The sequence below is a fragment of the Lithobates pipiens genome, unplaced genomic scaffold, assembly GCF_037356315.1.
Source record: "Lithobates pipiens isolate NorthernLeopardFrog02 unplaced genomic scaffold, aLitPip1_a1.2 Scaffold_28, whole genome shotgun sequence".
NCBI classification, from domain to species: Eukaryota; Metazoa; Chordata; class Amphibia; order Anura; family Ranidae; genus Lithobates; species Lithobates pipiens.
In genome coordinates this window covers 2,464,624-2,536,712 of record NW_027507789.1, presented here as the reverse complement: position 1 = coordinate 2,536,712, position 72,089 = coordinate 2,464,624, and the positions used below count along the sequence as shown (strand labels likewise).

General features: G+C 47.6%; 1 protein-coding gene across 1 annotated transcript; it reads right to left on the bottom strand.

The window, feature by feature from the left end:
- Positions 1-41,122: 41,122 nt before the first annotated feature.
- LOC143935002 (urotensin-2 receptor-like) lies at positions 41,123-58,475 on the bottom strand. The gene is made up of 2 exons (XM_077458557.1): positions 58,251-58,475; positions 41,123-46,103 (listed from the first exon to the last, which is right to left on the bottom strand). Exon 2 carries the CDS (start codon positions 46,013-46,015, stop codon positions 44,900-44,902), a length of 1,116 nt encoding a protein of 371 aa, XP_077314683.1. The 5' UTR covers positions 46,016-46,103; positions 58,251-58,475; the 3' UTR covers positions 41,123-44,899.
- Positions 58,476-72,089: the final 13,614 nt, after the last annotated feature.

Below are 72,089 nucleotides of genomic sequence, written 5' to 3'. Positions count from 1 at the left end.
AGAGTCTCAAATGAGACAGATGAGATGAGACAGGACTGGGCGCTCCGGCTCACAACCCTGAACATGAAGACCAAGCGAGAAAAATGATCTGCACACCAACATCCGTCCAACAGGTTTTCCTTTGGGGTTTTGAAGAAGCACAATGTATGTGTGACCCGTGGTCACCCCGCGGCCCCTCGTTTTATTCCTGATGTCTTACAATAAACCTGGTGGACGGATGTTGGTGTGAAGCTCATTTTTCTCACTAGCAGCAGTCATGTAAACACCAAGGCTTTATGTGTACGATGATCTACCATCTATTTCACAAACACAAAGCTCCGACACTCGGAATGTATAGAGCACATGCATGGAAGTATAGTGACAGCTTTATATACAGCCATTCAGTTGTGTGACCCGGCTGTACATGACAGCTGTGGCTCCCCCAGGCATGGCAAAGCACCAAGAATTTTACACCCGGCATAGAAAATGCCTGCGAATGCCCGTGTGAGTGAGGCCCTAAAAATGAAAGTCACCTGGGCAAAAATAAGGACCCCTATCTCCGGATACAGCTCTGAGATTTCACTTTACTCCTCTCCTTTCTTTCTTCTCTGTCATCCTGTCGCCATCTCTCTCTTCTCTTCTCTTCTTTCTTCTCTTTCTCCTTCTCTCTCTTTTTCTCTCTCCTCATCTTGTAAGGAATCCTGACGGTCTTATTTGTATAAAGATACTATCCTACAGTATATCCTACATATTCTCCTCTCCTCTCTTCTCTTTCTCATTATTTTTCTTTTCTAGTTTCCTTTTCTCTCCTCTTTTCTCTTCTCTTCGTCTTTATTTCTCTTCCTTACTTTCTTTTCTCTTCCTCTATTTTTCTTCTCTGTCATTCTTTCTGTATCTTTCTCTCCTCTTCCCCTCCCCCCCTTCTTTCTCTCTATCTCTTCTTATCTGTCTTCCTCTTTCCTTTCTCTCTCTCTCTTCTCTTTCATCTTTGTTGTCTCCCTCTCTCCTTCTCTCTCTTTTCTTTTCCTTGTTTTCTGCCCTCCTCCTTCCTCTCCTCTTTCCTCTCCTTCTGCTCTCCCCTCTCATCTCTTTCTCTCTCTCCTCTCGTTTTCTGTCTCTCTCTCCTCTCCTCTACCCTCTCCTCTCCTCTACCCTCCCCTCTCACCTCTCCTCTACCTCTCCCCTCCCATCTCTTGCCTCCCCCTCTCTCTCTCCCTCTCTCTTCCTCTCTCTTTCCTCCTCTTCTCTCTCTCTCCTCTCTTGCCTCTCCTCTCTCTCCTCTCTTCTCCTCTTCTCTTTTTCTCCTCTTCTCCCTCTCTCCTCTCTCTCCTCTTCTCTCTCTCTCTCTCTCTCTCTCTCATCTCTCTCATCTCTCTCTCTCCTCTACCCTCTCCTCTCCCCTCTCTCATCTTTCCCCCCCTCTCCCCCCTCTTTCCTCCTCCTTTCTCTCCTTCTCTCCTCTCTCTCTCTCATCTCTCTCTCTCCTCTACCCTCTCCTCTCCCCTCTCTCGTCTTTCCCCCTCTCTCCCCTCTCTCTTCCTCCTCTCTTTCCTCCTCTTCTCTCTCTCCTCTCTTGCCTCTCCTCTCTCTCTCTCCTCTCCTCTCCTCTTCTCTCTCTCTCTCTCCTCTTCTCCCTTTCTCCTCTCTCTCCTCTCTCCTCTTCTCTCTCTCTCATCTCTCTCTCTCTCCTCTACCCTCTCCTCTCCCCTCTCTCGTCTTTCCCCCTCTCTCCCCCCTCTTTCCTCCTCCTTTCTCTCCTTCTCTCCTCTCTCTCTCCCTCCCTCTCCTCTCTCTCTCTTTCTCTCTCTCGCCTCTTGTTCCTCTTCTCTCTCTCCTCTCCCCTCTCTCACCTTCCCCACTCCCTTTTTCCCCTCCTCTTCTCTCTCTCCTCTACCCTCTCCTCTCTCACCTTTCCCCCCTCTCTCTCCTCTTCTCTCTCTCTCCCCTCTTTCCTCCTCCTTTCTCTCCTTCTCTCCCTCTCCTCTCTCTCCTTCCCTCTCCCCTCTCTTGCCTCTCCTCCCTCTTTATCCTCTTGTTCCTCTTCTCTCTCTCACCTACCCCCTCTCTCTCTTCTCCCCCCCCTCTTCTCTCTCACCTTCGCCCCTCTCTCTCTCTCTCTCTCCCTCCCCACTTTTCTCTCTCTCTCCTCTTTCCTCTCTCTCTCTCTCTCTATCTCCTTTCCTCTCTCCTCTCTCTCTCTCCTCTCCTTCTAACCTCCATTTCATTCATACTCATCATACAAGCCTCTCTCATGTATCTTAATCCCGCTCCTCTCCTCTTCTCTCCTAGCAGCCTCTCTATTACCTTGGTAAATATCTCCCAGAAATGTAGGCTGGTTTTAACTACTTCATATAAAAATAAGATTTCAGGTCACATTAATCAGACCCATTAAAACAGATCAGGGGGTGACTGCGGGAAACGAGCTCATTTTCATTATGGTGAAGGGATTAAGGCCGATATTACTGAGTACATAAAAGAGCGCTGAGGGAGAAGTGGGTGAAATGAGAGTCTTGTTAGACGGAGGAAACCAAACATATAATATAAGAGAGCGCCGTCCTGCCGAGCTGGGCTGGTGTGTCTAACAAGTCCCGCTCCCGGCTTCACCCGGACTAATTAATCCGGGATTTCTCTACAGAGAAGACTGCAAAGCGGGACACATTGGTGTGCTGTGTGAATGAGCGAGGGGCTCTAACCCCTCATCTAACCCCTCATCTAACCCCTCATCTAACCCCTCATGGCTCGCTTCCCTTCTATGGTGTAATACATCCTACCGCCGTCCACACCTTCAACACAAAGCTCTCCAGACTTGTTGGTGAATTTTTTGGTCAAATAATTTTCTGCTCAGTTGATCAATTGATAAGCAGTACTGGATTTCTCTAGTGTGGCGCCGGCTCCTGAAGGGAATGCGCTAGGTGTTTTTGAAATTTAATGTTACACCTGAACTGCAATTTGGTTTGGGTATAATTATTCCAAATTTTGACCTCAGCATCAGTCTGACTGGACTATAGGATGTTCATCCTGGCCATAGGGGGCACTGTCTCTTCTGGCAGGCATGGATGCTTTAAGGTTACTTTCTCTCTGAGCCAGCCCAGTGGGGGGGTCACTCTTGCTGTGCTTTCTGGGAAAGGGTACTTAAGATGCAGATGTCACATGGTTTGGGGTTCCGGTCCAGAAGTATGTTCTGACTCCATGGTCCTGGTCCTCCTGACCAGCCCCCAGGAAGGCTATGGCCTGGGGTACAGATCCACCTGACTTTCTGTCTCGGGGCTGGCTAGCCCGAGGCAAGGAAAGTAAGGAAAGGATTCAGAGGTGGTCCAGTGCCGTCTCCGGTTGTGGATCGGCCCAGCAACTTCATAGCTATCCAGGGAAGGACTCTTCAGAAGAAGGCCACGCACGGGTTGGCTTCTTAGCAAGAGCCTGGTAGGGCCGAAGGACCTAAGTGAATCCAATTTCGTTGGTATCGCTGAACCGGCTGGAAGATACTGGTACCACACGAGTGTTCTACAAGTATTCAAGTTTCCTTGTTCATGTTCTACAACAACATCTGTGGCAGAGACTTATTCCTGATTTAAGCACCTTGTTGGCTGCTAGGCCTGGTGAGAGAGGGACTGTCCAACTAGAGTCAACATCCATCAAGTTCTTTATTATTGACTTTGACACTAAGTCCCTGTACACACGGGTCGGAGATTTCCACAACCAAATCCGTCGGATTTTGTCCGAAACTGTTGCATACACACGGTCGGACAAAGTTGGCGAAAAATCCGATCTTTCAGAACGTGATGACGTAATTTCGTTATGATGGGACTACATTCAGACTAGTAGCCAATAGCTTTGATGTAGGAATTTGATCTGAGCATGCGCGGCACTTGGTCCGATCGGAATTCTCTACACATGATCGGATTAGGTCTGACCGGCCCAGTTGGTCGGGAAATATTTCCAACATGTTGGAAAATTGGGTCGGACGGAGATTCGGACGGAATCAGTCCGATGCAGACCACACACAGTCGGATTATCCGACGACACGGTCCGATAGGACACATTCCGACGGATTCTCCGACTGTGTGTACAAGGGCTAAGAGTACCTGGACTTTTCTTCCTAAGCCTCTGATCCTATACCGAGAGACTGTTTGTTAACTACGTTTTTGCGAATAAAAATCCCTTTAAGCGGCTCTGTCGTCAGTCTATAAAGTTTCTGGGCCATCTACCACGGGAACCCCCTAGACACGCAAATCGAGGTGAAGAAGGTAACGGTAAGCCCAATCAAACCAGTAGCTCCTTCGGGGGTTAGTGCTACACTAGCATCAATTCAGATTTGTCTTTTTATGTAGACATTGAGGTGTTCAAACCCAAACACGTACTTTGGAAGGGTAGCAAGGAAGGTGCCCCTTCATCTGGGGCAGTTGGGATGAGCTCCACCTGTCTCTATATTCACTATATGCCCAAAGGTCTGGGGAAAGCTGACTATCACACCTATTATATGGCCAAAGACCCCCCTAGAAAATGTTTGAGTTCAGATGTCTCCCGTAAAGATTACTGATAATACTACATCATATACAAGACAACTGCGCTCTTCCAACCTTGTGGTAACAGTTTGGTGAAGGGCCCTTTTCTGTTCCAGCATGACCGTACCCCTGTGTATAAAGCCAGCTCCAAAAAAGACATAGTTGAATCGGTTTGGTGTGGAGGAACTCGGGTGTTCTGCCGACCTCAAACCTACTGAACACGTTTGGGATGAAATGTAATGCCTATCGCTGGCCTTGTCTTCCCATCTAACATCAGTACCTATCCCCACAAATGGCCATTTATTCCCACAGACTCCAAAATCTTGGGGAAGATTTCTCCTTCCCAGAAAAATGGAGGCCATTATAGCAGGGGCGGATCCAGAGTCTAATCTCGGGAGGGGCACTGCTATAAAATATGTTTTTTGGGGGGCAATTTATATGGGAAATGGCTGGTATTGGCGCTTCAATCATTACGGCACCATGGTTATGGTGTCAGGATGATTGAAGCGCATTATTTCTATTAATACATTGTAATATAAAATTAAATGGTTCAACTCACCATAATGCAGAATCAGTGGGAGCCCTGAGGGGGTCATTTGCCATGTCGCCTGCCACCAAATGCGGATTGTCACTTGCCACGTCACTTGTCACCAAATGCGGATTGTTACTTGCCACGTCACCTGCCACACATTGCGGATTGTCACTTGCCACGTAGCCTGCCACACATTGCAGATTGCCACTTGCCATGTCACCTGCCATACATTGCGGATTGTCACTTGCCACGTCGCCTGCCACCAGATGCGGATTGCCACGTAGCCTGCCACACATTGCGGATTGCCACTTGCCACGTCACCTGCCACACATTGCGGATTGTCACTTGCCAAGTTGCCTGACCCACATTGCGGATTGCCACTTGCCACGTCACCTGCCACACATTGGGGATTGTCACTTGCCACGTCACCTGCCACACATTGCGGATTGTGACTTGCCACGTCACCTGCCACACATTGCGGATTGTCACTTGCCACGTCAACTGCCACACATTACGGATTGTCACTTGCCACGTCACCTGCCACACATTGCGGATTGCCACTTGCCACGTAGTCTGCCACACATTGCGGATTGCCACTTGCCACGTAGCCTGCCACACATTGCGGATTGTCACCTACTGGTGGTCTTTTGTTGGGTTACAGAGTGAACATAGGCAGCAGAGAGATGATGCAATCTCTCTGCTGCACACAGCTTCCTACACAGTGAGGGCGGAACTGGAGGGATGCAGGGCAGTGAGAGATGATGTCATCTCCCTGCTCCCCTGCCTGCTGGCTTCCTGATTGGCCAGCAGCCCTCCTAAGCCGCCCAGCTGCCCCCCCCCCCTCACCCGTCCACTCAGCGCGGGTACCCGCGGAACCGGCCGCGCGGGTACCCGCGGAACCGGCCGCGATTGGACCCGCGGAACCGGCCCGCGGGTACCCGCGGAACCGGCCGCGATTGGAGCCGCGGAACCGGCCGCGGGTACCCGCGGAACCGGCCACGATTGGACTCGCGGAACCGGCCGTTCTGTCATCAGCTGGCGGTATTCTCGGAGGGGGCAATTCACCCGTTGCCCCCCCCCTGGATCCGCCCCTGCATTATAGTCAAGGAGGGAGAGGGGTGGATTTCTGTGGGGTTAGATCCTCAGTGTTTAGTCTCCTTCTATAAGGCCCTTTCACATCTTGAAGGTCAATGACTTGGTGTGGCCGCTCTCAAAACCAAAAGACCGCAGTGTGGCCTTTCAGGACAGATATGTATTGCAGACCCCAAGACAGTCTTGCTGTTTCTCCAAGGTTCTATTTCCCTATTGCAGCCTTTCTCAACCTTTTCAACACAGAGGAACCCTTGAAATAGTTCTCCAGTCTTGGGGAACCCCTTCTAAAAATTAGAAATCTACAACTCAGTGTGATGGTCAGTGGGAAGAATGGTCCTTACACTTGTAGTCATTGGGAAGAATGGTCCTTACACTTGTAGTCATTGGGAAGAATTACCTCCTTACAGATAGCTAAAAAGATCAATGGCGTCGGAAACTTATCTGAGAGGCAGAAATGGCCCAATGCTGAAGGAACCCCTACAACCTCTGGAGGAACCCTGGTTGGGAATCACTGCTCTATTGGGTGCACAGCAGCCAGGCACATAGCACGTTCTCAGTCTCTCTTCACAATAGCCAGGTGGAAAATGTATTTTTAGGATTTATTGTTTGAAGAACTTGGATAGAGTATAGGGTGAGATATGGGATACTGCCAAACTAGTGCAAACCTTAGCAGAGGACACGCTTTTGAAGTAATTACCTCTCCAAGGTAGGCCTTTAGTGTAATAGGATGTAGATATACAGCTTAGGGGGATCCCACACTGGAAAAAGCCCTGAGGGAGCAAATCTGGGGCAGTCTGGCAACAGAAAGAGGTCAACAGCAACAGTCCCTCTAGGATCTCTCTCTCAGGTCTCTACTCAGTGTGTCCTTGTGTACCAGTACATAAGTACCAGCCAGACCCCCTACTGTGAGCCCCCAGGTCAGATCCTCAGCAGACTTTCTCTTGACTGTTCTCACAGCTTTGGCAATAGGCTCTTCAGCTCTCCCAGAGCTGGGACCTCGATGAACCTCCTGCAGTCTTCAGCTAGGTAGCACAGGTAGGCTGACAGCCCCTCCAGGCTGGGTCTCTCTCCACCAAAACAAGGACCCTGCTGTTCTAGGCCCCAGACTATTTATGTACACCTCAGCCCCCTGTTGGTCACCCTCATGACCAGGGATGAGGCTGCATGGATTTTCAGCCCAGGGTCTACTGCTCCCAACCCACTATATTCCAGAACTTAGTGGAATGCAGGGAAAAGTAGTCGAATCTGCAACCAGCGGAACCCAAAACAGCCAATGGTAATCAAATCCTGTTGCCAAATGGTTACAGAGGAGCCAAAAACTAAATTTACCTAGTGCTACGTATATATATATATATATATATATATATATATATATATATATATATATATATATATATATATATATATATATATATATATATATGTGTATATAGAACATAGATTATATATAATATAGATTAAAGTGTGTGTAAACCCTTAAAGAATTAGCTTTTCTTATTTGCCTGTTGAACTTGGATATCCAGAGCTGTCCTCTGTCCAGTGCACACTTCCTGTGAGATGCCTTATTTAGCCCTCCATGTTCTTGTTCTCCAGAATGACTGACCTTCGCATTGTGATGATCTGAGCAGGGGATTGGTTGAGTAGTTTTGCAAACTATAAGTGGGCATGGCTGACACCATTCGGACCACATAAAAGCTGTGTGTGGCAGCAAAGAGGGTGGGCTGCAGCAGTTTTGCTCTTTTCTAGCAAAAATTACTGATTTTAACTTTTAAGTAACAAGAGTCAGAAAAAGGCCTGGCCTTCAAGTGGTTAAACTCTAACCCCCCCCCCCCCCCCCCCCAAATGCATCAGTGGTTAAAAGCATTTTTATACTTATAGAGATTACCATCACTTTGGCAAACTCTTCTTTATTTTGCCTGCCTGTATATGGACAGTGGGGTATTTGTATCTTCTTGTTGCTAATAATTTTCAGGATGAGGATAGTTTGTGGGTAGAAGAGTAAACACTTGGTCCTGTTCCTCTCTTTTCCTCCAGAGATGAAGGGCTCCTATGTTCTGACAGCTGGGAGGACTCATAATCACTTCTAAAACAAGTATTCCATGTCGGCGTGCGGAGAGCTTCCTTGGTTTGGACGGCGGAGATGATGGGCTGTAAGTCGAGCTCTTCGTAACATCAAAAGAGCGCGGCGCAGATCTGAAGCTCCTTTCCGAGAGAAAAGTGTTTTACGATTGGAATAAACAACAGGGGGAAGAAAGATTTAAAAAAACAAAAAACAGCAAAAATATATCTATCTAGTGGCCATCTGAGGCATCCGGACTAAGGGGAGACCAAAAACGCACAATACATGTCACGCTCAGAGTACGCACTTCGTGGACAATACCTCCTGGGAATAAGGCTATTGGGGTCATCCCTGAAAGGATAGGTCCAGAAAAACAAAATATAATGACAATACTAATACATATATGTACATTGCAGGTATCCGGTACTAGTAAGATATGCCAACCTTGGCAGACGGTAGTAGTCTGATACAGTGTTGCCAGAAATGATGAAATATTATGGCACACAATGTTCACGAGGATCCAACAGCCTCCAAACAGAGGGGAATCCCATTACATGAATAGAGAACACATAAACAAAGGCAAAGAAAGGCAAAAGGTATTGGAAAAACGCCAGATCTAATCCTATATAACAGAAAGTTCGGCTTACATGCTGATAACAGCAAAAACAGGTGGTCTATAGGCTGAGTGACATGCCAAGCACATAGGAGCTGTTCCCTCCACCAAGGATTCGGTCAGGCATGTGAAAGGTCTGGGCCTCCCGAGGATCCCGAACCCCAGCATGAAGCCCCAATGCGGACCTCCATCTCTATATTAACAGTACTCAGAAGGGGGGATCCACAGGATGCTGGGCGGGTCCTCACTCCATAGGACCAATAGAATCGCATTATAACAAAAAAGGGCGCCAAAAAATAAGTAAGGCGGACCCAACACAAACAGAACATCCCAGAGATCCACTGTTTGTGCATAGCGAATCTGTCCACATGCGCACTGATGCCATACCGCAAACCGGAAGTGACCTCAAACCGGGAGTGACCTCAAGGCGGGAGTGACCTCAAGGTGGGAGTGACCTCAAGCCAGGAGTGACCTCAAGACGGGAGTGACCTCAAACCGGAAGTGACCTCAAACCGGGAGTGACCTCAAACCGGGAGTGACCTCAAACTGGGAGTGACCTCAAACCGGCAGTGACCTCAAGCCGGGAGTGACCTCAAGCCGGGAGTGACCTCAAGCCGGGAGTGACCTCAAGCCCGGAGTGACCTCAAACCAGAAGTGACCTCAAACCGGGAGTGACCTCAAACCGGAAGTGACCTCAAACCGGGAGTGACCTCAAACTGGGAGTGACCTCAAACCGGGAGTGACCTCAATCCGGGAGTGACCTCAAACAGGGAGTGACCTCAAACCGGGAGTGACCTCAAGCTGGGAGTGACCTCAAACCGGGAGTGACCTCCAACCGGGAGTGACCTCAAGCTGGGAGTGACCTCAAACCGGGCGTGACCTCCAACCGGGAGTGACCTCAAACCGGGAGTGACCTCAAACTGGGAGTGACCTCAAACCGGGCGTGACCTCCAACCGGGAGTGACCTCAAACCGGGAGTGACCTCAAGCTGGGAGTGACCTCAAGACGGGAGTGTCCTCAAACTGGAAGTGACCTCAAACCGGGAGTGACCTCAAGCCAGGAGTGTCCTCAAACCGGAAATTATGTTGTGTCACCGCACGTGGATCTATGGGCTAATATTGTAAACAATGCAAAAAGAACAAACAAAAAAACTGAAAACAACAAAGCAACACAAACAGAGGCACCCTATAAACAACAAAATTGCAGGGTAAACCAAAATTCCCTGGTCCTGAGACCTCATGTGGCCCTTTGAGGTCTCGGGACTAGGTCTGTGTTTACCCTAATCTCCACATCCCAAAGGTGCTCTATTGGATGAGATGTGGTGAGTGTGGAGGCCATTGGAGGACAGGGACCTCATTGTCCAGTGGTGAGATGATTGGAGCTTTGTGACATGGGGCATTATCCTGCTGGAAGGAGCCATCAGAAGATGGGGACACTGTAGTCATAAAGGGATGGACATGGTCAGCAACAACACTCAGGAAGGCCGTGGTGATTAAATCATGATCAATTGGTACTAAGGGGTCGAAAGTGTGTCAAGAATATATCCCCCCCATCACCAGCCTGGACCGGTGATACCCCATCCCCCACACCATTACACCCCCACCACCAGCCTGAACAGGTGATACCCCATCCCCCACACCATTACACCCCCACCACCAGCCTGAACAGGTGATACCCCACCCCCCGCACCATTACACCCCCACCACCAGCCTGAACAGGTGATACCCCATCCCCCGCACCATTACACCTCCACCACCAGCCTGAACTGGTGATACCCATCCCCCCACACCATTACATCACCACCACCAGCCTCAACCGGTGATACCCCATCCCCCACACCATTACACCACCACCACCAGCCTCAACCAGTGATACCCCATCCCCCGCACCATTACACTCCCACCACCAGCCTGAACCGGTGATACCCCATCCCCCACCCCATTACACCCCCACCACCAGCCTGAACCGGTGATACCCCATCCCCCACCCCATTACACCACCACCACCAGCCTGAACCGGTGATATCCCATCCCCCCACACCATTACACCCCCACCACCAGCCTGAACCGGTGATATCCCATCCCCCACACCATTACACCACCACCACCAGCCTCAACCGGTGATACCCCATCCCCCACCCCATTACACCACCACCACCAGCCTGAACCAGTGATATCCCATCCCCCACACCATTACACCCCCACCACCAGCCTGAACCGGTGATACCCCATCCCCCACACCATTACACCCCCACCACCAGCCTGAACCGGTGATACCCCATCCCCCGCACCATTACACCCCCACCACCAGCCTGAACCGGTGATACCCCATCCCCCACACCATTACACCCCCACCACCAGCCTGAACCGGTGATACCCCATCCCCCGCACCATTACACCCCCACCACCAGCCTGAACCAGTGATATCCCATCCCCCACACCATTACACCCCCACCACCAGCCTGAACCGGTGATATCCCATCCCCCACATCATTACACCCCCACCACCAGCCTGAACCGGTGATACCCCATCCCCCACACCATTACACCCCCACCACCAGCCTGAACCGGTGATACCCCATCCCCCACACCATTACACCCCCACCAGCAGCCTGAACCGGTGATACCCCATCCCCCGCACCATTACACCCCCACCACCAGCCTGAACCGGTGATACCCCATCCCCCACACCATTACACCCCCACCAGCAGCCTGAACCGGTGATACCCTATCATCGGTAACCAGTCTGCCCATTCTCCTCTGACCTCTGACGTCAACAAGGTATTTTCTTGCCACTCCCTGGACATTTTCTCTTTTTCCCACCATTCTCTGTAATCCCGAGTGATGGTTGTGTGTGAAAATCCCAGAATTACTCAGACCAGCCCATCTGCCACCAGCAACCCATGTCACGTTCAAAGTCACTTAAATTCCCTTTCTTCCATATTCTGATGTCTAGATACCTAAATGCATTGAGCTGCTGCCATGTGATTGGCTGATTAGCATTGGTGTTACCGAGCAATTGAACAGTTGTACCTAATAGTGAGTGTATGTGTGCAGAGTAACTGAAGAATTTTCATATTATCCTCCTTTCTACTTTGCGATTACCAAGTAGACCAGTCATTCTCAACCTTTTTTTTTACCCAAGAGGAAACCTTAAAATTATTTTCAGGTCTTGGGGATCTCTGCCAAAACCAATTAATTTGGGTAAAAATGTCCTTTACATTGGTGACCGAGTGCTGGGAAGAATGTCGCTCCTTCAGTCGTGGTCAAAATGTCACCTATACAGACACCTAAAATGATCAATGATGTTACACTGCTGGCTCTGCCAAGTGCTGTTGGCCCCAAATCTCGAAGGCACCATCAAACGGTAGTGACGCTAAGGAACCTCTAGCAACCTCTAGAGCAAAGGTCTTCAAACTGTGGTCGGAGGCTCGATTCGGTCCTTTGCTTGCCTTTATCTGGCCCCTGGGGGCATTATTCCTCCAACTGACACCCTTGATGGGGCAATATTTCTCCCATTGATACAAAACAATGAAGCACAATTTCTTCCACTGACACCAATGATGAGGCACCATTGCTCCACCTGACACCATTTATGGGGCAGTTTTCTTCCACTGACACCAATGATGAGGTACCATTCCTTCCACTGACACTGTAGATGGGGCACCCTTCCTCCCACTGATATCAACAATGGGGCACTAAACCTCACATTTAAATGATGGGGCATTGTTTACTACAACTGGCCTTAGTCTGGCCCCTCTAAAGCTTGAAGGGCAGTAAACCGGCCCCTTGCTTAGAAAGTTTGGAGAGGAACCCTAGGGTTCCATAGACAAAGTACATATCGCCAACACACTGTGGGCCCCTCTCAGCGCCACCATTGTAGACAGCTAAAAAAGATCAATGGTGTCACACTGCTGGCTCTGTCAAATGGTGTTGGCCCCAGAATTTTGCAGGCCCCATCAAATGGTAGGTAAATCAGCCACAGCTTATGGAACCTCTAGCAACCCCTAGAGCAGGGGTGTCAAACTCAATTTTTATTGTGGGCCGCATAAGTAGTATGGTTGCCCCCTGAAGACTGCTTGTATCTGTGGAGTGCTACGTACAGAGTGCAGGGTTCAGGAGTGTGTTATGTACAGAGTGCAGGGTTCAGGAGTGTGTTATGTACAGAGTGCAGGGTTCAGGAGTGTGTTATGTACAGAGTGCAGGGTTCAGGAGTGTGTTATGTACAGAGTGCAGGGTTCAGGATTGTGTTATGTACAGAGTTCAAGGGTGTGCTGTCTACAGAGCGCAGGGTTTAGGGGTGCGCTACAGCATGCAACCCCAACCCCAGCAAATCTTCCTTGCACCTCTCTTTCCAACCTTGCCAGGCTCGAGTCCCTCCCTTTGTAGGTGGCTCTGCCATTCTCTCTCACAGATTTTGGAGATCTGTCTCAGATTTTGGAGGTCTGTGTCAAACTCAATTTTTATTGTGGGCCGTATCAGTAGTATGGTTGCCCCCTGAAGACTGCTTGTATCTGTGGAGCTCTACGTACAGAGTGCAGGGTTCAGGATTGTGTTATGTACAGAGTGCAGGGTTCAGAATTGTGTTATGTACAGAGTTCAAGGGTGTGCTGTCTACAGAGCGCAGGGTTTAGGGGTGCACTTCAGCATGCAACCCCAACCCCAGCAAAGCTTCCTTGCACCTCTCTTTTCAACCTTGCCAGGCTCGAGTCCCTCCCTTTGTAGGCAGCTCTGCCATTCTCTCTCACAGATTTTGGAGGTCTGTCTCCACCTCCGTGAGGGCGTGAAGGGATCTTTTCATTCTGGGTGCCTCTGAGAGCAAAGTTGTCACTTGTAAACTGTGTTTACAAGTGATAGTGGGGAGCGGAGGGTGAGAGCCATTGGCAGCGGAGGGAGTTCCGCCACGTCCCGGCTGCAAAACTATATGCAAGGGCCACATGACAAGGCCAGATTCCATCCATGGTCCTTGTGTTTGGTGTATGTGCTCTAGCGGGAACCCTAGGGGTCCATGCACAAAGCATATATGGCCAACACACTGCGGACCCCTCTCGTTGGTTGTCAAAATGCCACCATTACAGACATCAAAAAAGATCTATGGTGTCATGCTGTTGGCTCTGCCAAATGGTGTTGGCCCCAGAATTCTACAGGCACCATCAACAGGCAGGTAAATCAGTCACTGGCAACCTCTGGAGAAAAACCGAAGGTTCCTTCATAAAAGCAGATATTGCCAGTGCACCAAGGATCTTCAAAATCCACGGTACGGCCACATCACAGCAGTGCATTTCTATGGGGCCCAGGTTGAGAATGGCCAGTGAAGATCAATCACTGAATAAATCTTATACAAAACCACCAGAGATGTTGATTCATTCTATTGTGAAGAAAGAAAAAAAAGCCAAGATCAGTAATGATGCACAAGTATACGGTTTTCAATGAATATGTCATTTGGGTTCATGCAGCTGGAGAGTATTAAAAGCCACCTCCTTGAAGAACCTCTCAGGTTGGTCATGAAGACCCGGACTTCAAGGATTCACTAACATTAATGCATTCCACGCTCTCGGAATGTCTCGCACTTAATACCCCAGAATCCTTTGGTGCTGCTTTTGTATGAATCTGGCCTTTTTGTCTAATGCAACGATGAGACTAAAAGAGTCAATGTAAATGGAGGAAATTATTTATTTATTTATTTTTATTTTTTCCAGAAATTTCCATTGGGTTTGCTTTCACTTTTTATTTTCTTGTATTTCAACGAACAAAACCCTCAGAAGTCTCACTTTCTTTGTTTCTCTGGTAACCAGTAGTTTTAGACGCACAATAGAGTCTTAATGTTGTTGTTTTTTCTCTCGAATATAGGCGTTCAGTGTTCTTAGTAATGATTCTAATTAGGAGAAGCGCAGAATATATCGCTACACTGTATGTAGAGATAATAAACTTCAATAAGTGGATTTCAATTTCTTATCCGTCATCTCCAGGAATGAGGTGAGCCAACGAGTAGAGAGAGCAAAGGGGGGCTCTGCGTGGTCGCAGCTCGACATTCTCATCTTCCTTCACCATCCTCCCATCATCGACTGACTTCCCTCCATCTTTCCTCTTTTCCTTTTTATACCCCTCCCCCCCCCAACCCTTTCCCTCTCCATGCCATTTTCTGTATGCTTTGGAGACCCGTTCACCTCCACCCGATGGGACTGTAGTTCTTACCATGGCGTCATTCTGCTCTTCCCAACTACATCCACCTGGCACTTTCGCCTGAGCTATACATTCGTGTTCTTGTTCGGACTAATATTTTCTCTTTTATTTTCTCTGTCAATGATTGAGTACATTATTTTTTCCAAATATGTTCTTTCTTTTTTTTTTTAACCACTTTCAGCCCCCCCCCCCCCCCCACCGGACCATTTTGCTGGTCAAAGACCAGACCACTTTTTTGCGATTCGGCACTGCTGACAAATTGCGCGTTCGTGTGACGTGGCTCCCAAACAAAATTGATGTCCTTTTTTCCCCCCACAAATAGAGCTTTCTTTTGGTGGTATTTGATCACCTCTGCGGTTTTTTATTTTTTGCGCTATAAACAAAAATAGAGCGTCAATTTTGAAAAAAAAATGCATTATTTTTTTACTTTTTGTCATAATAAATATCCCCCAAAAATATATATAAAAAAATCGGCTGCACCACATTTCCAGCCTCATCTTACAGTTCTGTTTTGCTGTTTTTGTCTTGTTTACAGTGTTTTCTGTTGCAACCACTTGACCTTGAATATTGGCTCCCCTGAAGAAGCCTTTGTTGAGGCGAAACATGTTGGGACACTTTCTTATTAGCCAAACACAACCTCAATCAAATTGAATGATTGAACATGGATGTTCAATCTTGAAAAAATCAATGTGGTTTATTTGTCACTCTAATTACTTCTTTTGCATTCTAAAGAATTGTATTTAAATAAATAATACATTTTTCTATTTTTATCATATGTTATATCATTCTTTCTCTTTTTTTTCTTACCCCTGAGTTGGGGTTCCTATTTATATATATTTATTTAAAAAAAGTGTCTGGCACTGCAATAATCCCATCTCTTCCTCTTTTATCTCTTTATTTTTTTCCCTCAGTTTAGGCCGATACGTATTCTTCTACATATTTTTGTTTAAAAAAAAATCACAATAAGCGATTATTGATTGGTTTGTGCAAAAGTTATAGTGTTTACAAAATAGGGGATAGTTTTATGGCATTTTTATTAATATTTTTTTATTATTTATTTTTTTACTATGGCGGCGCTCAGCGATTTTTATTGTGACTGCGACATTATGGCGGTCACATCAGACATTTTTGGCACATTTTTGGGACCATTGTCAGTTATACAGCGATCAGTTCTATATAAATGCAGTGATTCCTGTGTAAATGACACTGGCAGTGAAGGGGTTAACCAGTGGGTGGCAGTGTAGGGGGTTAAGTGTTCCTAGAGGTGTGTTACTAACTGTGTGCGGGGCTGGGCTTTCATTTAGTGAACACTGATCTCTGCTCCAATCACATAGAGCAGAGATCAGCATCACTAGTTGCTAGGCAGAATGAGCAAATGCTGTTTACACGGCATCTCCTCCATTCAGCCGCCCCGCGAGACGATCGCAGGTATGCCCGCGGCGATCGAGTCCGCGGGACCCGCGACTGGACTCACGGGGGGTCCCGACCAGCTGGCGGCGCGCTCGTGATGGCAGGGCGGCATTGAAGATTGGACGTACCTGTAGGCCAATATGCCTGCCCGTGCCATTCTGCCGACGTACATCGGTGTGCGCCGGTCGGGAACCGGTTAATTATAATTCTTTTTATTATTTTATACAATTAAATACTACAAAAAGACATTATTAGTACATTTTACAAAGAAGAAAAAGAGAACAAAATCTCAACACCAGTAAATTTCTCAAAGCTCTTAGCCCTTGTACACACGGTCGGACATTCCAATGTCCAATCGGACCGTGTTGTCAGATAATCCGACCGTGTGTGGGCTCCATCGGACTGTTTCCGTTGGAATATCCGACGGACCAAGTTTTCCAGCTGGGCTATAAAATTTTCCGACAACATGATCCGATCGCACTTTGTCCGATCGTGTGTAGGGAATTTCCGATCTGGACAAAGTGCCTTAAAGTGCTTTAAGGGTTTAATATATGATTCTTCTGGCACATGAACGTTGTTGACTCATAGCAAGCCAACTCTGCTAGATTTGTTACATTGATACATTTATGTAAATCCTTACCTATTAAAATGCAGTAAAAATTACTGAACGATAAAGAGTGTAGCCGCTAAAGAATAAACACATATGTCTATATGCGCATGAATGATACGGAAATCAATCATACAAAAAGAAAAAGAAAAATGGAAAAATGGAAGTGTGAAAAAGTCCAATAAATGTGAAGGTCCTAGAAAGGACCGGTGTGAATCCACCACCGAATAGTGGCTAATCAGGGATGGAGTACACTGCCATTGTCCGGCATAGAGAGCATCAGGGATGGTACATCTTCAACCGAAAAAAGGGAAGCATATCCACTCTTACCGGAACTGGTGGGCTCGAATGCCAGCGACGAGTCATTAAGGCAAGGGTGCCGGGACTGGCAAGTCGACAGAACTCCAAGGAACCCAGGGCCTCCGAGCACGACTCCAATGGGTGTGCCATGTGGGTGTGTAAACGCAGTGGCGGTCCATCCATAGGGGGCGCCCGGGTGCCGCCTCCCTGCTGTAGTCACAAAAAAAAAAGAAAAATGTTTATTTTTAAAACTTCCCCTTTAAGAAAACAAAATGTCCTTTAACTAAGTGCACTGTGTTCGGACAAAGTGCACTATGGGAAGCGCCACGTCAATGCAATCATGAGATTGCAGTAAGGAGGGACTCCACTGATGGGGACACCTGATGTAAGGAGGGACTCCACTGATGGGGAAACCTGATGTAAGGCAGGACTCCGCTGGGGGCACCTGATGTAAGGACGGACTCTGCTGGGGGCACCTGATGTAAGGACGGACTCTGCTGATGGGGACACCTGATGTAAGGCGTGACTTCGCTGGGGGCACCTGATGTAAGGACGGACTCTGCTGATGGGGACACCTGATGTAAGGCGTGACTCCGCTGGGGACACCTGATGTAAGGACGGACTCCGCTGGGGGCACCTGATGTAAGGACGGACTCCGCTGGGGGCACCTGATATAAGGATGGACTCCACTGGGGGCACCTGATGGCATCTGGTGGCAGGCGACGTGACTAATGACATGCTCAGGGCTCCCACTGATTCTGCATTAAGGTGAGTTGAATGATTTCATTTTATATTACAATGTAATAATAGAAATATTGCTCTTCAATCAACCTGACACCATAACAACCATGGTGCCAGGATGAGTGAAGTGCTAACGCCAGGTTTTTGGCGTATCTTTATCTGCTGATTGTCAAACTTTCCAGCATACACATATTTCTATTGCTGTGTAGGATCTGGGCCTGCTGTCCCTCTATCCCTCTCTCCCTCCCTCTCCCTCCATCCCTTGTTTATCTCAGAAGCTAACCGAGCCACGCCCACTATTTCGCTGAAACCACGCCCATTTTCACCAAGTGGGAAACAGGAAGGACGGGGTCTGGCGCCCCCCCCCCCCACCCCCCCACCCTAACATCCTAAAACTTCACCAGCCTCCACTGAGTCCAGCGAAGGGAGATTTTTATTTTACCGGAATAGGCCAACCTTCAGGAGCCACATAAAGCCCTAAAATGCCACTGTTCACTTTCAACATTTAATCCAAAGTATTTCACAAAATGAGTGAAATTTTACAGAAAAATGTCCCTCAGACCTCTACAGGAATAAAATAAAGGAAATGGTTCTGCTCTATAGCATTGTCTTCTTTACTGTTCCAGCAACGTGTAGAGCAATCATCAGACCAGTGAGGTGGCTTCCCGTACCATTATGGATCATGCTGTGAAAAAAAGATTTCATAAACGCTTGACGCCAATTCCAGCTCAGCTTTAGGATTTGTTAAGCTTTGCGCATGAATAAACGGTACTGCGGTTTTTGTCATTTTTTTCTTTTCTTTCTTTTTCTTTCCGTCTTGATTTTTTTTTATATTTTATTTTTTTAACCACTTGCAGGGCCGCCCACGCACAATGCCCCAAGTCGCCAGTAACAGATCCTTTAAGTCCTGCAAGTGGTGAGGTGGGGCCTTCATGGATCGGACTCAGTGGCGGCTGGTGGGCTTTTCTTCTGGGGGGAGCGGCAAACAACCAGCACTACCCCCCCCCCCGCACCATCGGCGGCCGGGGGGCTAGAGGGACTGTCAGCCAGCACCCCACCCCCCCCCCGGAGGTCTGGTGCTTACTATGCGGCGGGCTGTGTGTCCTCCTCTCTATACACATGTATATATATATATATATATATATATATATATATGTATATATATATATATATATATATATATATATATATATATATATATATATATATGTTTGCGTTACTTGGTGCACCGTAAGAAATGATGCGAGAACATCTTTACTGATAATATATTCCATAATACAATATTAATATTATTCAATAATAATGGTAATGACTAAGTACTAACATCTGCGTGCAGTGCATCTACTGCTTTGTCCCCTGCTCCATCTGTCAACCACTTGTCATATGAAGCTTCAATAAAAAGGATTTCTGGAAGTGGAGCAGTCCGGAATGATTTCTTTATGTCGCACAGCATGTGAGCTGGGCCAGCACCTGACCAGTGTGTGTGTGTGTAGGGGGGGGGGGGGGGGATTCACCAGAGACTCGCTCACCTGGAGAGGCTTTCCTTGTTTCATATTCAATAATAAAGTTCTTTGGTCGGGTCCAGAGAGGTTGTGAGGATAAAGAGAATCATCCAACAACTGTATCCAAAAAATTATACTTTTATCTGAATACACTCGAGGGGAGGCATTGAACACTCTGGGGGGGGCATTGAACACTCGGGGGGGGGGGGGGGGGGGGAACATTGAACACTATGGATGAGGTCAGAGGTCTCCCAAAGGTAATGACTAAGTGCTAACATTTGCACGCAGTGCGTCTACCGCTTTGTCCCCTGCTCCATCTGTCAACCACTTGTCATATGAAGCTTCAATAAAAGGATTTTTGGAAGTGGAGCCGTCTGGAATGATTTCTTTATGTTGCACAGCATGTGAGCTGGGCCAGCACCTGTCCAGTGTGTGGGGTGGGGGGGGGGGGATTAACTAGAGACTTGCTCACCTGGAGAGGCTTTCCTTGTTTCATATTCAATAATAAAGTTCTTTGGTCGGGTCCAGAGAGGTTGTGGGGATAAAGAGAATCATCCAACAACTGTATCCAAAAAATTATACTTTTATCTGAATACACTCGGGGGGAGGCATTGAACACTCTGGGGGGGCATTGAACACTCGGGGGGGGGGGGTAGGGGGGAACATTGAACACTATGGATGAGGTCAGAGGTCTCCCAAAGGTAATGACTAAGTGCTAACATTTGCACGCAGTGCGTCTACCGCTTTGTCCCCTGCTCCATCTGTCAACCACTTGTCATATGAAGCTTTAATAAAAAGATTTTTGGAAGTGGAGCCATCTGGAATGATTTCTTTATGTTGCACAGCATGTGAGCTGGGCCAGCACCTGACCAGTGTGTGTGTGTGTGGGGGGGGGGGGGGGGGATTAACTAGAGACTTGCTCACCTGGCGAGGCTTTCCTTGTTTCATATTCAATAATAAAGTTCTTTGGTCGGGTCCAGAGAGGTTGTGGGGATAAAGAGAATCATCCAACAACTGTATCCAAAATATGATACTTTTATCTGAATACACTCGGTGGGGGCGGGGGGTGTAGGCATTGAACACTCTGGGGGGGGCATTGAACACTCGGGGGGGGGGGTAGGGGGGGCATTGAACACTCGGGGGGGGGGGGGTAGGGGGAACATTGAACACTATGGCTGAGGTCAGAGGTCTCCCAAAGTTGGAGATTCTCGGAAGGACATAAATAGGAAATCCTTTGTAGGAATTCCCAAGTCCTGGACATGTAGGTGAGATTTCTCCGCAGATGTTCGCTATTCCAACTTAGACGACTTTAAAGCAAGGATGCTAATTGGTGAGAGGTCAGCAGGCTACGAGTCCAACTGCCGACATGCCGGGGATGAGCGCAAAGATTTCCGTTCAATTGATTTTTCAGCAAAAAACACAGCGAATGTTCCATTTACTGAGCTGCTAAGACCAAGTTTGCTTAAAGAAAAATCGATTCTTTTGTTCTTTATTTAGAGGGAGCGTTTTCCTTCCGGAGGTGTATGTAGGAAAGATTTGGATTGGATTTTTTGTTAATTTATTATTATTTGTTTTTAAAGGTTATTTAATTTTTTGCTTTACTTTTTTTCACTGTTTATTTAAGAAGAACAGGTCCATAATAGGTGAAAAAGCTTCTGTAACTATCCGGGGCCATTTATTGTCTATTGTTCCTTTAAAAACTACCTTAACCTGTTCCTGCCCACGTTATAGCCAATAGCCCTGTTCTCCAGTTCTCCAGTCCCCCTAGGGGGCACATGTAGCACACTCTGTGACCCATGTGTTCTTTGGGCACAGCTGATCACAGACCGGGTTAAAAAGCCAATCACAGTGGCCCTTTACCATGTGATCAGCTGTATCCAATCAAAGTTGGTCACATGTAAACAGACCTGCTGGTTATCGGCCTCATCAGCACACATCAGTGAAGAAGAAAAATTACTAATTTGCAAAATATTAAACTAGATGTTTTTTCTCCAAAAACTTTGGTCTTTCTTCGGTTCAAAAAAAGTGGAGCTATTCTTTTATTTCACCCCCCCAATTGCCTCCAATACATTTCACAGCAAAATGTCATTAAAATCGGATTATTGCTGCAATTTCAAAGAAGTTACAGGCCCCCCCCCCCCCCCCCCCCAACGTGTCAGGGCAGTGGTTCCACCCCCATCAAATGTTCCAGGGTAGCAGTTCCACCCCGACCCAATGTGTCAGTACAGCGGTTCCACCCCGACCCAATGTGTCAGTACAGTGGTTCCACCCCGACCCAATGTGTCAGTACAGCGGTTCCACTCCCACCCAATGTGTCAGGACAGTGGTTCCACCCCCACCCAATGGGTCAGGACAGTAGTTCCACCCCCACCCAATGTGTCAGGACAGTGGTTCCACCCCCACCCAATGTGTCAGGACAGTGGTCCCACCCCCACCCAATGTGTCAGGACAGTGGTTCCACTCCCACCCAATGTGTCAGGGCAGTGGTTCCACCCCCCACCCAATGTGTCAGGACAGTGGTTCCACTCCCACCCAATGTGTCAGGACAGTGGTTCCACCCCCACCCAATGTGTCAGGACAGTGGTTCCACCCCCACCCAATGTGTCAGGACAGTGGTTCCACCCCCACCCAATGTGTCAGGACAGTGGTCCCACCCCCACCCAATGTGTCAGGACAGTGGTTCCACTCCCACCCAATGTGTCAGGGCAGTGGTTCCACCCCCCACCAAATCTGTCAGAGGAGCAGTCCCACCCTCACCCAGTGTGTCAGAACAGTGGGTCTATTCCACCAAATGTGTCAGAGCACTGGTTCCACTCCCACCCAATGTGTCAGGGCGCTGGTTCCACCCCCGCTCAATGTGTCAGGGCGCTGGTTTCACCCCCGCTCAATGTGTCAGGACAGTGGTCCCCACCCAATGTGCCAGGACAGCGGTTCCACCCCCACACAATGTGCAGGACAGCAGTTCCGCCTCCCTCGCTCAGTGTGACAGGACAATGGCTCCACCCCTCCACTGGAACCACTGTGTCAGGAGAGTGGTTCCACCCCCACCCAATGTGTCAGGACAGTGGTTCCACCCCCATCCAATGTGTCAGGGCAGTGGTTCCACCCCCCACCAACTCTGTCAGAGCAGCAGTCCCACCCTCACCCAGTGTGTCAGAACAGTGGGTCTATTCCACCAAATGTGTCAGAGCACTGGTTCCACCCCCACCCAATGTGTCAGGGCACTGGTTCCACCCCCGCTCAATGTGTCAGGACAATGGTCCCCACCCAATGTGTCAGGGCAGGGGTTCCACTCCCACCCAATGCGTCAGAACAGTGGTCCCCCCACTCATTGTGTCATGGCACTGGTTTCAACCCCACCCTTAGTGTCAGGGCAGTGTTTCCACCCCCGCCCAATGTGTCAGGGCATTGAAGGCAGTGGCTCCTCTACCCCCCCCCCCCCCCCCCAATAGGGTTGATTTTATAAAGGCAAATAGACTGTGTACTTTCCAAGTGCAGCTGTGCCAAAGCTTAGTAAATGAGGTGAAGCTCCACTTTGCAAAGAATACCCAAACACATGCAAGGAAAATAAAAAAAACATTTCTTTTTTTTTTTTTGCTTGCACATGATTGGATGAGGGAAGTAAGCAGAGTTTTCCCTCATTCACTTAGCTCTGGAGCAACTGCCCTCGCACTTTGTATATTGTGTAATTTTTACAAAAGTTTTGTAATTGATAAACTGTGCCAATATTGTGTGACAGTACCACTATTTTATTCTACAGGGTCTCTGTTTTCAGAAAACATCAAACATTTGGGGGGTTTTAGGCAATCTTCAGGTCTAAAATGATTTTTGTTTAAATGTGTGCAATTTTTTTTAAAAAAATGGCTCAAAATGGCAACAAAAGGGTTAAGTAATGAAACTGCGATAGAAATGTCACCAAGATGATCCCGCTCATTGCCAGTAAGAAGACTCGAAAGCCACTTATAAAGACGAAACTGTTATTTTTTAATTTTTTTTTTTATATAAAAATAGCCAAAATCTATAAATAGGTAATGGGAGTACGCAGCTGCACATCCGGCAGACATCATCGATGATCAATCCCGTTAGACCTCTGCGCCCGCGGAGATCTTCCGTCATAGTGCTTTGTCATAGAGTAGGCATCAGACACAACGCGGACAGCTCCGGAAAGGTCATTTCATTAAAGAAGAGTTTTTAAACTATGGAGTGAACTTTTCATCCGATACCTGCCATGTCCTTTACGCTGTACTAAAACATCGCACATCAATTAACCCGAAGGATGAGGTCGGCGTCTGCGTGCATTTTTTTTTCTTCTTCTCTTTTTTGCTTCTACATATCAGGTTTAATCGTCAAGAGTGGCTTTACTGACGGCCTGTAAATGTGTAAGTAAAAATTTTCTCTGTCGGGGGGTTCTGCCAAGCCGGGCTTCTGGGGGTTCACTTTGGACTTTTTTACCCTTGAAATGATGTAGCCCATGGGAAATGTTGACAGCTTCATATCCTACAACAACCACTTCATGCCCAAGCAAAGCCTGCTTGGCAACAAGAACGTTGAGAGATATCAAAGAGATACCAAGGAGATATCCTCCGCCATCTAGGACCAGAACATGACTTGAAGCCTCAAGTCCACCGCCTAAGTTCTTGAAGAATTCTGGAGACCTCCCTTGGTTAGTTACAGAGGTAGCTTCTTGGCCTTGGTGGGGCTCTTGTCTTGGCCTTTGATGCAGCATGTGCCTTGGCCTTAGTGTCCACCATTGTTTGCTGCCAGCTGAGAAAGAGAAAGAATACCTTCTGTTTAATTTTGCTTTAATCCCGTCTCACCTTATCCTGTATGGTTATACTGTCCAGTTGGGTCCCAATCCCTTCTCCATAGAAGCCAGGGGCGTAACTATAGGGGGTGCAGCAGTCGCGACTGCAACTGGGCCCTGTGCTGCAGGGGGCCCATGCAGCCCCCTCTACATATGGCCGGCAGCAGCATAGGCAACTATGCACACGGGTGGCTGGAGGTGAAGGGTGACTAGCAGAGCTCCATGCTCGACTAACACACTGGCTGCTCTTTAGTTGTGCATTCCCCGCATGACCTGTGTCCTCGGCCAGGTCCTCAGAGTACTCCTCTCCTGCTCCATGCATTGCCGCTCAGTCCGATGTCTGTTCTCCCCAGCCAGAGTCCCGCCCCCCCCCCTCGAGTCCGGCCCACTCTGCACTGCATACTTCTCCCAGGTAAACAAACTTTAAGCACACAGATGCAGTGCAGCCCTATAAGAGCCCCCCGGAGGACACTGCTGATGAAAGGTCTTTCTGGGAGATATGCTGATCAACCGTCCAGCACAATGGATGGAGCCCAGGCCAACATGGATGAGTGCGCGGCCTGTAGCTTGGTCATGGTGAGAGGACCCCATCCCCCACACACCATTACTTACCCCCTCCATCAGGGGCCCCTTCTCACGTGGGGACAGGGACCCCCATCTCCCCTGGGGACAGGGATCCCTTCTCACCTGGGGGCATTAACTTCATCTTCTTCCCTGGAGAAAAGAACCTCATCTCTTCTGGGGACGGGGACCCCATCCTGCCTAGGGACAGTCCCCCAATGGGGCACCTAAAAATAAAAAAATTAAATAATTAAAAAAAACTGCTGATGCCAGTGGTGGAACTACAGGGCTCACAAAGGTCATACCTGTGACCACGCCCTGGAGTTCCACCGCCGGACTCTGAGGGAAGGGCCCTGGCTGGGGTTCAGGGGGGCCCTTCATGGTTTCTTGAATCGGGGGCCCTGACAGTTCTAGTTACGCCACTGATAGAAGCCATGCCTGCTGAATTGAAAAAGGAGACCTGGGTATGTTTGTACACTTTTGACAGCCTTGTGCATCAGATGCCGTGCCAAGTAGCAGGTGCAGAAAAAAAAATTACAGGTTTGAAAAAAAAATAAAAGGCGTCTCTCCGGAGTGAAGTGGATATACAATCTTGTAATTCATGGGGACACCAATGCAAAGTGACGGCTGGTTGGCCCAGGTCCGTGCAGAGAATGGCATGTCTTCCCTCCTTTGTTTGGCTGCAGAATCTCATCAAAGTCCATTTAGGTTTTATCTGAGTGGCGCCTTTGTTTTTGGAAACCCCGTAATGGTTCCTTCAGGAGACAGACAGAAAATCGTTAAGTATTATTTATGGCGGTCTCCAGCCGTGAAGAACCTACGCCTTATTTATAGCTAAAAGTCAGGTTGATTTGGTGGTCGGGCATTTAATCTTCATTCACACCTGACTTCTCACCTCCCTGTGGAGGGATTCTTCAGCTGGTCGCACAGCGCCGTTGAATTTAACATTCTCTTGCTCTCATTTGCACATTTAGCTGAGAGTTTTGCTGAGCAAAATTGCCTGCGAATGCCGCCCTGAGCCCGACAAGTCAAATGGGTCCAGACTTTACAGGAAGCTTCGGCATCGGCAAAATGTCTGCAATCTCCCAACTTCTCCTGAAATGCTCTGCACTGCCGGAGGACTCTGCGGCAATTTTCTCAGTCAAACTTTATCAGGAATGCAATAAAAAAAAAAAGTAAGGTTGCAATCAGGGAGGCTAAGATAGAACACAAAAGGCACATGGCGGAGGAGAGTAGAAAAAAAAACCCCAAGAAATTCTTTAAGTATATAAATAGTAAGAAAGGGAGGTCAGATCATATTGGCCCTCTAAAGATTGAGGAAGGACATCTGGTTACAAAAGATGGAGAGGTGGCGAAGGTTTTGAATTTTTTCTTCTCAGTCTTCATGAGGAAATTGTGCGGCTTCAGTAACCAAAACTGCAAGGTTTATCCTCCTGACACGGCACAGGGAGCACCCTCATGGCTAACAGAGGACAGAATTAGAAATAGTCTTGAAAAACTTAACATTAATAAGTCACCGAGACCAGATAGCTTGCACCCGAGGGTCCTTAAGGAACTCAGTCAAGTGATAGCCAGACCATTGCTCCTAATTTTTATGGACACTCTACTGACTGGAATGGTACCAGCTGATTGGAGAAAAGCCAATGTAGCACCAATATTTAAAAAAGGGCAGAGATACATCCCTGGGAATTACAGACCAGTTAGCCTAACATCAATAGTATGTAAACTCTTGGAGGGGATGATAAGGGGCTATATACAAGATTTTAGTAATGAGAACGGTATCATTCGCATTAATCAGCATGGATTCATGAAGAATCGTTCTTGCCAAACCAAACTACTGACCTTCTATGAGGAGGTCAGTTGCCATTTAGATAAAGGAAGGGCAGTAGATGTGGTGTATCTGGATTTTGCAAAAGTCATTTGATACAGTTTCCCATAAACGTTTACCGTACAAACTAAGGTCTATTAGCATTGACCAAAGGGTGAGTACATGGATTGAAAACTGGGGCGAGTTCGAAGGGTGGTGATAAATGGGGAGTACTCGGAATGATCTGGTGTGGAAAGTGGGGTCCCCCAGGGTTCTGTGCTGGGACCAATACTATTTTTTTATAAAATGTAATTAGCACGTGCAATGTCATTCAGGTGTTGTTGAAACCAGGCATGTACTGGTCATTGGGACTACCAGGAATTTCCCGGTGGGCCGATGGCTCAGTGGGCCGGTTTCAGTGACAACAGAGGTAGAGCGGGCGGGGACTCCCAAACCCTGCCCACCAATAAGCTAATCTCCCGCTGTGCAGATGTTTAGAAGGAAAAACTTCTCGGGGCCCCCTGTGTTCAGTGGGGGCCGGGGGACAGAAAGCAGACTATTTCATCACTTTCGGCTTTGGGAGAAGGAATCCACAGCAGCGCACTACACAGCTGAAGGTACACTGGAGCCGGTCGGGAGGCGGGAGCGCTGCTGCAGATTAATCCTCCTAAAGCCAAAAGTGATTAAATAGTCCGCTCTTTGTCCCCCAGCCCCCACTGAACACAGGGAAGACCCATAGAAGTTTTTTTTCTAAACAGCTACACAGCGGCAGTCGGGAGATTAGCTGATTGGTGGACAGGATTTGGGAGTCCCTGCCGACTCACCTCAACCGCCCCACACCCCCAGTTTCCTCCAGCCCTAGTTACCCAGCTCTGTGGTGCCCAGGAGGAAGAGAGAGGACCAGATATACCAGCAGTGCACAGCTGGCAGCTGGTCCTGGGCTCCCAGCTTCAGAGGAACCACCTGCAGGACAAGCACCGCACCCGGAACCTAGGTAGAAGAAACAGTGCAGACCAGGTACTGGGGGGGTCTAACATTGCTAGGCACTTATGAGGCTGTGCTGATGGACACTGAACAGGCTGCATTAATGAGCACTTGTGTGGCTGCATTAATGGGCACTGGTGTGGCTGTGCTGATGGGCACTGATGAGGCTGCATTAATAGGCACTGGTGTGGCTGCACTGATGAGCACTGATGAGGCTGCATGAATAGGCACTGGTGTGGCTGCACTGATGGGCACTGGTGTGGCTGCACTGATGGGCACTGGTGTGGCTGCACTGATGAGGCTGCATGAACAGGCACTGGTGTGGCTGCGCTGATGGGCACTGGTGTGGCTGCACTGATGGGCACTGGTGTGGCTGCACTGATGGGCACTGGCGTGGCTGCATTAATGGGCACTGTTGAAGCTGCGCTGATGGGCACTGATCAGGCTGCATTAATAGGCACTGGTGTGACTGCATTAATGGGCACTGTTGCGACTACATTAATGGGCAGTGATGTGGCTGCATTAATGGGCACTGGCATGGTTGCGCTGATGGGCACTGATGTGGCTGCACTGATGGGTACTAGTGAGGCTGCATTAATGGGCACTGGTGTGGTTGCTCTGATGGGCACTGATGTGGCTGCACTGATGGGTACGAGTGAGGCTGCGCTGATGGGCACTGGTGTGGCTGCATTAATGGGCACTTATCAGGCTGCATTAATGGGGACTGGTGAGGCTGCGCTGATGGGCACTGGTGTGGCTGCACTGATGGGCACTGGTGTGGCTGCACTGATGGGCACTGGCGTGGCTGCATTAATGGGCACTGTTGAAGCTGCGCTGATGGGCACTGATCAGGCTGCATTAATAGGCACTGGTGTGACTGCATTAATGGGCACTGTTGCGACTACATTAATGGGCAGTGATGTGGCTGCATTAATGGGCACTGGCATGGTTGCGCTGATGGGCACTGATGTGGCTGCACTGATGGGTACTAGTGAGGCTGCATTAATGGGCACTGGTGTGGTTGCTCTGATGGGCACTGATGTGGCTGCACTGATGGGTACGAGTAAGGCTGCGCTGATGGGCACTGGTGTGGCTGCATTAATGGGCACTTATCAGGCTGCATTAATGGGGACTGGTGAGGCTGCGCTGATGGGCACTGATCAGGCTGCATTAATGGGCACTGATGTGACTGCATTTTTTTTTTTGTCCCAGTCCAGCCCTAGTTGAAACCTACAATAATGTTTCTCCATGGCTGGATGAGGAATCCTTTAGTTCCATATTTTCAAAAAGAGGCTTTTAAACATTTTTTTCCAGCGTAGAGAGCCGCCATGACCAGTTGCGGCGCTGTCTGTGGAAGATTCATAATGCGGTTCTGTTCTTTTTCCAGTCTCTTCCATTTTATGAGGCTGTAATAACGCCACATTTCCTAACATTCTGTGTTTGCTTATTTTTCGACAAAACTAATTGGGAGCCATAAAGTTGTGAACTCTTCTTTTCCAAACACGCTTTAGAAATAAAGATACATCATTATATAAATGCCGAACGTTCCGCGGGAAACAATAACGGCAATGCGAGGGAATCATCAAGGCTTTATGATGCAGTCGTCTCGCAGGACAAAATACAATATCTACCAGGAGGACTTCGGCTCCATCCGCCTTGAGATTTACGATCGGCTCTTCCAAAGGAAATGGAGCATTTTGGGGCTGTGGGAATCTTTTTTTCGAGAAGGACTAGCGCTCTGACCCTATGACTTGTAGTCAGAATCTGTACAGTACAAATACAAAATGTGTCTGTCTGTGTAGCGATCACATGACCTGGGCCATCTCTGTAGGGATCAGATGACCAGCGCCATCTCTGTAGGGATCAGATGACCAGCACCATCTCTGTAGGGATCAGATGACCAGCGCCATCTCTGTAGGGATCAGATGACCAGCGCCATCTCTGTAGGGATCAGATGACCAGCACCATCTCTGTAGGCATCAGAAGACCAGCACCATCTCTGTATGGATCAGATGACCAGCGCCATCTCTGTAGGGATCAGATGACCAGCGCCATCTCTGTAGGGATCAGATGACCTGCACCATCTCTGTAGGGATCAGATGACCAGCACCATCTCTGTAGGGATCAGATGACCTGCACCATCTCTGTATGGATCAGATGACAGGCACCATCTCTGTAGTGATCAGATGACCAGCGCCATCTCTGTATGGATCAGATGACCTGCACCATCACTGTAGGGATCAGATGACCAGCACCATCTCTGTAGGCATCAGGGGACCTGCACCATCTCTGTATGGATCAGAAGACAAGCACCATCTCTGTAGTGATCAGATGACCAGCGCCATCTCTGTAGGGATCAGATGACCAGCGCCATCTCTGTAGTGATGAGATGACCAGTGCCATCTCTGTAGGGATCAGATGACCAGCACCATCTCTGTATGGATCAGATGACCAGCGCCATCTCTGTAGGGATCAGATGACCAGCACCATCTCTGTAGGGATCAGATGACCAGCACCATCTCTGTAGGGATCAGATGACCAGCACCATCTCTGTAGGGATCAGATGACCAGCACCATCTCTGTAGGGATCAGATGACCAGCACCATCTCTGTAGGGATCAGATGACCAGCACCATCTCTGTAGTGATCAGATGACCAGCACCATCTCTGTAGTGATCAGATGACCAGCACCATCTCTGTAGTGATCAGATGACCAGCACCATCTCTGTAGGGATCAGATGACCAGCACCATTTCTGTAGTGATCAGATGACCAGCACCATCTCTGTAGGGATCAGATGACCTGCACCATCTCTGTAGGGATCAGATGACCAGCACCATCTCTGTAGTGATCAGATGACCAGCACCATCTCTGTAGGGATCAGATGACCTGCACCATCTCTGTAGGGATCAGATGACCTGCACCATCTCTGTAGTGATCAGATGACCAGCACCATCTCTGTAGGGATCAGATGACCAGCACCATTTCTGTAGTGATCAGATGACCAGCACCATCTCTGTAGGGATCAGATGACCAGCACCATCTCTGTAGTGATCAGATGACCAGCACCATCTCTGTAGGGATCAGATGACCAGCACCATCACTGTAGGGATCAGATGACCAGCACCATCTCTGTATGGATCAGAAGACAAGCACCATCTCTGTAGTGATCAGATGACCAGCACCATCTCTGTAGTGATCAGATGACCAGCACCATCTCTGTAGTGATCAGATGACAGGCACCATCTCTGTAGGGATCAGATGACCAGTGCCATCTCTGTAGTGATCAGATGACCAGCACCATCTCTGTAGTGATCAGATGACCAGCACCATCTCTGTAGGGATCAGATGACCAGCGCCATCCCTGTAGGGATCAGATGACCAGTGCCATCCCTGTAGTGATCAGATGACCAGCACCATCTCTGTAGTGATCAGATGACCAGCACCATCTCTGTAGTGATCAGATGACCAGCACCATCTCTGTAGTGATCAGATGACCAGCACCATCTCTGTAGTGATCAGATGACCAGCACCATCTCTGTAGGGATCAGATGACCAGCACCATCTCTGTAGGGATCAGATGACCAGTGCCATCCCTGTAGTGATCAGATGACCAGCGCCATCTCTGTAGTGATCAGATGACCAGCACCATCTCTGTAGGGATCAGATGACCAGCACCATCTCTGTAGTGATCAGATGACCAGCACCATCTCTGTAGGGATCAGATGACCAGCACCATCTCTGTAGTGATCAGATGACCAGCGCCATCTCTGTAGTGATCAGATGACCAGCGCCATCTCTGTAGTGATCAGATGACCAGCACCATCTCTGTAGGGATCAGATGACCAGCACCATCTCTGTAGCGATCAGATGACCAGTGCCATCCCTGTAGTGATCAGATGACAAGCACCATCTCTGTAGTGATCAGATGACCAGCACCATCTCTGTAGTGATCAGATGACCAGCACCATCTCTGTAGTGATCAGATGACCAGCACCATCTCTGTAGGGATCAGATGACCAGTGCCATCCCTGTAGTGATCAGATGACCAGCACCATCTCTGTAGTGATCAGATGACCAGCGCCATCTCTGTAGTGATCAGATGACCAGCACCATCTCTGTAGGGATCAGATGACCAGCACCATCTCTGTAGTGATCAGATGACCAGCACCATCTCTGTAGGGATCAGATGACCAGCACCATCTCTGTAGTGATCAGATGACCAGCGCCATCTCTGTAGTGATCAGATGACCAGCGCCATCTCTGTAGTGATCAGATGACCAGCACCATCTCTGTAGGGATCAGATGACCAGCACCATCTCTGTAGGGATCAGATGACCAGTGCCATCCCTGTAGTGATCAGATGACAAGCACCATCTCTGTAGTGATCAGATGACCAGCACCATCTCTGTAGTGATCAGATGACCAGCACCATCTCTGTAGTGATCAGATGACCAGCACCATCTCTGTAGGGATCAGATGACCAGTGCCATCCCTGTAGTGATCAGATGACCAGCACCATCTCTGTAGTGATCAGATGACCAGCACCATCTCTGTAGGGATCAGATGACAGGCACCATCTCTGTAGTGATCAGATGACCAGCACCATCTCTGTAGTGATCAGATGACCAGCGCCATCTCTGTAGTGATCAGATGACCAGCACCATCTCTGTAGGGATCAGATGACCAGCGCCATCTCTGTAGTGATCAGATGACCAGCGCCATCTCTGTAGTGATCAGATGACCAGCGCCATCTCTGTAGTGATCAGATGACCAGCGCCATCTCTGTAGGGATCAGATGACCAGCGCCATCTCTGTAGGGATCAGATGACCAGCGCCATCTCTGTAGTGATCAGATGACCAGCGCCATCTCTGTAGTGATCAGATGACCAGCGCCATCTCTGTAGGGATCAGATAAGTGTCTACTGCTATGAGTGTAAGAATTGCACCATCTGGTGTTGAAGTTGACTACGGACAAAGACTGGGATGCCATTAAAGTTCATGTGCATATAAAGGCCGGCGTCCCAATACTTTTGACAATACAGCTGAGTTCATTAATAAAAACATATTTACACAAAAATATACAACAACTAAACAAAAACAAGCGTGCTTACATCAGCAAGTAAAGAAAACCGTTTCCTGGCAAGATAACATATTAAGAAACATATTTTATTGATAACAAAAAAGAGACTACAAACCCCGAACCTCGATCCAGGCTAAGAAACCTTTTGAGATATAATCGCCATCAGGATGTGATTGCAAAACCCGCTCATTAACCCCTCCCCCACATCATTCACCCCGACTTCCACATCATTCACCTTACATTCTGCACCAGCCACCCTCATCCCCTTTCCACTTCCCCCGCACCATAATCCAATCCATCCCTCATTCCAACCCTCGGTGTCTGCCGGCCTCCAGTGGCACTTCTGCCACGTCGAGGAGGGGTTGGCACCACCATACACACTGGTCCAGCACCCTCCACTGCCTTCACTACACTAGGAGAAACAATAGGTGTGGACACAGACTTGACAACCACACTTCCTGACACTGACTGGGAGACCACGGACTGGGGGGACACTGACACCACAGACTGGGGGGACACTGACACCACAGAGGGCCTCACAGGCACAGATTCTGATGGGACAGAGACACTAGGATCCCCTGGTACAACCTCCGCCAACCCTGACTCTTCTCTATCCAGACAGAAAAATTCCTCCACCAGCTCTGGCTTATTGTGCAAAGCCTCAGGGCGTCGGCTATAAGGGTGACCAACCTATCACATAGGTTACATTTAATGATGTTACCGTACCTTGCCAGATGCCCCAGTTCCTGGCACAAAGAGCACTTCTGTTCTGGACATTTAGAGGAGAAATGTCCCTTGACTCCACATTTATGGCACATCTTAGGCCGCGTACACACGAGCGGATTGTATGGCGTACTTAGTTCGTCAGACAATCCGACGGACAGTCCGTCATACTTTCGAATGAACGGACTTGACCACACACGGATGCACAAACAGTCAGTCGAAAGCTTGCGCGATGACGTGTACAGCACGTACGACGGGACTAGAAATAGGAAGTCCAAGACACAGCAATGCAACCTTCCGCCGTGTAAATCCTTTCTGACCATGCGCCATTCTTAGTCCGTCCAACTAGCCTACTGACGAGCGGATTGTCCGCTGAAACCAAAGTATGACGGACAATATTACGGAAATTCCGAAATACTTAGTACGCCAGACTGCACGCTGAAAAAGTCCGCTGAAGCCCACACACGAGCGGACTGTCCGCTGAAATGTTTTTTTCGACGGACTAAGTACGCCATACAGTCCGCCCGTGTGTACGCGGCTTTAGGTTGACCAGGGTAGAAGACGGTAATCCTTTCTCTACCAATAAAGGCAGAGGAGGGCAAATGCTGGACCACATTCTCACACACACTCAACCTCATTGACACCGACCACCCACCCGTCCAGATTCCTCTATCATCCACAATCTTTTTTTAGCAGGCACAACATTTCACCAAACCTCCTCAACCAGACCCTTATATCCTCAGGGGGTATAGAGTCCGGCTGGCCCCCATATGCACGCTCAAACCGCTCCCAAAACAGATCCAGCGTTCTGGACGCAAATATGACAAATCATATTCATAGAAACCAGCCGGACTGATAAGAGCATAAATATCCCCCGCCTTAAATTCCATGGCTAGGATGTTATCCACAACCTCCCTCCTGATAGGTGGAATATCTCCTCCTTCCCACCTGAGCTGTACCGCATTCCTGCGTTTAATGGAAGGTGCATTAGGACAAAGTCGCACAACTGGCTCCTTTCCACCACCAGTAGCATGACTTTGTCCAGACACAGCCTTAGCATAACTTCTAACTGGGACAGATAAAAACATTAACTGGCTGCATAGGAACCTCTGAAATCTGGTTTGGTAAATTACCCACCACTTGATCCTCCCTCCTCCCCTCCAGCACAACGGTCCCGCTCACCATAGTCCCAGAAGTACCACAGTTACCAGCAGTCCCATAATCAAGTAAAGTCTTCCGTTTAGAAAAAAACACCAGCTGTTTCAGCATTCATACGGCCCTCCTGCTCTGCAGTTTCAATGTTCATGTGACATTCCTGCTCTGCACTGTTAGTGTCCATGTGGGACTCCTCACAGCCAGCAGAAACTTCTCTGTCTGGATACATGCCATCTCTTCCTGCATTCCCATAATCTTCATCTGATGAGTCGGTGCCACTCAAGGGAGATTCCATTTCTGTAATGGTCTGCAGCTATCCACCATTTTCCTCAACCTCCTCCTGGGATGACCCAGGCCACTGGGGAGGGAGGGGGGCAGATACTGACTCAGGTGCAACAGATCCTAAGACAAGGGTAGTACCACTTCCTTACCCTCCATCCATACTGTCGTCGTTGCTCAGGTATCCACCCTCTGGCTGGTACTGGCACAGACACTTTCCTTCATCTGTTGAAATCTCTCCTCATTCTCACACTTTTCTCTGAACACACCACTGCTCTCCTTCAGAGAGGCGACCAACTTCTCCTGTTTTTTTTCAATGCCTCCTCCAGAGACTTCAGCTTGGAGACTTCCCTCTCACTGTTTCAAGACTTACGCAGGGATTTATTTTTCCTGAAATCTTCTTTCATGACAGAAAGTTTCTGTTCCTCCTTAGCAATGCGGTAAAGTCTGTTCACCACTGTATCCTGGAAGACTGGTAAGGACTCCTCTTACATAGGAACAGGCCCCGGATCCACATGGAGTAGACCTCTGGAGAGCCTCCACCTTCATCTTTCCCAATATGGTCCATACTTGCCTGGGAAAAGCCTACATGAGAGGGCCCAGGCTTGCTGCTTCTCTCAGCTGAGATCACAGCAGAGTGAGCCAACAGCACCATGCAGAATAGCACCACCTGGTGGAGAAGCTGCTCTGGTGCAGAGACTGATGTGACTGTCTCAGTGATCTCTGAACAGCGCTGCGGAATATGTCAGAGCTTTATAAATATAGAATAATAATAGTGTGTGACTGTGGTGGAACCAGGGGCGTTGGTAGGTCTGCAAAAGATCTGGGGCTAGAGCCCATAGCAGCATAGTAAATAAAGTCATACGCTTAGGTGGGCATACACATTTATATACAGTAATATACACACGTGTGTGTGTGTGTGTGTGTGTGTATGTATATATCCCCAGAGAGCCACCCACTTACATCAGGGTCCCCAGAGAGGCCTCCACTTACATAAGGGTCCCCAGAGAGGCCTCCACTTACATCAGGGTCCCCAGAGAGGCCTCCACTTACATCAGGGTCCCCAGAGAGCCACCCACTTACATCAGGGTCCCCAGAGAGCCACCCACTTACATCAGGGTCCGAGAGCCACCCACTTACATCAGGGTCCCCAGAGAGCCTCCCCTTTCATCAGGTTCCCCAGAGAGGTTTCCACTTACATCAGGGTCCCCAGAGAGCCACCCACTTATATAAGGGTCCCCAGAGAGGCCTCCACTTACATCAGGGTCCTCAGAGAGGCCTCCACTTACATCAGGGTCCCCAGAGAGGCCTCCACTTACATCAGGGTCCCCAGAGAGGCATCCACTTACATCAGGGTCCCCAGAGAGGCATCCACTTACATCAGGGTCCCCAGAGAGCCACCCACTTACATCAGGGTCCCCAGAGAGCCACCCACTTACATCAGGGTCCCCAGAGAGCCTCCCCTTTCATCAGGGTCCCCAGAGAGGCCTCCACTTACATCAGGGTCCCCAGAGAGCCACCCACTTACATCAGGGTCCTGGAGAGCCTCCCCTTACATCAGGGTCCCCAGAGAGGCCTCCACTTACATCAGGGTCTCCAGAGAGGCCTCCACTTGCATCAGGGTCCTCAGAGAGGCCTCCCCTTACATCAGAGTCCCCAGAGAGGCCTCCACTTACATCAGGGTCCCCAGAGAGGCCTCCACTTGCATCAGGGTCCCCAGAGAGGCCTCCACTTACATCAGGGTCCCCAGAGAGCCACCCACTTACATCAGAGAGCCTCCCCTCCCCTTGGGGACTCCTGTAGGGACTCGGGGCTATGGGCCCCAGATTTGGGGCTATAGCCCCAAAAGCCACCCCCTAGCGACGTCACTGGGTGGAACAATAAAATGTAAGCTCCTTTGGTTCAGAGACCGACGTGATTAGCTCAGTGTTCTGTGTACAGCACTACTGAATATTTCAGAGCTATAAATGTATAATAATAGTACGTGATTGTCGTGGGGACAGTAGAGTGTAAGCTCCTCTGGTTCAGAGACAAACCCGGTGGACTCTTTACCTTTCCCAAGTCTGTAGCTGAACATATTTGTGCATTTTGTTCATTCATTGGAAATTGTGTTTTTTCCCTACAGGCAGTCGGGCAATGTTCTGACTCTCCAGCCGAGCAGACACAATGCACCGTATGAGCGTCCCTCTCCAAGATTCTGATTGAAGCTCCCTGCATAGCGGCACAGCGAGAAGGGAAAGGCGGTCCGGGTCCCAAAAGTGGAAAGATTTCTTAAATTGCCGCATTGCAGAAACACAATGGATGCCGGCGGGATATCTTGCTCCATTCTAAACTCCCGTCCAAAATAAGCGAAATCTTTTTTTTTTGTTAAATAACATCTCTAAATTTAACAGGTTCACTTAATGATGGAGTTGTCTAGGAGAGGAGTCTCCAAGCGTTTCCAATAAATGAATAATATGTAAATAAATGAATAGGTTTTACTTGGAGCTTTTTTTTTGGATTCAGCGGGTTCTGATTCGGAACAATAGAGAAAGAAGTTCAGTAGGACAAAGCAAAGAAATTACAAATAAACTTGAGCCGATCGGCCCCCTCTCATGGGGCCCTGATGTAAAGGAGGACTCTGATGGGAACTCTCATGTAAGAGGGAACTCTGATCTGGACCTTTATATTGCCCTTCTCTGAGCTGGCCGCTCAGCTGTCGGCTAATTGCCAGCTCCTATTTCTCCACAGTGACTCGCCTGTTGATGATATCCTGCTCGTCAGTCCTGCCTACTTAAGCCACCCAGGCCAGAGGATCTCTGCCTTCGCCTTGGTCAACATCACAGAGACTATCTCCTGTGTTCCTGTTAAAGACTTGCTTGGCTGGCATTCCTTCTGGCTCCAGATCCTGCTTGTTGTTCTACTACGCTCATCTCCGGCTCCCTGACCTTTTGGCTTGTCTGACTATCCATTCCGGTTCCTGAACTCTGGCTATGTTTTGACTACATTTACCCTGTTTACCTTTTTTTTTATTATTTTAAAATAGTGACACTTACCCGCCCAGCGCGCCCGCGATGTCGTCACCCGAAGCCGATCTCTCGATCGTCTCTCGGGTGCTGCCGCCGCCATCTTGGGTATGGGAATCAGGAAGTGAAGCCTTTCGGCTTCATTTCCCGGTTCCCTACTGCGCATGCGCGAGTCGCGCTGCACAATAAGGACGGTCCCCGCTGTCTCTGGGATCCGTGTGTTTCCCAGCAGGCAGCGGGGGACTTTCGGAAAGGGGCGTAGATTCTGCGGAAAGGGGCGTACCTTCTGCAGAATCTACGCCGGAAGTGGGTGCAGATACCTGTACTGTACAGGTACCTGCACCCCCCTCCCCCCTGAAAGGTGCCAATTGTGGCGCCGGAGGGGGGGGGGGGATTCCAATGAGCGAAAGGTCCACTTTAGGGTGGACCTCCGCTTTAACATTTGTTAGATTTACACAAATGTGACTGAGGGGTGTACTTACTTTTGTGAAATACTGTAGAAACCCAACGGGAAACTTTTATTTAAAGGACAACGTCAGGTAAGTTTTTTTTCTTTAAAAAATTCCTGGACATTATATATATATATAAAAATAAAAAAGTGGCTGAAATACTGACCTATTCTCCAGTGCTTCGCCTTGCAGTAATGCCATTCTGCCACTAGAGGTTCTCCATCTTCCAGGTTGAATGGCATCCAACGTCAGAAGACTGAAGACACGCTGTGAGTACAGGGTGTAGTGGAGCTGTCCCCCGGGGGGTGGGGGGGGGGGGGGGTGGAACTCCGGCGCCCTGTATTTGCAGAGTAACTGTGCTGGTGTTACATTTGCATGTTATCATTGAAGATTAATGAAAAATTTATATTTCGTTTTTTCGCTCCAAGCTCAGTCTTCAGTATTGACTTAAAGTAGATGTAAAGCCAGCCACTAAAATCTCATATCATACTTAACACGTCATTGTCACCCAAAAAGTCATTTTATAAATCATATTAAATCTGCAGCTTTCATTGAAGCACCCCCCCCCCCCCCCCACGGAGAATTCTGGTTCAGGCACTTCCTGTTTCAGGGTGACAACCCTCTATCCCTGTCTCCCAATCTCCCAATAGTGCTCCTGCATTTCCACCCTGTCACGTGGGCTTCCAATATAAGACTTCAAGTGGCCTTTATGGTCCATTGTTGCCACCATCAGGAAACCCGAGGCGAGACATGTCACGCCTGCCATTGCTGGAGTACATTGAGAAAAAAAAAAAGTCACTGTAAAAAAAGGTAGCAGGAGAACGTCAGCGCTGAGATGTCACAGAGGATGGAAAAAAAAAAAAGGTGAAAACATGTATTTTATTAAAATATTTAGAAATAGTTCATAAATGTATTTAGTTGTTGATGACACACATTGCTTTTTAGCAAATGTCATTCGATAAGGGTTTACATCCACTTTAAGAATAGCAACAAAAATTTTTTTTTTAAACATTTAAAAAAAAAAGTAAAAAAAATAAATAAAAAATGAATAACATACTTTAAATAAATAAGAGAAAAAAACAAACAAATACAATTGATAAATAAATTCATAAAATAAAAGTTAAAAAATAAACTGATAAATAATTCCATAAATTAAATAAAGTTATAATAAAATAGAATAATAATAATTAAATAAATAGGTAAATATATCAAATAAATCCATAAAATAAACGACACAAATAAATCCATAAAAAAATAAAATTATAATAAAATAGACCAATAATAAATATAAATATTTATAAATATATAATAATAATAATAATAATAATATAAATATCCCACACCCACCTAACTGTCCCCGAGCCACCCCCATCAAATCATTTTCTGCAACTATTACCTTTTGTACCACCACCCCCTCCCTTTAGAATGTAAGCTATACGAGCCGGGGGCCCTCCTGTCCCTTTTGTATTGTACTGTAATTGTGTTGCCCCCCCTATACATTGTAAAGTGCTGCGTAAACTGTTGGTGCTATATAAATCGTTAATAATAATAATAATAATAATTAATAAATAAATCCATAATATAAATCAGCATAAGGTTCGACCCCTTCATAAATTTGATAACCTATGCGGTCCATTCAGGGGCGGACTGACCATTCGGGTGCTCGGGCACTGCCCGAGGGCCCCATGCCACTAAGGGGCCCCATCAATAAAACAAGGTACAGTATGTAAAAATCTGTGTGTTTTTTTTTTTTTATCCTAAAATGATAGCTGCCCCGCCTCTCCAGTAGCTTTGTGTGTGTGTGTATACTGTGTGTGTATATTGTGTGTCTGTGTTTGTATACTCTATGTGTGTGTGTATACTGTGTGGCCCCATAATCTATTGCCTGGGGGCCCCATAATCTTCTATTGCCCGGGGGCCCCATAATCTCCTATTGCCCGGGGGCCCCATAATCTCCTATTGCCCAGGGGCCCCATAATCTCTGATTGCCCGTTGGCCCCATAATCTCCTATTGTGCGGGGGCCCCATGAGTTGTCAGTCCGCCCCTGGGTCCATTGCTGCATGGTGGACACTCCAGGCCTGAACCCAGTAGAATTAGTGATGGATGGGGTTACTTATAGGCCAGGTTAGGGCCATTAGTTTACCGTTTGTTGACATATGATTAAAAGGCCAGTGCCTAAAAGGTTTGACCTTATATTATACGGTTTTGGTAAATCTGAAATCTGGTCTAATGTCCCTGAATGCATTTGATAAGAAAAGGAGGTTAACGTTCCATTTTTTATTTATTTTTTATTTCGTTTTTTAAGTTTGTACCGCTGTTTCAAAATAATGGTGCAGTGTATGACACTAAATGTAAATGCTTGCGGTATAGGTGAAGCTGTCTTGGAAATGTTAAATGTATAATGCTTTTGTGTTTCCTGTTTTATTTCTTAATAAAACGTTTCTGATTTAAAAAAAATAAATACAATTAATTAAATCAAATAATAATAAAAATAGAAAAAAAAGTAAAAATAAATAAATAAATAAATAAAACATAATAATAATAAAAATTGAAAAACACAAAAAAATAAATAAAATAAAATAAAATAATAATAAAAATTGAAAAACACAAAAAAATAAATAAATAATAATAAATGATTAAAATAAATTGGACAGATGATATGGATTTCCATTTGGATAATAGCAAGTGTTGAAAACGCAACCATTGCCTGAACCTTACTCGGAACACCCAGAACACACCGAACCAACAACCAGATAAAGACACACAGTCTATAAGATTTTAATCTGTTTAAAATGATATGTTGTACAATAATCTGTGTATTTTTTCAGGTTTATAAAGTGCCGACTTATTCCACAGTGCTGATTGGTTATCCTATGAGGTGAGCAGCCTGCTGAGCTGATAAAGTGTTTCTAGTGAGAAATAAAGTGCTTTTTTTTTTTTTTGCTTTTTTTTGCTATCTTACAGTGAGAACTGAGACGGGTCAGGGGGGAGCAGTTGGCTCCGCAACAGAATATGCTAATGAGCAGACGCCTGCTGAGCGGGTAAGCATCAAATATAACGTCTTGGCACACCGGATGGTGACACGGTACATCGCCATGATTGGAACTGCTGGGCCCCCCGAAGGGTTAACACTTAAGCTTATAGCAATGATGGATCTAATTCCCCTTACGGAAAAACCATGCAGTACCGTAGAGAAGCGATGAGCAATTAATGGCATTACAACATTCAATTATATAAATGCTGATAAACTCTCCAATGGGACTTCCAGTTCCATTTATTGCCAGGAAAGGAGCTCTTGGATTTGCAGCAGTCCCTGTATTTGTATTCGTATTTTGGAGGAATCTCTCTAGATTTTTGTTGCATCGTCATTTTTAAATGTACACTAGAGTAGGGTCTATAACCTCTAGCCCTGTACTCTTTTTCCTCTTGCTCTCTGTGCAAAATATGTATTAAACAGCTGGAAGGCTCTGGATGGAACTGGGTGTCACTTGGGGGGGGGGGGGCTCTGTGCACCAGACTTGGTTGCCCTGTAGGGAATGAGGTTTTTGATGGAAGTTGGGGAAAACATTGAGAGATGGGGATCCTGGAGAGGACTGGGGGTCTAAAACCTCTAGCTCCATGCACTGTTTCCTCTATGTCCATGCAAAATATGTATTACACTGCTGGAAGCCTCTGGATGGAACTGGGTGTCACTTGGGGTGGGGGTACTCTGTGCATCAGACTTGGTGGCTCTGTAGGGGATGAGGTTTTTGATGGAAGATGGAGAAATGTTGAGAAATGGGGTTCCTGGAGGGGACTGGGGGTCTAAAACCTCTAGCCCTATGCTTTTTTGTCTCTCTATGTCCATGCAAAATATGTATTACACTGCTGGAAGCCTCTGGATGGAACTGGGTGTCACTTGGGGGGGGGGGGGGGCTCTGTGCACCAGACTTAGTTGCCCTGTAGGGGATGAGGTTTTTGAAGCTGGGGAAAGCATCGAGAGATGGGGATCCTGGAGAGGACTGGGGGTCTAAAACCTCTAGCTCCATGCATTGTTTCCTCTCTATGTCCATGCAAAATATATATTAAACAGCTGGAAGGCTCTGGATGGAGCTGGGTGTCACTTGGGTGGTACTCTGTGCACCAGACTTGAAAGCCCTGTAGGAGAGGAATTTTTTGATGGAAGATGGGGAAAACGTTGAGAAATGGGGTTCCTGGAGAGGACTGGGGGTCTAAAACCTCTAGCCCTATGCTTTTTTGTCTCTCTATGTCCATGCATAATATGTATTAAACTACTGGAAGGCTCTGGATGGAGCTGGGTGTCACTTGGGAAGAGGGGGGGGGGGTAGGGGGGGCTCTGTGCAGAAGACTTGGTTGCCCTGTAGGGGACGAGGTTTTCGATGGAAGACGGGGAAAACATTAAGAAATGGGGTTCCTGGAGAGGGCTGGGGGGTGTAAAACCTCTAGCCCTATGCGTTTTTTTACCTCTCTATGTCCATGCAAAATATGTATTCAACTGCTGGAAGGTTCTGGATGGAGCTGGGTGTCACTTGGTTTGGGGGGGGGGGGGGAGGCTCTGTGCACCAGACTTGGTTGCCCTCTAGGGGATGAGGTTTTCGATGGAAGATGGGGAAAACGTTGAGAAATGGGGTTCCTGGAGAGGACTGGGGATCTAAAACCTCTAGCCCTATGCGTTTTTTCCTCTCTATGTCCATGCAAAATATATATTAAACTGCTGGAAGGCTTTGGATGGAGCTGGGTGTCATGGGGGGGGGGATCTCTGTGCATCAGACTTGGTGGCCATGTAGGGAATGAGGCTTCCATTGGAGAATAGGTAAAACTTTGGGAAATGGAGTTACTGGAGAGGACTGGGGGTCTGAAACCTTGCCTATGACAGGTTTGATTTAAAGAGTACCAGCCAGTCCTTTTATAATAATTTTGAGCCCCAGATGTCTGCTAACACTTGAGTTAGTCTCATCTCTGCATCCATCTAATTTTAATATCGCTCTATTACGAAGATGTCAGTTTTCCTGAATTTGGTCCTAAGCGCTGCCCCCCTCATTGTTCTTTCCAAAACCCGAGAGACAAATGTTTAGTAACAAAGTGTAATTAGTATCCACAGGGCCAACAGAAGCTTCTTTCCCGGCTAAAGAAGATAAAAGGGAGACTTCTTGATTTGATTAGGACAGTCATGGGTGCAGAGCCAGTCATGGGTGCAGGGCCAGTCATGGGTGCAGGGCCAGTCATGGGTGCAGGGCCAGTCATGGGTGCAGGGCCAGTCATGGGTGCAGGGCCAGTCATGGGTGCAGAGCCAGTCATGGGTGCAGGGCCAGTCATGGGTGCAGGGCCAGTCATGGGTGCAGGGCCAGTCATGGGTGCAGGGCCAATCATGGGTGCAGAGCCAGTCATGGGTGCAGAGCCAATCATGGGTGCAGAGCCATTTTTTCAAAAGAGATCTGCCTTTATCAGTATAGGAATAAAATTAGTTTCCTCGTCCTTTAGCAATATTTTTTGTATAGAATGGAAGTTTCGTTCCTGTTTAAATGAGGTAAACACAAAGGTCCATAGATATCTAGATCTTGTAGGTAACTTAGAAGTTCTTCCCATCCTGAAAGCTACTGCAAGTCTACGACCACGTTCAGCATTCTACTCCACGAATGCCCAGTGAATGGATTTCCAGTAGAGCAGGGACCAATTGGACAAAGGTGTTTTGTGGAGCGGAGAACATCTGGACAGTTCTGTTTGATGTATCCAATGCTTGGGACCATACAACTCTCATTTACAACACTGTGTATGGTTTGACACACAAGGTCAGCTCGCAGATCCATTAAGTCTCAGTGGCTTAAAGCTCCCTTGAAGGCACGAGATAAAGTTTGGACCTCCATGTTTGTCAGTCAATGGCTGTTTTGACTGACCACATCACGACTGGCTTGTGCTACGTCTGCTGGAACGCCATCAAAAATATCCTGTTAAGTAATACTCAACCAAATCTTAACTGAAAAAAAAAAGTTAGGAGCAAGCCATTGAGGTCTAGTTGAAACCCAAGAGTCCCTTGGAGTCTGGAACCCCAAACCGAGTCCTTTTCATGATAGAAAATTAGTAAACATTAACCAAAGCTGGTCACTTTTTTTTAGCAGCACCAACGTTAAACAAAAATGTTTTTTATTTTAGTAGATCACGACCATGAACATATGGAAGATGGCACGGAAAGTCTCGTAACAGTTGGGGATAGGAAGAAGGTTTCGAGAATGTAGCCATGTTGACATCTCCAATTTTTAGAAAAGTCATAGAACATGGTGCGATATCACAAGTGAAAATCTCATCCATGTTTTTATACAACGAACTGCTTCTCCATTGTCTCCTAGCTATGGTCTTTCCTTGGCATCAGTATGCAAAAAGAACACTTGAATATCCTTTCTGCAAGCATCATTCATTTACAAAATTCAATCTATACCAATAAAACATTTACAATATACAAGCATTGGGATATTTGGGGGCTGTTTGGCACATGGAGGTTCTTACTAGTCCCTGTGAAATCTTATTTTAACGTTCTTAAGAACTGTTGTTGCCCCCGGGACACTGAGCCAAAACAAAGCTCTCGGTGCACTGTTGGCTACTGGTGGACATGGATCTTCCCGACATCCTTTGGAAACGGTTCCTGAAGTAACCACTGTTGCTCCATGACCTCTGTCTGTTCCTCAGGTATTCCTTGTAGTTCTTGGTGAGGAGGGTGTACAAGAATGGGTTGATGCAACTGTTACTGTAGGTTAGGCATGTGGTTATATAATTGATGTTCCTGTTGGCTTTGGGGGAAATGGGAAGAGATTCATAGTACTGGACAAGGAGTTGCCAGATCCAGAAAGGGAGGAAGCAGGCCCAGAAGACCAGGACAATAGTGAAAATTAAATACAGAACTTTCTGGTTGGGCAACCTCTTGGTCTGCTTGAAGGAGGCAGTTTGTGACACCCAGTATGTCCTAGCCAGCCTAATGTACAAGTAGCCTATGATTAGCCCCGGACCTACTATACTTGTACAGAAAAGCACTGTTAAATAGACCCTGTAGGACATCCGACTCCACATGGGCAGACAAATGCTCTTGTTGTCTTTTTGCACCAGCTTAATCATGATCAACATGGGCAAAGTTAGGAGTAGTGATACTAGCCAGACAACTATTGCAATGCACTTTCGGTAGCTCTTCGATCTCTTGACCGTGTCCAAGGGCTTCAGAACTGCAAAATAGCGTTCAGTGCTCATAATGGTGAGGGTGAAAATACTGGCGTGCATGGTCAAGAAGTCCAAGCTGAAAAGGATACGGCAGCCGACGTCTCCAAAATACCATTCCTGGATGAAATAAGTGCCCACAATAAACGGGATGGTGAGCAGGTAAAGGAGATCGGCCAAGGCCAAGTTGATGATGTAGATGTACATGGAAGCTGCCGTGCGCATGGATTGACACATCACCACCAAAGTGTAGACATTTCCTGCAACTCCTACGATGCACATGAGGGATAAAATGACCCCGATAGTGAATGTCGCTATCATGTCCTCCATTGCACCTGAGGATGGTGGGAAATCCAAAGTAGTATTTATGGGGATAGTTGCATTGGTCTTCAAGGGCATTTCTGTGGTCATGGATAATCTTCCTTGAGGTCCTTCATGAAAAGACATTCTGTTGTATGACGGTAGATGGTTGCTTCTGCTGGAGGTTAGCTGGAAACCCTTAAGGCACTTCAACTAATGTTCCTCAGAGAACGTTCTGCAAATAATCATCAAAAAAAAAATTGGTCAATTATTGCATGTTCAGATGCATACAGTCAGTGCCAGGTCACACTAGCGCGATGCCAGACATCGCATGTAATTCGCAGCGCGCGGCTGTTCACATTACATGCGATGTCTGTGCGGGTGCGATGTCAGCCTTACAGATAGTATGGCTGATATCGTGCCGCATTCGGTCCAAACACGCACAGGACCCTTTTTTCTGTTCGGACCGGAATCGGATCGCATGTGTGTTCACACATATGCGATCCGATTCACGTCCGAACTGTCAGTTCGCAGTGCGATATGCGAGCTGAAATGGGGGTGTTGTTAACATATAATGACACTCCCCAGCAGATCGCATATGGCAGTGTGAGCTGCCGTACGTGTCAAGTGCGATGCGGGAATCCGCAGTTGATTCGCAGGATTCTCGCATCGCACTAGTGTGAACCGGTGTCTTGTCATATAACGTCCTCCATCCGATAGTGTCCGCTGCGTACTGCACATGCGCAGTACACAGCAACACAGATTCTGAAAATTGCAGAGGATGAACGGCCCCTGCGCCGTGAATCCAGGTTCTATCCCCACTGTCCAAGTGGACACAGATTAGGAATAAAAAAGAACCAAGCGCAGCGAGGCCAAGCCCGAAGCGTGGCGAGCGAAGCTCGCCCGCGAGGGGCCCTCTAATATTCACAACCCTATGTCCGCTTGGATGGTGGGGCCACCACCTCCACTCACGGCGCAGGCGCCGTTCAGCTTCAGAGATTTTCTGAAGCTTCGTCTGCTCCGTACGGCGCATGCGCCGTACGGCCCGGACACTATTTGATGGCCAGACACTATACGGCAGAACACCGGCACTCAGGGATGGACTGACAACTCATGGGGCCCCCTGGCAATAGGAGATTATGGGGCCCTCCAGGCAATCAGAGATTATGGGGCCACACAGTATACACAAACACACACACAGTATACAATCGAACAGTATACACAGACATGTTTCTATTGGCTGAGAAGGTACTGGAGAGGTGGGGCAGCTATAATCTCTGGATTTTTAGATCAAAAGGATGTCGGTAAGGGACATTTCAGAGACAGACGTAAAAAAAAAATTTTTTTACATACTGTCCCTGGTTTTACTGAGGCTGGCAACCCTGATGGGGCCCCCTAGTGGCATAGGGCCCTTGGGCAGTGCCCAGGTGGCCCAATGGTCAGTCCGCCCCTCCATACAGTATACCTTACTATATGAGTCTAAATGTCTTTAGTTGATATCGTAACCTAGTAAACTTTTTTAGATCAGTGTTGGGCATTATAAGGATAGACGTGGCTCATTTTTTAAACTTTCCTTCTAAAGAGCTCTTTGGTATCTTTGGTTGGTCAATTTCTCCAACACCTACAGAGAGACAGAAAATCCTTCAGTTAAAGTAAAACGGGAGACACACTATCTATGCCTATCGGCAATATAACCAGTTCTATCATTTATAATGGCAGAGATGTTTAGATATTTCAACTTTAATTCCTACCAATTTTTCTCACTATATAAACTTGGCACGACTTCTAATATACAATTAAGCTAAACCTGCTGCTCTCGATACTTTGTTGTCTATGCCCGCTTTGTAGATCATTGGGGGCCAGTGGGAGTCATGTGGTGTCGTTCCCCCTCATCTACAACATGCTGAGGAACAAGAGTATCCAACCACAAGATCCCCTTCTTTTGTACCGTATGTGGCTGCCTGTTAAGCCGGCCATAGACAAAGCAATTTTCTGTCCTGCAACCTCAAGAAAATAATTGATTTCCCCATCAATACAGTCAGTGTTGATGGGGAAATCCCCCCCCCCCACCCCCCATGGAGCCATTGCGTTCTTCCGGTGGGGGGTTTAAAAGGGAAGCCGCCTCCGCCAGAAGAACACAGTGATTACTGCTAGCGATTATAATAGCCGCTATCAATAATCACGTGTTAAGCATGACAGGTAGGGATGAGCCAAACACCCCCCTCCCCCCGGGTTCGGTTTGCACCAGAACCTTCGGAGGGACCAAAAATTTGTACGAACTTTAGAACCCTATTAAAGTCTATGGGACTCGAACGTTCCAAATTAAAAGTGCTAATTTTAAAGACTAATATGCAAGATATGCAACAGACAACACCAGCAATAAGGGGGGTCTTCAGGTGTACACTGTGCTGGAGGCACACAACACCCACTAACTCCTGAAGATGCCTGAGAAAAGAACACTGTCCCTGCCTATCTTGCTCTTTCCCTGCATGCCGAAACACACTACACAAGGCCGCTACGCTGGCGGCCTTATATAGTGTGGGGCGTGTACTAAACCCCCTGATCACCAATGTAAGGAACATTCTTCCCACTGATCACCAATGTAAGGAACATTCTTCCCACTGATCACCAATGTAAGGAACATTCTTCTCACTGATCACCAATGTAAGGAACATTCTTCTCACTGATCACCAATGTAAGGAACATTCTTCTCACTGATCACCAATGTAAGGAACATTCTTCCCACTGATCACCAATGTAAGGAACATTCTTCCCACTGATCACCAATGTAAGGAACATTCTTCTCACTGATCACCAATGTAAGGAACATTCTTCTCACTGATCACCAATGTAAGGAACATTCTTCCCACTGATCACCAATGTAAGGAACATTCTTCTCACTGATCACCAATGTAAGGAACATTCTTCTCACTGATCACCAATGTAAGGAACATTCTTCCCACTGATCACCAATGTAAGGAACATTCTTCTCACTGATCACCAATGTAAGGAACATTCTTCTCACTGATCACCAATGTAAGGAACATTCTTCTCACTGATCACCAATGTAAGGAACATTCTTCTCACCGATCACCAATGTAAGGAACATTCTTCTCACCGATCACCAATGTAAGGAACATTCTTCTCACCGATCACCAATGTAAGGAACATTCTTCTCACCGATCACCAATGTAAGGAACATTCTTCTCACTGATCACCAATGTAAGGAACATTCTTCTCACTGATCACCAATGTAAGGAACATTCTTCCCACTGATCACCAATGTAAGGAACATTCTTCCCACTGATCACCAATGTAAGGAACATTCTTCTCACTGATCACCAATGTAAGGAACATTCTTCTCACTGATCACCAATGTAAGGAACATTCTTCTCACTGATCACCAATGTAAGGAACATTCTTCCCACTGATCACCAATGTAAGGAACATTCTTCCCACTGATCACCAATGTAAGGAACATTCTTCTCACTGATCACCAATGTAAGAAACATTCTTCTCACTGATCACCAATGTAAGGAACATTCTTCTCACTGATCACCAATGTAAGGAACATTCTTCCCACTGATCACCAATGTAAGGAACATTCTTCTCACTGATCACCAATGTAAGGAACATTCTTCTCACTGATCACCAATGTAAGGAACATTCTTCCCACTGATCACCAATGTAAGGGACATTCTTCTCACTGATCACCAATGTAAGGAACATTCTACCCACTGATCACCAATGTAAGGAACATTCTTCTCACTGATCACCAATGTAAGGAACATTCTTCTCACTGATCACCAATGTAAGGAACATTCTTCTCACTGATCACCAATGTAAGGAACATTCTTCTCACTGATCACCAATGTAAGGGACATTCTTCCCACTGATCACCAATGTAAGGGACATTCTTCCCGCTGATCACCAATGTAAGGAACATTCTTCTCACTGATCACCAATGTAAGGAACATTCTTCCCACTGATCACCAATGTAAGGAACATTCTTCTCACTGATCACCAATGTAAGAAACATTCTTCTCACTGATCACCAATGTAAGGAACATTCTTCTCACTGATCACCAATGTAAGGAACATTCTTCTCACTGATCACCAATGTAAGGAACATTCTTCCCACTGATCACCAATGTAAGGGACATTCTTCTCACTGATCACCAATGTAAGGAACATTCTACCCACTGATCACCAATGTAAGGAACATTCTTCTCACTGATCACCAATGTAAGGAACATTCTTCTCACTGATCACCAATGTAAGGAACATTCTTCTCACTGATCACCAATGTAAGGAACATTCTTCTCACTGATCACCAATGTAAGGAACATTCTTCTCACTGATCACCAATGTAAGGAACATTCTTCTCACTGATCACCAATGTAAGGAACATTCTTCTCACTGATCACCAATGTAAGGAACATTCTTCTCACTGATCACCAATGTAAGGAACATTCTTCTCACTGATCACCAATGTAAGGAACATTCTTCCCGCTGATCACCAATGTAAGGGACATTCTTCCCACTGATCACCAATGTAAGGAACATTCTTCCCGCTGATCACCAATGTAAGGAACATTCTTCTCACTGATCACCAATGTAAGGAACATTCTTCCCACTGATCACCAATGTAAGGAACATTCTTCTCACTGATCACCAATGTAAGGAACATTCTTCTCACTGATCACCAATGTAAGGAACATTCCTCTCACTGATCACCAATGTAAGGAACATTCTTCTCACTGATCACCAATGTAAGGAACGTTCTTCCCACCGATCACTAATGTAAGGAACATTCTTCTCACTGATCACCAATGTAAGGAACATTCTTCCCACTGATCACCAATGTAAGGGACATTCTTCTCACTGATCACCAATGTAAGGAACATTCTTCGCACTGATCACCAATGTAAGGAACATTCTTCCCACTGATCACCAATGTAAGGAACATTCTTCCCACTGATCCCCAATGTAAGGAACATTCTTCCCACTGATCACCAATGTAAGGAACATTCTTCTCACTGATCACCAATGTAAGGAACATTCTTCTCACTGATCACCAATGTAAGGAACATTCTTCTCACTGATCACCAATGTAAGGAACATTCTTCTCACTGATCACCAATGTAAGGAACATTCTTCTCACTGATCACCAATGTAAGGAACATTCTTCTCACTGATCACCAATGTAAGGAACATTCTTCCCACTGACCACCAATGTAAGGAACATTCTTCCCACTGATCACCAATGTAAGGAACATTCTTCCCACTGACCACCAATGTAAGGAACATTCTTCCCACTGATCACCAATGTAAGGAACATTCTTCTCACTGACCACCAATGTAAGGAACATTCTTCTCACTGATCACCAATGTAAGGAACATTCTTCTCACTGACCACCAATGTAAGGAACATTCTTCTCACTGATCACCAATGTAAGGAACATTCTTCTCACTGATCACCAATGTAAGGGACATTTTCCATTGTTCCTCCACGGTGAAAAGGTTGTGAAAGGTTGGGTTAGATACTTATATAAAATTTGCTCCTCATGTCTGATATCACCCGAATAGGTTATAATTAGCCTAAAACACTTTTATATTGATCAGAAATTCAATGTGCACAACAAATATCTGCTCTGAAAGGTCAAATAAAGAAATTCAATGTTAATAAAGCCGGCGACTCGTTACCGTCAGGCTGATTCCTTTCATCAATTCATTTAGCCCACAGAGTGCCCAGGAAGGGAATGCCCGAGGTATAGAGAGGGACCTCACTGACCCGGCATGGGGACGGGTTTTCTCTACCTGGAAGGCTGTGTGTTCCCCACCCTGCCTGGTGACAGCAGTCCCCAAAGATGTAAGTTTACTTTGATTTTTTTTCCTCTTTCTTTTATTTTTTTTTAAGCATTTTACTGTTTCTGAATTTATCTTCTACACCAGCGGTCTCCAAACTGCAGCCTGGGGGCCAGATGTGGCCCCTGGGCTACCTATATGTGGTCATTGGGGCAATATTACAATGTGGCAGTCTGTTCACTTGGCACAGAGGAGTCTGAGGAAATGCTTCCTCTTGACTTTAGCAGACCTATGACAGAATCTGAGCCTGGGGGAGAGGAGACTTGGGAAATGTGTCCTCCTGCCTGTAGAAGACTGATGCCTTATACTCCCGCCCGGGGGGAGAGGAGACTGAGGAAATGTGTCCTCCTGCCAGCAGCGGACTGATGACATCATCTCAGCCTGGGGGGGGGAGAGGAGACTGAGGAAATTATTCTTTCTGCCTTCAGCAAACTGATGACATAATCTCAGCCTGGGGGGGAGAAGAGACTGAGGAAATGCGTCCTCCTGTCTGTAGCAGACTGATGACATAAACTCAACCTGGAGGAGAGGAGACTGAGGAAATGTTTCCTCCTGTCTGTAGCAGACTGATGACATAAACTCAACCTGGAGGAGAGGAGACTGAGGAAATGCGTCCTCCTGTCTGTAGCAGACTGATGACATAAACTCAACCTGGAGGAGAGGAGATTGAGGAAATTCTTCCTCCTGTCTGTAGCAGACTGATGACATAAACTCAACCTGGAGGAGAGGAGACTGAGGAAATTCTTCCTCCTGTCTGTAGCAGACTGATGACATAAACTCAACCTGGAGGAGAGGAGACTGAGGAAATGCGTCCTCCTGTCTGTAGCAGACTGATGACATAAACTCAACCTGGAGGAGAGGAGACTGAGGAAATGCTTCCTCCTGTTTGTAGCAGACTGATGACATAAACTCAACCTGGAGGAGAGGAGACTGAGGAAATTCTTCCTCCTGTCTGTAGCAGACTGATGACATAAACTCAACCTGGAGGAGAGGAGACTGAGGAAATGCGTCCTCCTGTCTGTAGCAGACTGATGACATAAACTCAACCTGGAGGAGAGGAGATTGAGGAAATTCTTCCTCCTGTCTGTAGCAGACTGATGACATAAACTCAACCTGGAGGAGAGGAGACTGAGGAAATGCTTCCTCCTGTCTGTAGCAGACTGATGACATAAACTCAACCTGGAGGAGAGGAGACTGAGGAAATGCGTCCTCCTGTCTGTAGCAGACTGATGACATAAACTCAACCTGGAGGAGAGGAGACTGAGGAAATGCTTCCTCCTGTTTGTAGCAGACTGATGACATAAACTCAACCTGGAGGAGAGGAGATTGAGGAAATTCTTCCTCCTGTCTGTAGCAGACTGATGACATAAACTCAACCTGGAGGAGAGGAGACTGAGGAAATTCTTCCTCCTGTCTGTAGCAGACTGATGACATAAACTCAACCTGGAGGAGAGGTGATTGAGGAAATGCTTCCTCCTGTCTGTAGCAGACTGATGACATAAACTCAACCTGGAGGAGAGGAGACTGAGGAAATGCGTCCTCCTGTCTGTAGCAGACTGATGACATAAACTCAACCTGGAGGAGAGGAGACTGAGGAAATGCGTCCTCCTGTCTGTAGCAGACTGATGACATAAACTCAACCTGGAGGAGAGGAGACTGAGGAAATGCTTCCTCCTGTTTGTAGCAGACTGATGACATAAACTCAACCTGGAGGAGAGGAGACTGAGGAAATGCTTCCTCCTGTTTGTAGCAGACTGATGACATAAACTCAACCTGGAGGAGAGGAGACTGAGGAAATGCTTCCTCCTGTCTGTAGCAGACTGATGACATAAACTCAACCTGGAGGAGAGGAGACTGAGGAAATGTTTCCTCCTGTCTGTAGCAGACTGATGACATAAACTCAACCTGGAGGAGAGGAGATTGAGGAAATGCGTCCTCCTGTCTGTAGCAGACTGATGACATAAACTCAACCTGGAGGAGAGGAGACTGAGGAAATGCTTCCTCCTGCCTGTAGCAGACTGATGACATAATCTCAGCCTGGGGGAAAAGGAGGCTGAGGAAATTCTTTCTCCTGCCAGCAGCAGACTGATGACATCATCTCAACCTGAGGCAGAGGAGATTGAGGAAATGCTTCCTCCTGCCTGTAGCAGACTGATGACATAATCTCAGCGGGGGGGGGGGGGGGAGATTGAGGAAATGCTTCCTCCTGCCTGTAGCAGACTGATGACATAATCTCAGCGGGGGGGGGGGGGGAGATTGAGGAAATGCTTCCTCCTGCCTGTAGCAGACTGATGACATAATCTCAGCAGGGGGGGGGGGGGGAGACTGAGGAAATGCTTTCTCCTGCCAGCATTAGACTGATGACATCATCTCAGCCTGGAGGAGAGGAGACTGAGGAAATGCTTCCTCTTGTCTGATGACATCATCTCAGCCAAGGAAAAATATTCAGCAACAATATTATTTTTCAGGAAACATTCTATCTATAAAAGCCATCTCTGAGCTCCAGTCCAGGATGAAATGATGTCCTCAGTCAGCCGCAGGCAGCAGGAAGCATTTCCTCAGTCCCCTAGTGATCAGACTGCAACATTGTAACTACGTAGCAAGTAAGAAGGTGAGCGGCTGCAGCAGGAGCCGACCTGCGTCAGAGAACACCCTGACCTGGGATCTCAGTCCAGGAAGTAGATGGTGACCCTGGGTGATGCCTGAACAAATATGGTGCTGTCAGGGGCAGTACTGTGATCTCTGTGAGGGGTAATAAATCCCTGGAAGGGTTACACTGACACATTACTGAGCATGTATTTAACATAAAGCTATATATTGGATACAAATTCCGCCTAAAGCATTTAGACAGCTAAGAGTTAAATGAGATTGTGTTGTTATGAATAACAAGCAGCCCTGATCTGCATTGCCGACTATGAGACAAGCCCGGCTGTCCGGCACTGTGGCTAGGCTTGCACCCTGCGACGCCCGCAGGGCAGATGGACACGTCCTGCAGAACGCTGAACCTCTGCCAGGAACACAGCGATTCCCATTGACTTCGGCATTGATGACTTCCAATGACATATTGCTGCGTGATCTTCGCAGCACTTTGCCAGCTCGGTGGCGCGATACGCCGGGGCATGAAGCTCTCCGCCGATGTTTATCTTTCCCCGGCACGCCAATCACATTGCAATAAAAGTAATAAAAGCTGTTGGCAAAAAAATGTTGTGCCCGAGGGCAAAAAGACCCCCCCCCCCCCCCCACTGCCACCTGGAAATATCATAACATACATTTGATACATTGTTGTCAGCATCACTTGCAACAGTTGCACAGCTGCATGGAACGCACAGCAAAGGAATGTAAAGATTTCTCGGCATGCTGGACATTTGCCGATCGCCCCCCTTTTTTTCTATAGGAAGAATCGTTTATCGTGCACAGACCATTGCGCAGTCCGGTAGGTGTGGGGCTGGTTCAAGGGGTGGGCAGGAGATGAAGCTGCCCTGGGCACTGTGGATTCATGTGAGGTGAGGTGGGGGGAGGTGGTGGATGCACCACAGGGAGGGGATTTGTGTTGAAAGGGGGCGGCAGGGGGTAAATATTGTTCTAGGAGGGGAAATTTGGGGGGTTGCTAAGAGTGGTGATTTAGGGGGATTTATGCTGGGAGGGGGGATGGGGGAAGAGGATATGTGCTAGGAGGGGGATGATTTAGGGGGGGGGTTGTGCTGGGAAGTGGGGATTTGAAGTGGGGGGGGATGTGTACTGGCAGGGGAAATTTTAGGGGTAGAGGATTTGTGCTAGGAGGGCTGAATTTTTTTTAGGAGGGGGGATTTTAGATGGGGGGATTTTGGGGACGGGGGGCAAAGAGTGGTCATTTAGGGGGATTTGTGCTGGGAGGGGGGATGGGGGAATAAGATTTAAGCTGGGAGCTGGGGGGGTTGTACTGGGAAGGGGGGATTTGAAGTGGGGGGGGAGAAGATGTGCACCAGTAGGGGAAATTTTAGGGGTAGAGGATTTGTGCTAGGACGGCTGAATTTCTTTTAGGGGGGGGCATTTGAGCTGGGGGGATGGGGAAAAGAGTGGTAATTTAGGGGGATTTGTTTTGGGATGGGGGAAGAAGATTTGTGCTAGGAGGGGGATTTGTGCTGGGAAGGGGGATTTGAAGTAGAGGGGGGTGGGGAGAGGATGCGCACTAGGAGGGGAAATTTTATGGGTAGAGGCTTTGTGCTAGGAGGGATGAATTTTTCTGGGGGGGTTGGGGGATGGAGGGCTGAGAGGTGATATTTCAGCAGGGGGGCAGACCTGTACTGGGAGGAGGGGGAATTTATGCTTAGGGGGTAAGCATGAAGGAAGATTAGTGCTCATGGGGGGAATTCTCGCTGATACATAATGCTCATACTTCTTGGGGGTGGGGGGTTTGGTATGTTTACCGTGGGCTCTAGATGACCTTGTCCCGGCACTGGGTGGGTGTATCCGCCATTCCTTCATGGTTAGGTATCAAGTTTGGGTAGAAGACAGTGCTGGACTGGTGCTGCTAGAGGCTTCTCAATGGAAGGTTTCTATGTGGAGGGTGTAGAGCAGTGGTCTCCAAACTGTGGCCCGGTGGGCCAGATGTGGACCTTCATTTGCCTTTATCTGGCCCTTGGGGCACTATTCCCCCCCACTGATGCCAATGATGGGACACTATTCCTCCCACTGACACCAATGATGGGGCATTGATACAGTGGGGCACTATTTCTCCCATTAAAACCAATGATGGGGCATTGATGCCGGGGCATTTTCTACTTCCACTGGCCACTGGCCCTAAAGTCTGAAGGACAGTAAATTGACCCTTTGCTTAGACAGTTTGGAGACCCCAGATATAGAGGGAATTGTTTCCAATGGGTTGTATCCCTGTTGTAGGTGGTGGCTGATTGGGGTCTAGGGCTGCTACCTTTCTGATACAGACAATGGGGCTGTTACCACGGGCAACACTTGGGTGATTGGAGGGGAGCGCCCGGTGTCCAGAAAAACTGAAGAAGGAGGAAGGCAGTTCCCACCGAAATGCGCTGGCTCTAATTATGCACTTCCACACCAATATGGATTTTATACTCGTTTATTGAAGATGTATGCTTTAACCCTCTCAGAGCCTATCCACTCTCTGAGAAATACAGCCCTGAAGAAGAGAAGAGGCAATTACCCCGAAATGTGTACTTGTATACTTTTCTCTTCAATAAACTTGTATAAAAATCATGTTGGTGTGGAAGAATACAAATAGACCCAACGCGTTTCAGGGGGGGATGCCTCCCCACTTCTTTAGGGCTGTATTTCTTGGAGAACGGTTAGGCTCTGAGCGGGGTAAATATATTTGATCAGCGGGGCTGCAGCATGCATCTTCAATAAACGGTTATAAAAAAAAAAGTGCAACGTTTTTCTGGACCCCGGATGCCCCTCTACAATCACCCGAGTGTTCCCCCGCTGTAACAGCCTCATTGTCTACATGTGAAAGGCAGCAGCCCTAGACCCCCAACCACCCACAACTGGGATACAACCCATCGCAATCAGCTCGTTTCATAGTTAGGTAGGTTGCCCAGGTACGGCAGATCTCAGTGACCCTGATTCAGCACTGACACCCCCCGTAGCACTGAGTCTGTGCTGCACTGAAAGCATCTGCACTCATGCAGACGTGAGTTCACCATGCAGCATGTCTAATGGGATGAACACAATCCATAAGGAAACAAACGCAGAACCATAAAAATAAGTCTGGACGGCGTGCGTTCTACATTCCATACCTGCGCATATGTGTATGCACCCCCCCCCCCCCCAGTGCTGGGACAAGGACATCCAGTGCCCAGGGCAAAGATGCCAAACTGTGCCCCTCTTTAGGGTGCCCAGATCCCTGCAATAAACCATTGCGCTCAGTGCAGCTGCCCCTCCTGCCCACCCCTTGTCCTGACACCCCTCCCCCCCATCCCATTTAGGACAGAGTCTTACTTACATCTGGTCCTGTTGCGACGAATGTAAAGCGTTGCGGTAGTGAATGCGAATCGTCGCAGATGCGCCATATGCATGTAACCAAAGCAAGAATGCAGCAAGGTGCTCCATGAGTGCCAGTGCTATGTCCCCCCCCCCCCCCCCCCCCCCCACCGGGGTCAGAGTGACTGCAGATGACCCCCCATGTTTGCAGACGACAGCAGACAGCAGTCAATGACAGCAAATCCCAGCCAGCAGCGGTTAGGGAAACCCGTCACTGACCCCCCCTGAACCCCCCCCCCCAACTCCTCCAATTTATTCCAAATAGGACCCGAAGCAATGACCTCTGCAGTGAAAAGCCCCAACGCCGGCGCAAAATCCCCGCCGCTTCGTAACACAACATGCAATAATGAGGATGAATGAATGAATGGCCAGAGGGAACCATTATTACCGTGGATGGTCTTTGGAGCTGGGGGGGGGGGGGTTTAACCCTTGAGACCCAACGCCGGGGAGGGGGGTGAACGCAGCAGCTGCGGTCCGTTCAAGTGGTCTGTTCATTATTCCCATCGGTAGAATCCCGGCTTACCTGGGATGCTGAGGGGTCCCAGAATGGGGGAAAGAACTTGTCCAGCCTGTCCTCTGTCTTCTAGGCTGCTGCATGCTGCCAGTCGGTGGCATTTCCAAACCTCCGACCCCTCAGGTTGGCTGAGTAATGCCCCCGGGGAGGTCAATGGAGCATCCGGAGAAGCGGCTTCCTTCTCGGCTGCCGGTGTGAAGTGAAGCTGCTACTTATGGCAGTCAGTTGTAAACTGATATATTCTCACCGGGTACTTTTTATTAATAAACCTCCCGGAGCCCTCCTCCCATCCCTCCTCCTCCTCCTCCTCCTCCTCCTCCTCCTTCTTCTTCTTCCTTTTCTAAATTAAGAAGCAGAGGTAGAGCCCTGTGAGGAGTGAGCAGTCGGGGGTTAATGCTTCCCGCAAATCCCCCCCCCCTCAGTAAATAACAATTGGATGGTTTGGAAGCTTCTCGCCCTGTTGAGCGCAGAAGACGACTCTCCGCCGATCGCTGATTCGCTGCAACGGCTTTTCTGAGTGCGCAACCCGGAGACCCGGACCGCCGTACCCTCTACGTCACTCATAATGCACTCATCTCTGGCAATCTATCTATTCATCTATCTATCTATCTATCTATCTATCTATCTATCTATCTATCTATATATCTATCTATATCTATCTATCTCTCTATCTCTTTCTCTCATTGGGGTCGGTTTACTAAAACTGGAGAGTGCAAAATCCGGTGCAGCTGTGCATGGGAGCCAATCAGCTTCCAGGTTCTTTTGCCAAAGCTTCATTGAACAAGCTGAAGTCAGAAGCTGATTGGCTCCCATGCACAGCTGCACCGGATTTTGCGCTCTCCAGTTTTAGTAAATCAACCCCACTGTCTAATTATCTATCTATCCATTATCTCACACTTTAAAATTTTGATTCAAATAAGCTATTTGACATGTGCGTTTCATTTCGTACGAAACGAAAATTCGTGCGAATTTCTGGAAATTCGTACATTCGTACAAATCCGAAATACAAATTTTTATGCATACGAATTCCCCTACGAAATACGAAATTTTCGTTTAAGGATTTCGGATCTAATTTCATAACGAAAATTCGTAATTGTTACGAAAAGTTAACGAACCTAAAAGTTAAAACCCCCGGGAACTCAGCACAGGGATGGTGGAAACCCCTCATAATGGGCACAGCGGGTGTACAGACCCGGGAACTCAGCACAGGGATGGTGGGAACCCCTCATAATGGGCACAGCGGGTGTACAGACCCGGGAACTCAGCACAGGGATGGTGGCAACCCCTCATAATGGGCACAGCGGGTGTACAGACCCGGGAACTCAGCACAGGGATGGTGGGAATCCCTCATAATGGGCACAGTGGGTGTACAGACCCGGGAACTCAGCACAGGGATGGTGGGTACCCCTCATAACGGGCACAGCAGGTGTACAGACCCAGGAACTCAGCACAGGGATGGTGGGGACCCCTCATAATGGGCACAGCAGGTGTACAGACCCAGGAACTCAGCACAGGGTTGGTGGGTACCCCTCATAATGGGCACAGCGGGTGTACAGACCCGGGAACTCAGCACAGGGATGGTGGGAACCTCTCATAATGGGCACAGCAGGCATACAGACCTGGGAACTCAGCACAGGGATGGTAGAAACCCCTCATAACGGGCACAGCAGGTGTACAGACCCAGGAACTCAGCACAGGGATGGTGGGGACCCCTCATAATGGGCACAGCGGGTGTACAGACCCAGGAACTCAGCACAGGGATGGTGGGGACCCCTCATAATGGGCACAGCGGGTGTACAGACCCGGGAACTCAGCACAGGGATGGTTGGGACCCCTCATAATGGGCACAGCAGCTTCTACCGACATCACTTCCGGTCCTAACCATCACCATACCGAGGCTTGGAACGCACATCGGCAGCTATAGATGGAACAGCGCCTAAGAAACCCCTAAAGCCCCCATACACACGATCGGATGTTGGATGTCAGTACGCTAAATCGGGCAATTGTTGTCGGACTTTCCGCCACTCACCAAAAACAAATCAAAAAAGCACCTTGGTTCCCGCCTGGGTCAACCACTCCACTCATGAGACTATAACTGGGGATTTCCGAACGATGTGCCAGTAATCATTCCATACATCTCCACATTAGGTGATCTCAGGATCTCATAAAAAGCAAACGGCCATCACTGCGCAACACGTATAAAATGTATGTCATCAATAAAATTAGCATAAGAATTTTGCACTCACAAATAAGGTGCCTTTAGACCGGCACTGGATCTTTCCAGCAATACTCTTATGCCCCGTACACACCATCGGACTTTCTGCCAACAAAACCGTGGAATTTTGTCCGAAGGGCGTTGGCTCAAACTTGTCTTGCATACACACGGTCACAGAAATGTTGGCCAACAATTACGAACGTAGTGACGTACTACGTGTTTTTTCAGCTCTTTAGCACCATCCTTTGGGCTCGTTCTGCTAATTTCGTGTTAGTAGAAGTTTGGTCAATGTTGATTCACCCTTTTCTTTTTTGCGTTTTTCATTTAGCGCTTTTCAGTTCATTTCTGAATGGCCGTTCATCAACCAGACATGTTTTGCGGAATCGGAGGAGATAACGTGTTATTTATTATTGGCCTTGAAGTTATTGATCCAAATCCAGTCCAAGAACAGGAGGAGGAGGATTTATTGGACCAAAAATTGGTTGCTTTATTAATGGTGACCAGTTATGTCATATGCCTTTGCTGCGGGAGCTCCAGGAGAATAATCCGGACGAATTTCGGAATTATCTCCGGATGACGGACCTCTGCTTTCACCAACTCTTGGCACTGGTGACCCCCTATATTAACCACTAGCTGACCGCTCCATAGCCGAAAGACGGCTACAGTGCAGTCGTGTTTTTCTGGGTGGGCGTCCATGGACGTCCTCCCAGAATGTTGCTCTCGCACTCCCCCTGGGGAGCGCTCCTGCAAACATCTGTGACCGCTGGGTCGGGAAGACCTGGCGCATCACGGATTGTGGTAAACGCCCGCTGGTAGCGGTAGTTTACCATGTGATTGCTCCGTCAAATGACGGAGCGATCACTTGTAAACAAACCGGCTTCATGTCATGACGCCGGTTCCTCCCACCCCTCTCTGTACCGATCGGTATAGTGGGAGGGGAGAGGCGGACAGATGGCAGCATCGCTGTGGGCACTACACATCCAGCCCACAGCGCTGCTGCCATCTCTCCGCCTCTCCCCTCAGTGCCAATACTCTGCCCATACTGTGCAATACTCTGCCAATAGTGTGTAATAGTCTGTCAATACTTTGCAACACTGCAATACTCTGCCAATACTCTGCCAATACTCGCCAATACTCTGCCAATACTCTGCAACACTGCAATACTCTGCCAATACTCTGCCAATACTCGCCAATACTCTGCAACACTGCAATATTCTGCCAATACTCTGCCAATACTCTGCCAATACTCGCCAATACTCTGCCAATACTCTGCAACACTGCAATACTCTGCAAATACTCTGCCAATACTCGCCAATACTTTGCAACACTGCAATACTCTGCCAATACTCTGCCAATACTCGCCAATACTCTGCCAATACTCTGCAACACTGCAATACTCTGCCAATACTCTGCCAATACTCGCCAATACTCTGCAACACTGCAATATTCTGCCAATACTCTGCCAATACTCTGCCAATACTCGCCAATACTCTGCCAATACTCTGCAACACTGCAATACTCTGCAAATACTCTGCCAATACTCGCCAATACTTTGCAACACTGCAATACTCTGCCAATACTCTGCCAATACTCGCCAATACTCTGCCAATACTCTGCAACACTGCAATACTCTGCCAATACTCTGTTAATACTCGCCAATACTCTGCAACACTGCAATATTCTGCCAATACTCTGCCAATACTCTGCCAATACTCGCCAATACTCTGCCAATACTCTGCAACACTGCAATACTCTGCAAATACTCTGCCAATACTCGCCAATACTCTGCAACACTGCAATACTCTGCCAATACTCTGTTAATACTCGCCAATACTCTGCAACACTGCAATATTCTGCCAATACTCTGCCAATACTCGCCAATACTCTGCAACACTGCAATACTCTGCCAATACTCGCCAATACTCTGCAACACTGCAATACTTTGCCAATACTCTGCCAATACTTGCCAATACTCTGCCAATACTCGCCAATACTCTGCCAATATTCTGCAACACTGCAATACTCTGCCAATACTCGCCAATACTTGCCAATACTCTGCCAATACTCGCCAATACTCTGCCAATATTCTGCAACATTGCAATACTCTGCCAATACTCTGCAACACTGCAATACTCTGCCAATACTCTGTTAATACTCGCCAATACTCTGCCAATACTCGCCAATACTCTGCCAATACTCTGCCAATACTCTGCAACACTGCAATACTCTGCCAATACTCTGCCAATACTCGCCAATACTCTGCCAATACTCTGCCAATACTCGCCAATACTCTGCCAATACTCCCCAATACTCTGCCAATACTCTGCCAATACTCACCAATACTCTGCCAATACTCACCAATACTCTGCCAATACTCTGCCAATACTCTGCCGATACTCACCAATACTCTGCCAATACTCACCAATACTCTGCCAATACTCTGCCAATACTCACCAATACTCTACCAATACTCTGCAATAAATTTTAACAGAAACAAAGAATTTTATTTTTATTATTTTTTACTGAATTTTCAGTCTTTTTTGATTTATAGCGCAAAAAATAAAAAACCGAGCGGTGAATAAATACCACCAAAAGAAATCTCTATTTGTGTGAAAAAAAGGACAAAAATGTCATATAGGTACAGTGTTGCATGACTGAGTAATTGTCATTCAAAGTGTGAGAGCGTCAAAAGCTGAAAATTGGTCTGGGTGGGAAGGGGGTATAAGTGCCGGTTGTAGGTGACAAGCAGAAAACATCCATGGGGCTTTTATTTTATGTTTTTGGGTTGAATAATAATAATGATTTGATTTGTTATATTTTCTGTATTTTCGGATGCATAGGACGCACTTTTTGGTTACATTCTATTGGCGGATATCGTGTCTAATTTTATTTGTTTTCTTTTTTTAATGCACAATAAAAAAATTGTGTAGAATAATAAATACTCGGCTGTGTGTTTTACTTCAAATGACAGTTGGGAAGTGGCAGTTACATTTAAAAAAAATACAATGTAACATGAACAAGGGACATCGCTTTGATCTTAACCACTTCAATACCGGGGGGGGGGGGGGGGGGCACTTAAACACCTTTCTGCCCAGACCAATTTTGAGCTTTCATCGCTGTCGCACTTTGAGTGACAATTGCGCGGTCGTGCTACACTGTACCCAAATGAAATTTGTATCATTTTGTTCCCCACATATAGAGATTTCTTTTGGTGGTATTTGATCCCCTCTACGGTTTTTATTTTTTGCTAAACAAATAAAAAAATACCGAAAATTTTGAAAAAAAATATGTTTTTTTTTGTTTCAGTTTCAAAACTTTGTAAATAAGTAAGTTTTCTCCTTCACTAATGGGCACTGATAAGGCGGCACTGATGGGCACCAATGAGGTGGCACCAATGAAGTGGCACTGATGAGGTGGCATTGATGGACACTGATATGTGGCACTGATAGGCAGCACTGATGGGTGGCACTGATGGGCGACACGGATGGGCACTGATAAATGGCACAAGTTGGCACTGATAGCTGGCACAGATTGGCATGGATGGGTGGCATGGATGGGTATGGATAGGCGGTACAGATGGGCATGGCTAGGTGGCGCAGATGGGCATGGATAGGCGGCACAGATGGGCATGGATGGGCACTGATAGGCGGCACAGGTGGGCACTGATAGGCGGCACAGGTGGGCACTGATAGGCGGCATTGTATTACATTATACTGTACTAATGGATGCCGATCCGTGCCAAACAATAATGCATCCCAATCAGTGATGCCCATTGTGGGCACTGATTGGCATCCATTATGGGCACTGATTGGCATCCATTGTGGGCACTGACTGGCATCCCTGGTGGTCTAGGGAGGATTACCTTGTGCTGGGCATCCCTGGTGGTCTGGTGGCGTCCCTGTCAGTCCAGTGTGGGCATCCTTGGGGGGGGCTGCACTGATAATCGATCAGCACAGACCCCCCCTGTCAGAGGAGCATCTGACAGACGCGAGTAAGGAAAAGCCGATCACCGGCTCTTCCCATTTACACTGTAATCAGCCGTGATTGGACACGGCTGATCACGTGGCAAAGAGTCTCCGTCTGAGACTCTTTACTGAGATCGTAGTTGCCGGGTGTCAGATTGACACCCCACAACAACGATCGCCGCGATGCGCGCCCCCGGGGGCGCGCAGCGGCTCTAAATCCTGATCACGTCATATGACGTCCGGTCAGGATTTTGAAACCACTTTGCCGCCGTGTATCTGCTATAGGGCGGGCGGCGAGGGGTTAAATACTCCGGGATAATGAAGGTGTTGTGGGAACTTTCCCAAATAAAAAAAAAATAATAATATTCTTGATATCACTAGAAAAAAAAAAGCCTTTGAAAATTCATTTGCAATAATAACTCCATCAGTGTCACCAGCAAAGCAGCTTCATTATGATCTCATTACAGAAGAAGAGAATTGCGCGCTGCGTTTCCAGATTTCATCATTTGCCGCGTCACGAATGTTAATTCTCCATTACGAACGCGAGTTTACAAGACCGGCCGCTTCCGAGCGTTTGCGTGTTTTGTACTTTGGACTTTTGTCCGACGGACTTGCGTGCACGCGCTCGGAAAATCCGACAACAGACATTTGGCGGTGGGAAAATTTGAAGACCTGCCATCCAACCTTTGTTGGCGGGAAAGTCCGACAACAATTGTCCGATGGAGCGCACTGACATCCAACATCCGATCGTGTGTATGGGGGGCTTGAGGGGTTTGTTCTGTCAGTGCCGGGACAAGGTCATCCAGAGCCCAGGGCAAACATGCCAAACTGCACCCCCCACCCCCAAGGTGTATGAGCATTATGTGTCATCAAAAATCCCGCCCCCAAAAAAAACTGAGCACTAATCTTTTTAACCCCCCAAGCATAAATTCGCCCTCCTCCCAGTGCAAATCTGTTCCCCTGCTGAAATCCCCCCTCCCAGCACAAATCTTACCCCCCCACCCCCCAAATCCTCCCAATTCAAGTGCCCCCCCCAAAAAAATCACTCCTCCTAGCACAAATTATCTACCCCTAAGATAACCCCTCCCAATAACCCCACTGCAAATCCCCCCTTCCATCACAAAGCGCCTCAATCATCCTTCCTAGCACAAATCTTCTTCACCCATTCCTTCTCCCCCTATATTTTAGCATAGCCCCCAAATTTCCCCTCCTAGAACAATACTTACTCCCTGCTGCCCCCTAATTTCCCCTTTCCAACACAAATCCCCTCCCCTCTATTTCCTTGTGGTGCCCCCCCCCCCCACCGCCCATGATACCACAGTGCCCAGGGCAGCCACCCCTCCTACCCACCCCTTGTCCCGGCCCTGGCTCCAGGCCTCTGTATGGTGTGGGACAGGAAGTGACGTCGGCGTTACCCAGAAGGCCCTACGCGTTTCGCATCCAATCATGCGTGTTCGGGGAGCTTCCTGAATGCCCAGTTATAGTCTCATGAGTGGAGTGGTTAACCCGGGCATACACCAAGGCCCTTTTTTCATTTGTTCGTTCTAGAGGGTGGTGGTGTTGAAATTCACGGATTGGTGGAGAGTTCTTCAATTACGGATCTGTGCACGTGGGATCTGGATACCCAATTTCAGAAGAGAAACAATAAGACTTTTCTTTGTTCAATACACCACTATCATTCATTTCACTTCTGTGAAATGTTCCGAATAGAAATACAAAATTCTTTGCTTAATACACTGATCTCATTTGTTTCAATTTTCCCTATTGAAACAATAAAACACGCACTTCTTACCATTCATGGTTAATATTAATTATTGATGGATCATTGAAGAATATATATTCACTGTTTGATACATGTGGTAAGACATATATTTTTTTAGGGTCAGAGCAGTTATCTCTTATATAATAAGGAGGCAGAGACCCTGGAGAGCCGCCGCTCTCATGCACATCACTGGATCAAGAGGGGGCTCAGGTAAGTATAAGGGAGGGCTGTAGGGGGGGGAGCACCACACTTTTCTTTTTTTTTTTGTTACCTTCATGCATAGAATGCGTCAAGGTAAAAAAAAAACGTCAGCCTTTAAATAAAAAGTTCTGGTTCTTAACCACTTGCCCCCCGCCCTATAGCAAATAGACGGCGGCAAAGTGGTTTCATAATCCTGACCGGACGTCATATGATGTGATCAGGATTATGAGCCGCTGCGCTCCCCCGGGGGCGCGCATCGCGGCGATCGTTGTTGCGGGGGGGTCAGTCTGACACCCGGCAACTACGATCTCGGTAAAGAGTCTCCGACGGAGACTCTTTACCACGTGATCAGCCGTGTCCAATCACGGCTGATCACAGTGCAAATGGGAAGAGCCGGTGATCGGCTTTTCCTCACTCGCGTCTGACAGACGCGAGTAGAGGAGAGCCGATCGGCTGCTCCTCTGACAGGGGGGGTCTGTGCTGATCGATTATCAGCACAGCCCCCCCCGAGGATGCCCACACTGGACCACCAGGGACGCCACCAGACCACCAGGGATGCCAAGGACAAGGTATGCCACCCTAGACCACCAGGGATTCCAGTCAGTGCCACAATGGATGCCAATCAGTGCCCATAATGGATGCCAATCAGTGCCCACAATGGGCATCACTGATTGGCATGCATTATTGATTGGCACTGATTGGCATCCATTAGTACAATATATTATAATACAATGCCGCCTATCAGTTCCCATCTGTGCCGCCTATCAGTGCCTACCCATGCCCACCTGTGCCACCTACCCATGCCCACCTGTGCTGCCTACCCATGCCCACCTGTGACGCCTACCCATGCCCACCTGTGGCGCCTACCCATGCCCACCTGTGACGCCTAACCCATGCCCACCTGTGCCACCTATCCATGCCCATCCGTGCCAATCCGTGCCAATTTGTGCCACCTATCAGTGCCCATCCGTGTCGCCCATCAGTGTCACCCATCAGTGCCGCCTATCAGTGCCACATATCGGTGTCCATCAATGCCACCTCATCAGTGCCACTTCATTGGTGCCACCTCATCGGTGCCCATCAGTGCCGCCTTATCATTGCCCATCAGTGCCCATCAGTGAAGGAAAAAACTTACTTATTTGCAAAGTTTTGAAACTGAAACAAAAAAAAAACATTTTTTTATTTGTTTAGCAAAAAATAAAAACCACAGAGCTGATCAAATACCACCAAAAGAAAGCTCTATTTGTGGGAAAAAAATGATAAAAAGTTCATTTGGGTACAGTGTAGCATGACCGCGCAATTGTCATTCAAAGTGCGACAGCGCTGAAAGCTCAAAATTGGTCTGGGCAGGAAGGTGTATAAGTGCCCCCCGGTATTGAAGTGGTTAAGTGCACTCATATCTATCTGCAGTGCCTTGAAAAAGTATTCATACCCCTTGAAATTCCCCACATGTTGTCACATTACAACCAAAAACGTAAAATGTATTTTATTGGGATTTTTTGTGACAGACCAACACAAAGTGACACATAAGGAAAAGAACCCCCTCCAGGTGTCTGGGTCACAAAAAATCTTCTCCTCCTCAAATAATGCTGCTGGCTTCCTCAGTATGCAAAAGTAGCATATAGAAGAGAATTCAATCCGGTCAGCCGCACTCCAAAAACGACTTCTTTATTGGTTAAAACCCATACAGGAAAAGATGAAATCAGCAGCTGATGACATGTTTCACACCGTAACTCCTGGTACTTACTCATCGCAACCAGTAGTTACGGAGAGAAACATGTCATCAGCTGTTGATTTCATCTTTTGCTGTATGTTTTTTTTAACCAATAAAGAAATCGCTGTTGGAGTGCAGATTGAATTTGTTTCTATACAAAGTGTCACATAATTGCGAAGTGGAAGGAAAATTATAAATGATACAAATAAATATGTGAAAAGTGTGGGGGGAGGGGCATTTGTATGGCGCCCCCCGGAGTCAATACTTTGTAGAACCCCCTTTCTCTACAAGTCTTTTTGGGGGTGTCTCTACCAGCTTTGCCCATCTAGAGAGGACATTTCTGCCCATTCTTCTTCTTTGTAAAATATCTCAAGCTCTGTCAGATTGGATGGAGAGCGTCTGTGATCAGCAATTTTCAAGTCTGGCCACAGATTCTCAATGGGATTTAGGTCTGGACTGTGACTGGGCCATTCTAACACATGAATATGCTTTGATGTAAACCATTCCATTGTAGCTCTGGCTGGATGTTTCGGGTCGTTGTCCTGCTGGAAGGGGAACCTCCGCCCCGGTCTCAAGTCTTTTGCAGACTCTAATGCCCCGTACACACGATTGGACTATCCAGCGGACAAAACGCCGGACTTGGAAGCGGAGGTCCGCCGGACTTTCCGAACGAGCGGACCTGCCCACACACACGACCGGACTTTTCCGGCGGACTAGGTGTGGCGGACAAACCACCGAACTATGGCGGGAGTCAGCCGGACTTTTGAAATGAACGGACTTGCCCACATACGGAGGAAACTCCGTTCATTTTGAACGTGGCTCCAGGTGGCCGGGACTAGCGAAGGAAGACAATGTCGCCGCCTTCGGCGGTGATATTTACACCTCGCTGGCCCCGTCACCTGGTATGGATTTAAAGGGGAAGCCCTATGCCGAAAAAACGGCATGGGGGGTCCCCCCAAAGTCCATATCAGACCCTTATCCGAGCACGCAGCCCGGCCGGTCAGGAAAGGGGGTGGGGACGAGCGAGCGCCCCCCCCCCCCCCCCGAGCCGTACCAGGCCGCATGCCCTCAACATGGGGGGTGCTTTGGGGGAAGGGGGGCACCTTGTCCCCATGTTGATGAGGACAAGGGCCTCTTACCGACAACCCTGGCCGTTGGTTGTCGGGGTCTGTGGGCGGGGGGCTTATCGGAACCATTCACCTGTGAAAACACTGTAAAAAAAACACAACACAAGGTTTTTAAATAATTTATTGCACAGCTCCGGTGGTCTTCCATCTTGGGGGTCTTCTCGCCGGACTCCTCCACTATCTTCTGCTATCTCTTTTACTAGCGGAGGAGCTCGGCTTTCTTCTTCGCCGCTGCCATCCGGGGATCTTCTTCCGACTTCGGGGGTCTTGTCCTGCTCTTCAGTTCTTCTTGCCGGGCCTCCGCTTCCTTCTTCCAGCTCTTTTACTAGAGGTGGCCTGGTCTTCTGTCGCCGCCGCCTTCTTCTCTTCTCTTCTTCTCTTCACTTCTCTTCTTCTCTGCTTCTTCCTTGAGATGTTGACTCTACGCTGTCTCTGGCCGCAATGACAGGGACGTGTTGTGCGGCGACTTATATAGGGACAAGGGGTGGGGTCACCAGATAATGACACATGGTGACCCCCTCCCCCTTATGATGTCACAGTCCCAGCATCCTCCGGGACTGTGACATCATAATGGGCGGGGACATCACCCGGTGACCCCTCTGTGAGATGTTCAAAGCTTGGGAGATTTTTTTATAACCTAACCCTGCTTTATACTTCTCCACAACTTTATCCCTGACCTGTCTGGTGTGTTCCTTGGCCTTCGTGATGCGGGTTTGTTCGCTAAAGTTCTCTAACAAAACACCTCTGAGGGCTTCACAGAACAGATATATTTATACTGAGATTAAATTACACACAGATGGGCTCTATTTACTAATTAGGTGACTTCTGAAGGCAATTGAGTGCACTAGATTTTAGTTTTAGGGGTTATGTGACACTTTGTGTTGGTCCATCACATAAAATCCCAACAAAATGCATTTACGTTTTTGATTGTAACAAAATGTGGAATATTTCAAGAGGTATGAATACTTTTTTCAAGGCGCTGTATCTATTTATCTCTAGTTACTTCTCCCTCCATCTTTTTTTTCATGATTTGTCTATAATGTTTCATTGCACTAATCCCTCTCTCTTTTTCTCTATCTATCTATCTATCTATCTATCTATCTATCTATCTATCTATCTATCTATCTATCTATCTATCTATCTATCTTGATCTATCCATCAATATCTATCTATCCATAAATATGTATCTATCTTTCTTTCTATCTTTTATTCATTATTTTACTCTTCAAAAATCAATATTCCAATAAGCTTCATCAGCAGGACCAAATATATATTTAGCATTTCTCTCTCCTCTCTTTCTATCTTTCTATCTATCCATTTTTTATTAGTAATTTCAAAGTTTCCCCTGCCTGCCCACTGACTGCCTGTTAATAATATTAATCAGCGCCTGATTTGGAGGAACGCAATCTGCATTGGCGTCCTTCTATGTACCGGTGACCTTTTACTGCCATTTAATGAAGTCAGCCTGGGTCACGGCGGTTAGGAAGTTGGCAGTTCGGGAGTTGGCGGTTGAAGCCATATGGGGGGGGGGGGGGAATATCGCTTTGTGAACACAAGCGCTGCGGTTGGCAGGTGTGACGTCGGTGGCAGGTCGGTAATAAGCTGTCTAGATTTAAATCTTACGATGATTGAACATGATACATAATAAGCTATCTCACATCAGACTGGAGTCATGCAGTTGGTAGCAGAACTGCGCTTGGGGGCCGGGGGCGGGGGGGCTCGGGAGAGGATGAAGGGGGTGACAAGGGAGATTAAAAATGGAGCTGAAGGTTTTCCTGGAAAGAGAAACATACTGCAGTGTGAAAGGATAAAATATGCAAATTGTTCCGCTTCAGGACGTCAGTGTAATGGAAGAGTCGCGTGTTGTATATGGGCAATCTCCATATTGTTCTGTGATAAGTATGGATTCCTCAGTGGAGGAGGAAGCCGTGCTGGGTCAGTAATCTGTATATAAGGTGACGGTGTGTGGGTCTTGTCAGATAGTGGAGGAGAACGGGGTGCAGAATTCACTTTTTCCCAATCTTTGGCACCAAAATCTCCTCCTATGTTGTTCTATACAATACAGGAACGGTGGAAGTCCCTGGTCCTACATTGTACATGATGGCCTTGTGGAGGGGGGCAACAATAAGACCAGTTGGGCACCAAAATCTCCTTCTATGCTGTTCTATACAATACAGGAACGGTGGAAGTCCTTGGTCCCACATTCTACATGATGGCCTTGTGGAGGGGGGCAACAATAAGACCAGTTGGGCACCAAAATCTCCTTCTATGCTGTTCTATACAATACAGGAACGGTGGAAGTCCCTGGTCCTACATTGTACATGATGGCCTTGTGGAGGGGGGCAACAATAAGACCAGTTGGGCACCAAAATCTCCTTCTATGCTGTTCTATACAATACAGGAACGGTGGAAGTCCCTGGTCCTACATTCTACATGATGGCCTTGTGGAGGGGGGCAACAATAAGACCAGTTGGGCACCAAAATCTCCTTCTATGCTGTTCTATACAATACAGGAACGGTGGAAGTCCCTGGTCCTACATTCTACATGATGGCCTTGTGGAGGGGGGCAACAATAAGACCAGTTGGGGACCAGTGAGAAGAGAGGCTTTGGGGAACCGGTCGTCACAACTGGAGCCGTAGAGGAAGAATGTAGGATTGTTGAGTAAGGCCAGTAACATTTTATTTGAGTTGATCCCAAAAACAAGCATTATATTCTTCACCAGCCTTGGTTGTTTTTCCCTCGCCCACTAACCTTTATCATCCCCTTTAGCTAATCACTAAATATTAATAACCAATAAATAAATAAAGGCCCCAACTTATTACCTGGAATCATGGCCATGTAACAGGTCCTAAGTTTACCTTCT

Excerpts from the sequence above, each read along its gene's own strand:
- LOC143935002 (XM_077458557.1), bottom strand. The coding sequence starts at position 46,015 with ATGTCTTTTCATGAAGGACCTCAAGGAAGATTATCCATGACCACAGAA.